We start from the raw sequence: 72089 nt of genomic DNA, 5'->3' as shown, positions 1-72089 counted from the left end.
TGCCAATTCTTTATGTCATCTGAATGGTTCTAGGAGCTGATTGGTCGGGCTTATTACGTCACAGAGCCCGCTTCAATCATATCGTTTTGAATAAACCCTTAAAACCGCACATGTACATTATTTTTTTGCTAACCCGCCTCTATTTTTAAATAAACTTTTACTGCCCAAAAAAATTTTTTATGGTTTCAGTTACACGCTTAGTAAATTAGAACTACGGAATTCAACTGTACTGTAAACCCCCATTGTCAAAATAATTGTTGTAAATCATAAAGTCGTGATTGTAAATCTCTTTTTTGACTCGACAGTTCTAAATTCAGAGTTTAAATCCTGTTCTTGCTAATCAATCATCCTGGTCTAGTTGCATCAGAGCTAGTATTTTATATTCAAAAGTCAACATATTGGGTGAAATATTTATGGTGGAGTTTTGTGATTTTCTTGTGACAAATTTTACGAGTGTTTTCGATTTAAAATAATTAGAAGTTGCATAATGCGAAATGAACGAGTGTGTAGGGGTAAAATTTAAATAAACATTTTAAAGAACAGTTTGGTTTCATTAAATAATTCTAGGTGCATATGGGTAATTTTAGTCTGATAACGTAAATACTTTGTTAAGGTTTTTTTGCGATCGTCTATCGTTTAATTATGCAATTTAATGTAAACTTTCTATTATTGTGATTATGCTGAAATTTGGAAGGTTTCTGTTACCTCGTATTCGTTTGGGTTTTGTTTTATTAACAGGTTCGCCATTTAGCAGGTGCAAGATTTTGCCAAGGATAACGAATGTAAGTACATAATTTTGTCATTTTCTGATTTAGATAAACCACTTGACCACTTTTCTATAGGTACTGATTTTTAGTGGTGCAGGTGCGCTTTTGGGGAGTACTCTCAAATACAAAATCCGCAAATCTTTACTGTGCCATAAAAAAACTGAGTTTTTAGTCTTAGAATTTGGATCTGCGTTCGTACGCAACTTTCAGTACACGAATAGAAAGCTCTATTCTTTCTCTATGCATTGGTAAAAATTGGTTGCCATAACTACAACCGTTTTCAAGGTATCGTCTGCATTCGCCATTTTTTTAAAGTCAAAATAACTTAAAAATCATAAATTGTGGATATCGACATGTGGGTATCAAAAGAACTGAAATTTCAAGTAGAATAAACAAGTTAAAAAGTAATCGTAAACGATTTACATAAAGCGCATTTCCACTTGCATTCATTTCCCATTTGTAAGATGTAACTTCTGTTAAAATCGTAAAAATCCGGCCACAAATGTGAAAGATAGCGTTGCAAATGTGTAATCTATTTTTGACGTGCTAATTCAATTTCAGTTTATAAGAAGAATTTCATTTCAATGCTTTTCTAAATAAGAAAATCTAAATTTTGAAACTAACGTTAGATTTTCCTTTGTTCCAAGCGCCTATGCATCAAGTTTCGTTTAAATTCTTCCATAAATAAAAAAGTTGGCACTGCGCATGCGCAAAACCAGATTTTGAAACTGGCGTTTGATTTTCCTTTATTCCAAGTGCCTATGTATCAAATTTCATTCAAATACTTCTATAAATAAAAAAGTTTGCAATTCGATTTATAAATGGTCGAGATGTGAAAAGGGCACTGTAAATTTTGAATCGATTCGACTCAACTTTTGGCATTGCGTATTATATGGCTAAAGTTATGCCCATATTGAATTTCATGCAATTCAGTTCATAACTAACGGAGATGTCAAAGCGATCGGACATTTCTAAACAAAGTTCTCGTTCACACGGACAGATAGGTCGATGGACCGACAGACAAAAGAACAGACGGACAGACCAACAGACAGACGACAGACAGCAATACAAAATTATAAACGATCTCTAGGATCGTTAATAAACGACAAAAGTGTAAAATTATGTAACATGTAAAAAACGGTTTTTTGTTTTTTTTACAATAACTTTTTTTGTAAGCGGCACAGAAAAAATTCCTTCCTTGGTGCAAGCCTCGACACCATAACGAACCAAATAGCGAAAAAAGTAGAACAATAGCTCTTAAGGTAAAGAACTAGTAGCGTCTAGAAACGAGCGGACGGACGGACGGACAAAGTGGCCACTATAGCGCATTTTTTTATTGTGGAAATGCGCTAAAAATAAAGAAAAGAATGTATATTCAGTGCATAGATATGCAATATGTATAGCACAAGTCAAAAGTAAGAGACAAATGTACATTTAACATGTAAAGAATTAATTCAAGTTAAAAAAAGATTTTTGTATCAAGTAGTCTAATAGTGGAAGCGAAAAAAATTCGTCTTGCTTACATTAAGAACAAAGAAATTGCCGTTAAACCGCACGTTTAATCGTTCTAAATATTTGTTACAAGATTCATCTTTCTGTGACAGCAGTAGCGTTGTGTCGTTTGCATACAAAAAGGTGCAGCACCTCCGTTCCCAGGTACCTAAGTGGATAGATCGTTGATGTAGAGAAGGAATAGCGTAGGTCCCAGGACTGAGCCTTGGGGGACACCAATATTTGTAATTTTTTTGTATTGTGTAAAATGTTTGTTTTACGGTATTTACTGTGTCGGTTATTGAAACTACCTCTTCTCTTTTGCACAAAAAAAAAGAGACTCCGCTGATACTATCTTGTTCCAACTTCATATGTATGTAGCTTATCAATGTTAATTAACACAGTCGAATGCGCTAGTAAGATCGCAAAAGATACCTACTGAGCATTCACTTTTGTCTGTATATCTAAATCTAACTAAGTTACCATAAAAGTTATGTAGGGCATCAGAAGTCGAGAGCCTTGTTGTCTTCATATTAGATCACGTCTTGAAATAAAGCTTTGAAGACGATCAAGAAAACAATATTTTAGAAAAGGCGGAGCTCAAAGCTATAAGACGGTAGTTCCCTCGAAAATTTGTTCTTAAATTTTGAGGTGATGGGTGCAGTCAGTTTCCCAACTGTAAATGGAAGCAATACAAGTGTTTGTCGGTTAATTTTAATCTGTGTGGTCGGATGTGGTCCATAATTAGGTGACTCGTTGGCAAGCAGTGTTTGGGCTATGTTACAGAAAAAGTTATTAAACTGATTAGCGATGTGTACAGATTGATCTACTATGCTATTTTCGACTTTGATAGAGTTAACATTCTCTCCATTGTTGCCGTCCCACATTTTACTCCCAAGATCAATGGAGTCATACTCATAGGTACAGTACAGAGAAAAACAGTCGAACATAATAAATGTTGAAAAATCTTAAATAACTTGATGCTGGGCATAGGGAAATGTGGTATCAAATGACGTAGATTTTCATGTAGATTTCGAAAATGCGATAAAATACAGAGTGTTCTATTTTAAATAACTAAATTGCTATCGACATCCGGTAAAACTGGTAGTGAAACGATCATGATAATATCTTCTGTCGATAGATAATGAAAAATATGCAAATTTTCAAATTTGAATTATCAATGAGAACCTGAATACATTTAGGTAACGGTTTGCGTGAAACAGCCTGCATTTTTTAATACTGTTTTCAAATGGATTATTATAATAAATAATTAATATTTTGATTTGATTTTTTTCTTTCGTAGCTGAATTAAATACAGATGTACGCCACATGTTCATCGTTTTTAAGTTTGTAGATTTGTTGCAAATTTTTATTAATTTTTGATGCAACTATATCTCCTGAGAGAATTAGAATCACTAGAGTGTACACAAACCAATTGAATAAACAGATAGTACCACAATACGACACGATGTGGCAGCACTTATCAGTCACTTAGGTGGAATAAATGAACCCTATACCTATTTGTTTTGCTGATGCGACTAACAACAACGAAAGTAACAAGGCGTATGACAATGACAACATTGTCGAAAATCGATAAATATACCATTCCTTGGGGAGAAAGAAAAATAATAAATACGAAAAAGCTCAACATTAGAGCTACTTTGAATTGTATCATAAATAACCACCCTAATAACTCGGTTTGAAAGTTGACGCCACAACAAGAGCGCGCGAGTGAGAAACCAAATAAAATGTAACAGTCTAATAGAGCAAAAAGGTTTTAAAGTGGTTATACCAGTTACAAAGTTATCGTTGTAAAAAATTCTCCCTCGTTATTAGCATGAACTTTGCCACTTTGAAAGTAAAGTAATAACACAAGTCGTAGCTTTTTAACTGGAAGGCAGAGAACTGACAGTAATTGATCGCTCTCCACTTGTAAATTACAAAAGCGAAAAATTAAGTTCGTTACACACTTTTTTCGCGCGTAGATGTTTAATGTTAATTAATTATACGTCAATCGGTCAATTCGTTAATGGACTGTAAAAAATGTCGCATTGCGCAAACATTTTTGTAAATTAGGCCGAAGTGAAAAACCGCCAACTTGTGTCGAGAGTGAGTGCGCGGTTGATTTTTAAAACAAATATTTCCTACGTACTTCGCACGTCAATGTCTGGCAAGGGTTGGTTATAACAATGATAGAACAGAGAATGAACATGTGATACTCATACGATAAATGTGAGATAAGCACAAAAATATAATGCCTTATAGGAACCAAAATGAGTTTCATTTATTTGTCTAATTCTTTCTTATCTCGTACTACTAAAGCAAGGCATTCATTGTCTAACTTTATGGACCATAGAAACTTTGTACATAACACATTTATCTTGGAGGAATTTTATTAATAAAAAACTTTTTGGGTTGTCTTAATTGCATCTAAATCATGATGAAAATGAGCTGGTGTAAAATGTTTAATATGGTTTAATTGTTGGAAGAATGCTTCAGATCTATTATTTACACTATGGTTCTATGGGGGCCATAGACATAGAAATTGCAAGTTTTCAGTAGGTAGGACACTGCATTTTGCTCATTTAACTCACAAAGAGATAATATACGAAAAATTCCGTAGTGTACCCTCAGTTTGTAATGTTGGTTGCATAACCCATCAGGTTTCATTCAACCTGTGCGATTCGGTTCTGTAAATTCGACCTCAAGAAATCTCGGTCATCAGAAATTACTTGGGATGGAGCACTTACGACAAATTGTAAGCGTTTATTCTTCGGGACCGAAAATTTCGGTGCGTAATTTTTGGGCGCCACTATCTCTGTGAGTAGGGGAGCGATTATTGAAGCTAACATTTCTAGGTGAATTTCTTGAGGGCGAATTTTCGCCTTCAGTTGTTTAATTCGCTTTGGGATAATTGAACGTATTATCCATTCCATATTAAACATATCGAAACACATAATGTAAAATACGATATCGTGATGGAAGAAAAGCTGTAATTGAAGGTGAGAAACGAAGATTTCGAAGAAACGTGGTAGGGAATGGAATGGAAGTTCCGAAGAAGAACCTTCTCATTTTATTTGTATTTGCGTAGTAAACAATCTCTAAAACATTTTTCTCCTTATGTTCACAATTATTTTCACCAAATCCCCTTCTGGTAATTTTTCTTCTTCCGTCCTCATGAACTGTATCTACACTAACTGGTATAGAGTTCAATGAGCGGCGTTACAGATTGTTTCAGCATCTTTGATTTTTAAGCTCGAAATATTTCTTTTTTTGTTCGTTTTTCCTGATCGTTCGCTTGTTCTATCTTTGGTTTCTTCGATTTTTGAGCAGAGCCAATAGTATACCACCTAGTTATAACAGTCGAAAGCATTAACTATGTTGCATCGTGCTTCCTTCAGCTATATTAAGCTTCTTCTGCTTCTTCATATTGCTAGACTTTCCATTTTTCTTCGTGTTCCTTTTTTTATATTATTCACCTTCGACTCATTCATATTTTTGCGTTCTTAGGTTTCCTATAGTTCTTTTGACTGCATTGTATCACGGAAGAAACGTTGATTATCTATCAGTTGAGTGGAACTAGCGAAATTTGTTTAAAGAAAATGCTCTTATACTTAGTGTGACCACAGATTTTAGTATATATTTACGTCTGTGAGGTGACGTGTAATTTTTGCGATGCTGCAAAGCAATTAGTCGGGTTGTTAAATAAGAAGGGTAATGACTTTGGAGTTATATTTGCACACTTGCCTTAATAAGCATTCACAAGATACGAAATTGAAACGGGAAACTTTAATTAGATAGTGGATGACAGTGCGATGGTTATTGTTCCGGACAAAGTCGCAGTGTAACTCGGAGAGCGAGACTAACTCTGATTGAAATTAAATGTCATTATTGTCCATAGCAAGATTTAATTATAGGGGATGCTAAATTCTCGCCTATACAGAGAGAACATGCCCCAATCTTCAACCCCTTAATACTTAAACGGTCAAAAGTTATTTAATGTATTTAGTTTTGTAATTAACGGAGCCTCCCAAATTCCACATTACGTCCACCGACATGATTTACGTTTTTGATGTTGTGTAAGTTGCGTGTCGATAGGCGTGAAGTGTAAATAAAAAAAGGGAGAATCGCTTTAGTAAAGGGTCAATACAAGGAGATTTGTGAAAGACAAGATGGATAAGAGGGCTCTCTTAATATCAGCCACACGCCCCTGACCAACTTCTTAAACGGCGTTTGTTTCCGGGAGTATTGTATTGAACAAAGGGCAAAGGTGGTAGTAAGACGTCGCGACGCTACTTGTATTGTGTGCTTAATGACGTCACAAGAGATAATTATCTTCAACTACAGGCGCTGATTGCAGATTTATGTCGTATATACAAATTCCATTCCACCTATAGGCATTGTCGAAGCCGAAACGTCTCGCATTCATTACGCGTTACTAGAGACAATAGTTTTTGCTTAATTAAATCGGGGGTAAATTGTGTGTTATGGGAGTAATGAAATTCCGAACGCTTGGCTTATTATTTACCGGTAATTTGAATCGAGTGCGCAAAAATAAAATAAGCCCCCGCTCTTTTTTAAATTAAGTCGGGGTTCTTTAAGAACGTTTTCGATTAAAAAGTGCGCTGGACTAATTATATCTTGAAAGCCTTTCAAATTGGGGGTTCGGCAATCTGAATGTATCGGATTAATCAATGTAGACTAAACGAGTTTACAAGGCGTAGTTAATTAACGAAGAAAACGATGCGAATGTTTTATTTAAAAAAAAAATTTTAATTGAGTCATTAATTTTTTCCGCGTTCACAACAAACAATTTTAATAAAATCTTCTTGAAACTCGCCATCAAATTAAGGATCAGAATGGTGCTTGTCCATTTTTGGTATACAGTGATATTCATTTAGAAGTAGACATAGGGATTTTTGTGTATTGTTTTCCCTATGTCTACTAATCTACTTTTAAATGAAAAAAAAAACTGTTCTGAAGGACGCCTCATGTTCTGCTGCCACATTAATTAATTGGAATATTATTGCTTTGGCTTTTGTATTTTTAATTTCGTTCGTGTGCGATGTATTCAACTGAAGAAAAAGTGGATATTGTAAATTTACATAGAGTGATACGCTAATTAAGAATCATTTTTAATTATTCCTATTAAAAAATCTGTAACCAACGTAGGTAGGAACCTTGGGTACTTTGCACTTTCAGAAATTGTGGTCTTTCATCAAATTATCGTGAAGAGAAGCCCGGGGCTTTACTCCATACCTCTTGGCCATCTTGCTCCGGAAGATCACTTGGGTGGGTATGGAACGCCGTTGTATCTTTTAATAACTGAACACCCGGACTAAAAAAATTAACTATAATTGACGCAATGGTACTAAAATTTATAGAAATTTACTTTGTGTTAACAACAATTGCCTAGTTGAAATTAATAATTGCATATCTTCCAATAACAACTCGCAATAATTTCCTCTTTTACAATTTCAAATAACGGTTTTTGTGCGAAATTTCAAAAACCGTTATTGAAATGGCATATTTAACAATTTCAAATCGGCAGTCTTATTCATTATATCACGATTTAGAAATAACGTGTTGAAAATTTTAATGTTCAAAAATTATCGATTTGATATTATTAAATAATCTTTAATATCACCTTCACGCTTTGTAATAATTTTCAATTTCAAGTTGAAATAAAAAATTCAATTCTCTATTTCAAACTCGTAACTTTGGAACGCACAATTTAATTTTTAATATCAACTCTGTGATATTGGTAATTCGATTTACTTATGTCATGACATATAAAAAATTGTGGCGCCATCTATCGAGTGATGTCAAAAGTGAGGAGCGAACCTCAACCCAACTAATCACGTTTGATGTAATTACCGCGAAAATCTACTTTCAAGTGCTTATTTTATTACCCATATCGTTCATAAATACATTGTGCGAATAATATTGTCAAAAAAAATGTACAATTACGCGAAATGGAGATTTTAAATTCTGTTCCGATTATTAAACTTACTGTCGCTAGAGGGCAGGTCAATTTGCTATATGTGATTTAAAAATATCGCCTTGATATTTTTAATTCATTTACCAATATGTGCGACTTGATATTTTTAATTCTATTGCACAAATTACTAATTTCTACTTGAAATTTTTAAATACTTTGCATTGTACACGATATGAAACTTAGAAATATAATTCGTGAATTGTATATTTCAATAGGATATTAAAATTTTTTTAACTATACAACCTTTGTGTTAATTACAATTGTCAATATGGAAACTACTTCTTCCATTGTCGCAAAAATTTCAATCCCGTCTAACGTTTTATTTGAAACTGCATACCTATTAATTGATTTTAATGAAAATTTCAGGTACGTTTTAAAATGTTCAGAATGCAAAATTATAACTTATGTTACTGAAAAATCGGTTTGATGAGTTTTAAAAACATATTTTCGTTATTGAAAATTAAGAAATGAAATAGAAAATTATTCTATGGTTGAAAATAATAGCTTTTATTTTTAAATATCAGATAAAAATTTTTGATATCAAAAACAGTTTGTAAACATTCAGCAATGAATTCTTCATTGTGGAGGAATAAATTAATAGGGATGGATATTACTTGAAACAAGAAATTGAAAGTTATCGTTATGTTGTGGATTGAACATCCAACCAAAGGAATCAATGAAATTTATTAATATTTCAACTCTAAATAATAATAGTTTTGAAATAAAAAATTGTTTTAAAATACAAAGTCGATATCATGAAATACGTTTGAATTAACAAACTTAACACCATAATTGAAGAATTACAATCATAAATTTCAAATAGCGAACTTCGCAAAATATTTAAAAATTCCAAGTAGAAATTAGTAATTTGTGCAATAGAATTAAAAATATCAAGTCGCACATATTGGTAAATGAATTAAAAATATCAAGGCGATATTTTTAAATCACATATAGCAAATTGACCTGCCCTCTAGCGACAGTAAGTTTAATAATCGGAACAGAATTTAAAATCTGCATTTCGCGTAATTGTACATTTTTTTTGACAATATTATTCGCACAATGTATTTATGAACGATATGGGTAATAAAATAAGCACTTGAAAGTAGATTTTCGCGGTAATTACATCAAACGTGATTAGTTGGGTTGAGGTTCGCTCCTCACTTTTGACATCACTCGATAGATGGCGCCACAATTTTTTATATGTCATGACATATAAGTAAATCGAATTACCAATATCACAGAGTTGATATTAAAAATTAAATTGTGCGTTCCAAAGTTACGAGTTTGAAATAGAGAATTGAATTTTTTATTTCAACTTGAAATTGAAAATTATTACAAAGCGTGAAGGTGATATTAAAGATTATTTAATAATATCAAATCGATAATTTTTGAACATTAAAATTTTCAACACGTTATTCCTAAATCGTGATATAATGAATAAGACTGCCGATTTGAAATTGTTAAATATGCCATTTCAATAACGGTTTTTGAAATTTCGCACAAAAACCGTTATTTGAAATTGTAAAAGGGGAAATTATTGTGAGTTGTTATTGGAAGATATGCAATTATTAATTTCAACTAGGCAATTGTTGTTAACACAAAGTAAATTTCTATAAATTTTAGTACCATTGCGTCAATTATATTTAATTTTTTTAGTCCGGGTGTTCAGTTATTAAAAGATACAACGGCGTTCCATAGGTGGGCAGGATCAGAAGACCGTGGTATTAGCTTTCCCGTGAACCCAAAACCCAAAATTCAAATTTACCTAGTCAAATAAATGACTGTTGGAACATGTCAGTTTAAAAACAAATCGCAAGCATAATATGACAACCCCATTTAGTTCCACAAGAAAAAAAATAACGTTCTTAATAAGGTTGAAAGTGAGCCGCGTGATTAATATGCATATTTATTCACCTTTGTTTCAAATTAAATGATGACAAAACAAAAAGGTCGTGACGGCAACTTTTCCTTCCCATTTGTGCCCCTAAATTTTAATAATATTAGTAAGTTTAAACTGACTAACTAACAAACGTCAGTGAACAACGTTATATGCAAATGAAAAAGTTGGCAAAAAGTAAGGGCGGCGCGCTTAAGTTCCACCACCTAAACAGTAAAGTATCCGACCGCAAGCAAAGAAAGAAAGTAATTAAGATAAAATTTAATTACATTTTGAAAACTTTCTGCTTTTGAATAGATAAATTTAAATGGTTCTCCCATCGAACTGGGATTTCAGGAGGAAACAAAAAACATCACTTTTTCAAAAGTCGGAATTGGATTCGCAATGGAGCACACGAGGCAGCAATGACAACATCAAAACGTCCACGTAATGCAATTCCCGAATCGTTCACGTTTTGCAGACACGGCGTTTTATAGCAGTCGATTTTATTCGGTGTTCATATTAGTTTCAGGTGCTTCCGCACGTTCAATTTCGTGCTTTGCACCCTCGCGACTGACTGCAGTAGGTACTTATGATGTAGGTAGTTCACATGTGCAACAAACACACCGGCGGACTCCCTTATTAAAAAATATTTTACCAAACTTTAAAATAAATGAATAAACTTTTATACTAAATTGTTTTTAATGCAACGCGGCGGCGGGCGTCGCTGGCGTCGCCGCTTTAATTTCGAACGGAGTTTTTGCCTCTACCACCACTCTCATTCTAGTTTATCTTAATTACAAAAATCTGTTGGGATTCTCGTCGTTTCGTGTTGTTCTTAAAACAAGTAGCCATTTTATGAAATTTCCATGATTTATTCGCAAAGTTAATTCGATAAAAAAAGTACTATATCTCGTTTTTTTACAACACAACAGACACCGCTCCAGAACGCATTGGATTTATGTAAATTGGAGTCGTTGGCTATCAGATGACGAATCCTTTGCGACGGATGTATGCAACGGCCCTCTCGGGATTACGGGGTAGGTATTTGTCATGTGACGTAAGAAGACTGAAATGCAATTAAAGGTTTGTTGATACGCTGCAGTGATTGCGATGTAGTATACGTTTTTGTGTTCCCACTGTACATAAAACTAGTATTAGTAAACAAAGGATTGGCCGCGGTATGCCTCGGGAGAATTCTCCACGTTTAGTTGAAATTAAGCACCGTTCTGGTTGGGAAATTGCTAAAGGATGTACAGTCAATAATTGGTGGCGGTGACGGAAAAGCAGCAAATATAAGCAATTTATTGAATGGTCAAAATTACCCCTTGAAAATGGTATGCATATTACAATGAAGTTCCTCATAATCAAGGGAAGGAATAATATGCACTTCAACATGTAGAAATATGCGCATATATATGCACAAAAATAGTGATAATTATGCACCAAATATGCATCATGTTCTTTTAAAATGCACAATTTTTCCACAAATTTTGTATTTAAAACAACAGGTTGCAACAACTTCATAGTATAATTTTCAAAAAAAAAATGCACAAAATATAACTAAAAACCAGGCTAAAAACTAATTAATTTCAACTTACACTATCCTTTGATAACAACGAGAAAGAAAATGCTACTAAGTAGGTACTGCTTCGTAAAACTCCAAAGAAAAACTAATAATTACGGCAGCGACTACAAATGCAGACGTAAAAACTGCAAGCTTTTTATGCAATCGTCGGAATTTATGACTCACTAAGATGCACAAAACCCGTGGCGTCGACTTATGAACAGGAAAGCGCAAAAGTTTTTTGCTTTGCAATTTTATAATAGGCCAGAGACAAAAATTCTTTAGAAATAACTACACAGGGATCAAAAATGCTTGAATATGCTCTTGATAATATTTTATGCACAAGGGCACTGAAATATGCAAAAATTAATTGGGTTATTTGAACTCTATTCAAGTTGATCAGCCCAGATCCAAAAGCACACGCATGGCATATTATTAATTTAAAACATGCATTTGCATAAAATCACTGTCTTGCTCATACTATTGTTACAACTTAACGTAAAATATTTTCTACTTATTTAACTACCACCCGTAATTACACATTAAAAAAAACAAATAAAATATCAAAAACATTGTCTTTAAGCAGAAGAAGATTATTAACTTTTTGAGGGTAAATACTTTTTTTTTTATTAAACCACAATAAGGGTTGATTTTTAAGTGGTGAAATATTCCGAAACAATCATTACTCAACTCATCTGAACCAAATTTTACTCACATTAAGCTTTAATATGTAGTTTTATGGGTCTCGGCAAAAACGGGGTAGTTTTCACCCCTAAAAAAATGAAGAGTGTCTATCGGCATAATATAGATTTTGAAGTGGGGGGTAAGTTGAACTTAATTCCAAATTTTCATACAAATCGATGCATTTTGAAAAAATTTCCAGGTTGTATACTATTTTAAGGTTCGTTTCCTGGAGTAGAAAGGAGATGGCACCACGTTCAAACTCCCAGTGGATCCTGTAACGGATGTTAGGTACAACTAATTCGACTCCATCCTACCTCTGGTTAATCTTAGCCCGTCTCAATTACACATGCTCACAGTCACTAATCCTCTTCTGGCCTCTTAAGTGGAACCCTAAATCGGCACCCCAATTTGTTACATCGGCAAAATATTGTGCTAATTTGTGCGCCGATCCCCAAATTTTGCGCGCTTCTCGTTTACGAGAAATGCAAATTCTTCCGTTAGTGGTCAAACTTAATACTGGAACACCATCATTCTTGCGTTTTTAGGAATTAATAGCGCTATTTCATATTAAAAGATAGTGATGTTTGCATTTTTGAAATCAGACAAAAAATCTCTATCAAATGACACAAAAAGTAAAAATTACTTCCATAAGAAAAAACACAGTTGATGATGGTTGACTGGAGACGAAACGTCAAAGTGAATATTTAAAAGTAGCATCTTGTAGAGGGAGAAAAGTGGCCATAATAATGTATCATTTATTTCGAAATATCTTTTCAAATAACGTCATTAAAAAATAAAAACGATTTTGCAAAATTCAGGTTTTTTTCCGGATATCTCCGAAAGTGGTCGGAATTTTTTCAGTTTCAAAAGTACGTACCTATCTCTTACAATTCCCGAGATCCCCATGGTGGCCCTTGAATTTGAATCAGCCTGTATAGATAAATCTGATTTAATAATTCTCCAAATAGGGGCGAATGGTAAATGGATATAGATTACTAAACCTTCCGTATAGATTCTTTAATATCTGAAATTACCTTTCGATAACCAGGAAACGATTGCATTTATAGGTGCATCTTACAAATTTTGCTTAAAATTGAGAGAATAATTCAAATATCGAATAATATACAGGGTGTTTCATTTAAAAAAATTCAATTTTGATGCGCTATTCCTTTATGAACAACTCTGTATACGAGCCTGTATAATTAAAATTATTATTGCCTAGTAGACGTTGACGGACCCCGAAACTCTTGTGTAACACTATTTGATATCTTGTATATTTTCCCCTGTTAACAAGGCTTCCGAGACCACAATCCTCACCCCCGAATTTTAGACGCCCTGGACATTCGATTGGATTTTGGCATTGTTATTCAATTAATTCACAATTGATCGTTACGTTAAAATTTCGTACGCTTTTATATTTTAATTTTCGTCTAGTTAATGGACGGAACCTAATCATTTTTAAAATGCGACACACATAATATTCCTATTTTATGTCGAGCAATAAAATGGAGAATTTGGAGAAACGTTTCGCATGTAGAATTGCGAACAGCAAGATGTAGCTGGGATGGAAATTATAATTTAAAAGCAGGACGTTCTAGTTAAATGCGATTTTGCTATATATATGGGACAATAATTTTTGTGGTATTTGATGAAAAATTCAGTTGAGAGTTCGACATCGGTCGGTAAAGTTGCCACTGCGCTTGATTTATAGATATTATTTTTAGTCCCTTTATTAAATTGCTTTTCTTCAGTGGAAATATAAATTTCTTCGCTTTTCTAATTTAAAATTTGAGGCCAGAGAAAATTTATCGAGCGCAAGACTCAATTTTTCTCTACATGTTTATCAATATGTACAGATTGAGCAGTTTTCGGCGGATTATTAATTTTGAGTCATAAAAAGTTTATTGACGACGCGACGGTACGTAGGTAGTAGTTGTTTCTATATTGGTCGTATTTAGGAAACACGAAAGAAAACGATTTCGCGTTGTTCGTTGTAAAAATTTATTACGGTTTTTATCACAACTAAGTTAACTTCAACTATAACAAAATTTTGGGAGGCGGGCGAACGAAGGGGTTGGGGGCTAAATCTTCCTTTATTACCGCTAAACACGTTTCGCGAGCTTTACAATAAAATAGAGAATTTAAAATTGCTAGCTTAAAGGGGGCATGGAGAAAAATGCTTGCGAGAGAAAAATAATAAATATAACTTACGATATCCTAACAAATCCCATCCAATAACTTTATTCAATATAAAAACCGCGAGAAAACGGAAGAATTTTGATAATTGCACCATTTCAAAACAGTGGACGTAAGCACTATTAATCCGGTAAGGAACCAGAAACAATTTAGTTGGACGTTTTGATTTACTACAGTTTGCTCGACTCATTCCGCCTTTAGCCAATAGCTAATATTTTATGTGTTCCGATATTTTCAGTAAGAAGAGCTGTTTAGAGAATTTACAGGGTGCTTTAAAATGATATTGGTCAGAAAATCAAATTGTTCTCATGATAGATCTTTTTTCCTGATCCTATATGAAATAAAAAGTCAAAAGAACCTGCTTGTAAATAATAGTTGCATGCCTAGACAATAATACACGATTACCGTTAAAAGCGAAAAGTAGGTAGTAAGCATAATGCATTACTTTTTTTTTTACATAGAAGCGATAAAACGAATTTCGCACGGTTATGTAATATCGGCGGCATTGTATTAGCGCTGTGCAATTACGTTCCTGCACTTAAGCGTTCCTTAATAAATTTCAGTGGGATTTACTCGCTCTGCAGTTAAAAGCTTATAAAGGAACACATTTCTTCCTTGGATATATTTTCTAGCGACACGCTTCCTGTCATCTGATACGCAATTGTTTTATACACCCATGTTAGATACGCCACGCCTTCGTTAAGTTCGTAATTAAAGCACTTTTTTTTGTTACTAAAAGTTTCACCCTGGAATGAACGTTCGAAAAGAGTGTTAACGTCTCAATCGGTAAGCTATTGGCTGCAGTATTTTTACTTACTTGATCGCAGATAAAAATTTAATCGATCATTGATTTACAGAACCAAAGACCGATTATACACGTGTTTCTTATAGTATTTTTGTTATTATATCTGCTTTATAATTTAAATTAAAATTAAGGGAAATAAAATAATTGACTTTATATGTTTATTCGTAATTCCATGATTGCCATGTCTTCAAAAAAATGGCAAGTGTAGGAGAAAACCGTTTCCCACGGAAGTTAATTATTTTCCGATGTAGAATAAGAATATGCAATAAAAAGTTATGTGAAAATGTGCATAGTATAATTAAACGACAGAGATTTTGTATAAATAATTTTTTAGGCTATCATCACAAAAACGTTGATTTTATGGTCGCTTTTGCGGCCATAAAGTTTCACTTTATTGTACGCTTCTGTCAAACTTTACTTTATTGTACACATCTGTCAAACTGTACTTATATGAAACTGATGTGTGAGAAACAGTAATCTGTTTGATACAATGCGTCTATCTGGTCTCGCCCCATCAAGGATTGGGCCATCCACGTGCGTTTTTTTCATTTTCGGACTTGTAGGAATGTTTCACACCATTTTGCATAATCACAATGTTCACATTTAAAATTATAGTTTGACGGTTCAATCTTTGCTGCTTGCAGACCTTTTTGAAGTGTAGAACCAAAACATGAGGAAGATGTTATTGCTTACATTATTATACGAAGAATCACCAGCAATTAACCGAAAACACAAGTAGCTACCATCAAAGTAGGAAATCAGGTTTCTAATAATTGTACAGCATGTTAACTATAAGGTCTTGGAAGCCACAGTTACGAAGGACCTATTGCATTTGACATTATTAAAATCTTGTGCAGCGGAGGAAGTTGCAATTGTACTTTTACTCTCAAACGCCTGCTCTTATATCATATATGACTTAGGGTCGCAACGCTTACAGCTTCCAAAATTTCATTTTGGGTATCTGAACTGTCGCTATCACCCATTTTGATACGCACAAAACACACGCAAAGATGCTAATTATAATTTATTACATATGACAGGCAATGCTTTGTTTTTAATTATCTAAGATAACTATGATTTTCAGAAAAAATATGTTTATGAGCAAATTTTTGAATTCTTTTTTGATGATCGCCTAAAAAATGTTGTGTGCACCTTGGCCAAAAGTGATTTGTTAGGCCTCATCTGAATTGCGGCCTCGGCTGCCGCCTCGGCCACAAACAGCAGCTTCGGCCAAAAAAGATCACTTTTACGGCCTTGGTACACAAATAACTATTTTATTATACCTGAATCACAATCTCCGTTTTAAACACTCAAATGCGTGCGAAAAAAAGGCCTTTAAAACACACGTGCTTTAAAGTTGCTAAGTAACGATACTTCAAGTATGACTTTTGAAACTGTCATCTGGATGAAATAAAAAATCCTCCTAGGTCGCTTTCTGTAAATGCAGAACATTTCTTTGGCTTTTGTACCTATCCTTTGGTTGAAGCTTTCACAAACGCGCGTAATTTAGGGTATGCTTCCAAATCTGTTCCACTTTTTAGTCGCAGCATTGCTTTAAAGTTTTGAATGAATGCACCAAAATATAGAAGATTTAAATACCTTTGACATTTCCTTCATATATGCCAGCATTATCGATGCATTTAAGACTTTATTCGTAAGTAACTTCCTATTCATCCATGGAAACAACTTTTCATATGCTTGATAATTAATAGGCTTTACTGGATGAGATTTTACTCATACCAACGTTTGTTTAGATTTTACAACAAGCGATTTAATGGACGGTGTATTATCTTTTTCAACGGAAATCGTTTTATTCACAAAGACGACAATTTTTATAAGCAAACGTCAAGTGACATTTCCATGGCAATCGTGAAATTACGAACACCCAGCCCACTTAATTAGATATGTATTCGAGTATAACGTCAATATGATTTCATTGTATTTCCTATTTTTAAATTATACTGCAGGTATAATAAAAAATACTATAAGATACACGTGTATAATTTGTCTTTAAAGCACTTGCAACGTTAAAGGCACTCCGCTTTGCGTCGTGCCCTTAAACTCGTTGCGCGTGCTTTAAAGACTTGATTATACACTTGTATCTTAATATACTATTTTGATATCCCCACTAGTTTCAGCAATAATCGATTGCCTCAAGATAAATGGGACACCCTGTATATAAATTAATTAAGTGACATTCAAAAGTAAGATTACTGAACTGGAAGTCGCACCTCGCAAAGGAAATTACTGCTACAGTTTCGAATACACCCCACTCGGACAAAAACGAAATTAATCCGTTATTAATTAGCGACAAAGCTTGTTCATGATTTTGAACATTCTGTCCGTCCGTTCGTCTATGTACATAATTCAGTTTCGAATTTTCTAATTCTGTTTTTCAGTAATAGGTAGGGGTAATTCAGTAGGGCTAGGGCCAGGGGATTAAAATTGGTCATTTGGACTTTCTGTATCAGATACGTTCTCTCGTAAATACCTCGAGCGTTGTTGGGACTTCACGCGCTTTTCTTTTTATATGTATGACGTCACGGCCCTAAAAACTCATACAGGGTGTAATTTAAAGTTTACAGTTTTTGTTGTTTTGACGTTGCGCCCTCTTTCTTTGTGTCTAAGAATATGTTTACCAACTTGGCTCCGATCAGTTCAGCCGTTTAGCCAGAAATGGGAGTACAGACCGACATTATCGAAATTTTGTTTGTTTCAGATTCCTGGTCCTTCAAAACGTGTATTTCAATAAAAAAAAAGGTTATTTTACTCCAATGTTAACGTGGGGGTGGTGAAAAGAAACTGGCGAATATAGTTTTTTTTTTCGTTTATCTCCGAATGTATTCGGCATTCTTCCACTTTGTAAGTAGCGTTAGATTAGCTCCAAAAATGAGAAACTTTGCCCAATTATCCAACTTGTGGTTTCTGAGAAGCCAATGATCACCCTCGAATTTGGAACATCCTGTACTTTAGCTATGAAGTCAAATTAAATATGGCAAACGGCAATACAGCGCGTGTTGGAGGGGGGGGGGGCTTTATAACCCACATCAGAACTGTGTATTTTTTTGAAATAATAGTAGTGGTCTAAAACTATTGAAGGGATTGTGCGTTTCTGCAGTCATGTTTCTCGAAATTATTAAAGAAATGCATTTTGCATATTTCAAATTTGTATATCTTAACAAAAGTGGCGTGTATAATACATTTCGATCCCACTACCTCTATAGCCCTCCTTTTCTTAATCGAACGCTCTTCATTCACGCATTATTCTTCTTCTAGATTGTATTGTACGAAAGCGTAGAAGGGCCACCAGTTACGTTCTTTTTATAATTGCGACTTTTAACTGGCATTTAGTACTAATTGCAACTTTTAAGTCGCAATTAGTCCTAATTGCCACTTTTAAGTTGCACTTGGTACTAATTGCCACTTTGAAGTAGCACTTAATAGTAATTGTCACATGTGAGTCGCAATTAGTACTAATTGCCACTTTTAAGTCGCAATTAGTACAAATTGCCACTTATAGGTAACAATTAGTACTAATTGCCTCTTTTAAGTCGCACTTGGTAGGGTCGCAAGGCATATCTACGACGCACCGTTCTCGAGATATTCCGGTTTGAAATTTCGACCAAAAATTCGGACAAACCGTAATATCTCGAGAACGCTAGGTCGTAGATATGCCTTCCGACCCCTCGTTGGAAAGGTCTCGACCAGCGCTATCGATTAGCGCTGTCAGAATTTTTGGTCGAAATTTCAAACCGGAATATCTCGAGAACGGTGCGTCGTAGATATGCCTTGCGACCGTACCAAGTGCGACTTAAAAGTGGCAATTAGTACTAATTGTCACCTTTAAGTGGCAATTTGTACTAATTGCGACTTAAAAGTTGCAATTATAAAAAGAACGTAACTGGTGGCCCTTCTACGCCTTCGTAGTATTGAGATTATTTGCGCACTTCTAGATATTTTGAATCGTCGGCGCTTGTCGTTTGAAATATTTCAACTCTTTAAAATTCAAATTCAAATTCAAAATTTTATAGTTTGTAGCCTACCAATGCGTACTTTATACAGGGTGTAGCATCTAAGACTCCTTGGACTAGAATTTCTTTGCAATAAAAGAGGCCGAGAAAAGTCTTGGAGCCAAATGGTGCACAGTTACCGTCGCCATGTCTTTAAATTAGTTCTGATCACCAGTGGCGTGCTGTATTTCAGTGGTGTATCAAACTTATGTCTTTTTAAATGGAACACCGCCTATTTTATTGCAGACTAGCAGTCCCGGCGAACTTCGTACTGGAGATCATTTGTTGCCCTACCCCGTTCCCGTTTTCCACGTTCTTGTGGGAATTATTTCTAGAAGTATCTTTAAAGAAATCTACGTTCTAAATGTTTGTTTCGATTGTAAAACACGAAATCCTATTTTTTCCTGCTCCCGTTCCCATTGGTATGTCGGAAAGTGCTTTACTACAACAGAACGTGAACTTTTAGCTGTGAAAATCCTCTGAAATCGTGAAAAAATGTCAACTAACTTCGAAACCATGTCAGTTAGACATAGCATCATATTGACAAAACTGATTTTTTAGGAGGAATTTCAAAATGTCATAAGAAAAGATAGTGCCATTTGAAATAAAAAAGTTCCGGCATCGTTCTGATACAACCGGAAAAGCGGCCATCTTGAAAATTTTTTTAAATGATTCCTTTTGATCGATTAATCAAAGACGGTAATGGGCCCCGAATCTAAATTCCAAACCGTTTCTGAGATTCTAATTGTCCACTTATAAACACCACTCTGTACAGTGCGAGTGAAAAGTCTGGAGTTATCACAATAAATCTTTAAGTAAATGTTTTTGGAAAAAACCTCAAACACGTCAATTGTTGCCTTAATTGTCACTTAAAGATCGTCTTTTGTTTTTGAGATATGACGTAAGCGTCAATTTTTTTTAGTGTAAACCCTATTTTTTTATGGTGAATTTGGAAAGACCATGAAATTCTAAGAGCAAATACGCGAAAAAAATATGATACTTAAAATATTCGAGATAATTGCTTTTAAAGTTTTAAAGCATTAGTAATTATCGCGTAGGTACGTCATATCTCAAAAACAAAAGACGATCCTTAAGTGGCAATTACAGTAAAATATGTTGCATTTGAAATAAAAATTGACGTGTTGAAGGATTTTTTCAAAAACATTTACTAAAAGAGATATTGTGATAGTTTCTAGGCTCGCACTGTATAATGAATATGATTCTGGAAAAAAATATATTTAGCACTTTTGAGTCAGGGTGCTTGTAGTCTTTTGCTCTAGAATCTAGTTCAATTCTAGAGCTCGAGAGTAACTAGTAACTGTTTCTTTAATGAATGATAAGAGCGAGGGGCTAAACGCACCCAAGAAAATTGCGTATGGGTTATTGATAGTTGGAAATGATATACATTTTGCAGGACTAAGACGAACAGACTACGATAAACAACGAAGGGGTTTTCAGTTTATGCAATTCTCGAGGATTTCGAGAATATACGAGCGTGTAGGGATGATACGCCTTCTAAAAATGTAGGCCGCGGCTGCCAGAGAAACAGTGTTAAATATAGGCCGTTTAAAGTTTAGTGCGTATTTAGGTTTAAAGGGATTAGAACAAATATACCGCAGGAATTACCCGCAACCGAGTGTAATAAATAATTTCACAAGATTTCCATTAGACGCCGCCTAATTTTATTTAAACAATTACGTTTGAGAATTCACTAAACGTAAAAGGGTCGTATCAGCGGAAAAGTTAGATAATAAAACGAATATAACGTCTATCTACCCGCATGACCAATTCGTAAGTATAATCTTCGCTAGACTAGAAAATGGTATTTACTTGTGAGGCTGCTTTCAAGAATATTTAAGGCCCTAAGCAAATATTCCTTCTCTAAATTACGCATCGGTTCGTGTTCGTTCGCCGGGATAATAAGTCTTCTGCTGTGTAAGTGTGCGTTTTAGTTGGAGCAAAAGTGTCTGGACAGAATGATAGTCTACTCGAAGAGGTTACTTTAAACACTAATAAACTGCTGGAATAAATTACGTCACGGGAGGACTTGAGTTATTTCCCTAACGCTTAATTAAACGAACAAATTCGTTAGTTTTAATACTCCTCCGTTCGAAAATCGGCGTATTATCATATCAACAACAGGAAGGGTAGTCGTATATTCAGGGACTTAAGAGGATCCCGCACGGATATGCTTTATGGGGGTAGGAAACGACTGATCTCGATATCGTAAGCCGCTTTTCTCTGCCCTTTCAAATAGAAAAGCGTTGTGCCAAACCGTATCTATACTCATATCTTAGGATAATTCAATCCCAATGAAGCCCGTGGAGCACATACGTAATACTCGAATTTCTCCAAATCAAATTCGCTTAAGATAAATCTCTTCAAATTTCTTAGCTCAATTACATTCAAAACAAAATACGGCGTTGATTTTCAGAGAGGGTTAGTGTCGCGTATGTAACGAGTGAGATAAATCGTCGCAGTTGCAAAAAAAGTACCTACTTCGTGCTTAGTCTTACTTCAGAATTTATTATACCGAAAGACTAAGAGGATGTCGACGCCGTTTTTCTTTATCACTCTTTTAAGCAAATGAGATTAGAATACTCAGTATCACGATTGTGCAGAAAAGTTACATTAACAAAGATTCACCTCAAAATTAAAATGGTCTTTTTCTGGACTACTTTGACCCAATGTCAATTTTGGTCCCATTCAGACAAACCGTCTTGTACTAGAACAAGCATTTTCCGCTACAAATAGTAACGACACAAGTCCAGCCGAGAAGCGACTGCGAAACCGAAAATCCCGCCAAAATTAACTGGAACCCTATGGTAAATATGACAAAACAAAAACCCCCCGACCCATCGCACAAGCCGATAACAAAAATTGTAATTGAATTTCAAAGTAACTTAACTTCGCACTATAGTACCACGGAAATGTTACTTTCTTACCACCCGCACGTTAGTAAGGGAGCAATTGCATTGGGGTAAACAAGACCCCCCCCCCCCCCACTTTGCGGATAGTATCATTCGATTTTTTTCTGATAATTGATAATGGAACACTAAAACAACAAGTAGATATCCACGCTAAAACCGTAAGGAACGACAACCACCTGCTGAAGTTATATATTTACCAAATTCAAGCTCATCGATTTAGTTCTGTTTGTCGACGGAAACAGGTCTGTTTGTCAAAAACAGGCCGGTTAAACGAACCTGATTCTGTGTAATGGATTTGACCTTGGACTTGGCGCATGCGCAGATCTCACGGTTAAAGTGGACTAATACCGGGTTCGCGTATCTACTGGTGAGATTTTCCTCAGATCAATAAATTCAATTTTCCAGTGATCATCATATAATTCAATCTGTTTTTCATGTATTATTTTTAATTATTTTGCATAAAGTATGTCTTTTCATTTTGGTATGTCATTTTGTAATTCCTAGGGCATATGAAAGAAGCACGTCGACAAAATTTCAGTAATATAGGTAGTCATTTCGACGTGGCGCCTTATTTTTACTACCATAAGTGAACATTTTCAGTATAAGTGCATGTCAATTTGCAAAATGAATCGCTTCTTATTCGAAGTTTGAATCGTGAATTACACTCGGCACCAAAGTTTTAAAAGTGCAGTTGCGCGAAACGAGCAACTGTACTAAACTGTGTCACCTAAATGGTGATTTACAAAGACGTTAACAGGAATTAATGACGACATTATAGCACATTCAGGACCGGAATTACTGTAAGCATCCTGTTTATTATAACTCGCTGTGGCGTTGCTAAATTTTCTATACGAGAACGACGATACTATACGAATAAATGAATACCAGATTGTATATTTTCAGGTAAACAGTAATATATTATGTACGTTTTATGGCGGGGAATTGCAAGTATGGCTTTATTCGGTCGGTTGCATTGCGTCCCGTAAACTTAATTTAAAGATGAGGGAAATTTCAAAATTTATCTTTACTTTTCGGTCTCCTGCTTCCGCCATATAAATATATCACGACACCGCTTTTTTATCTTGTAAGACGTCAGAGATTAATTGGTATAAGCTGACAAAAAAGACGTTCAATAAATATGTAATAACGCTACTTGACGTATTTGTGTGTTTGTTGATAACGGATGACAAATTGAATATATCCTCTTTGGGGCTCTTCCTCAGCTTAGCTTTCCGTAAATAAGATGATATACTCATGAACTCGTATATCGCATCATGCTACACGTTTTTCTTGTATGTAATAACGCTAAAAGCTACTACAAACTCTGCGTTACAGAAATTAAATAAAAAATTGGCGCTCTCGCGTTGCTGATAATCGGCAGTCTGTAAAAACGTATCCTTGTAATGAATTAACTTCATTGTAGGAATTAGTTACTAACTTGAGCGCACATTAAGCTACCAGGCGATTTGTTTTTGAAGACATACTGCTTTTGACACATAGCCCACCCGCACACGTTTTTGAAATCTGAATACCTTTAGAGGTAACTTTAATGAATTAAGTGTCAGTTACGAGTAAGTTGTGTTCAAATGTATGTGGTGATAATTTTTTTTATGAGTATTTGTAATTTTTTTAATTTGTGTGCTATTAAAATTTGTTCCTCGAGTTTTATTTTCATGTCATTTTTCTACTGTAAAATGAAATTCAGTCTCAGCGTCTTGAATTTGACGAAAAAAATTATTTCATTTTGCAATTTTTAAATTTGAGGTTAGCGAGGGAAACATAGCAGCTAGTATTTATAATAGGCATGGTATTGTGATTAAAGTGGCAAATATGAGAATTTTTTATTGCTAGCAATAACTAATTACATAAACAATAAAATTAGGTGATATCAAGTGGACTAAAAGTGATTGCAAATTCCATTACGGTGCGCATTTGATATAACGACTGTTGGCATTTTGAGGGATGTTTGTATAAGGGGTTGTTTTTATACCGAAGGCGAAGTTTTATCTTTACACGAGGTAACTTGTAATAATATATTGTTTTTAGAACCCTTCTGAAATCGAACTGAAAGTAAATGACGTAAAAAAAGCAAATGGACCGTATGCAATGCCAAATGAGGTAAAGCGGTATAATAAAACCTGTATTTCGAATTTATTTAATATTCATTTGAGCGATACTCGAAAACGTCAACTATGTCAAGGGCCAATTCAAAAGATTTTATTTTGCACGCGTTGTATTTTTATGACGCGATGCCAGTAGATATAATTTAGTGCAAGTTAGTATTGTCTGCGCAAACTTCTATAATCACTTGTTTTCGAGTTGAAGCATGTAAGTTAATGTGTGTAAAGCGTGAATTATGTTGCTCTCGAGTTCTTTGAAGGCATGCAACTGACATGTTCAAAAGTTGGGGAGGTTCTTGACACATTACCTTCCTCTTTCGTTATCGTCTTTTAGAGGTAGCTCGATAGTGCATTTCGCCAAATCGCCCATGTTGATATAAAATCGTTTCCATTTATTGTGACTATTATGTTTTTTTACCCATGCGCAAATGCAAAACAGTTTAACTTATTTTTTATACAAAGGACTTAATCAATTAATGCATGTTTTCACTTTTAAGGGCATGTTTAATGTTCTAGAAGGTAGATGAACGAAACACGTTATCTTACAACTATTTTTAAAGACAATTTTACCGGCACGCGTACGAATAATAAAGTGGTACCTGACCGACGGTACCCAACACTTTATATTTCGGGGATTACTAAAATGGTCATTTACTACACTACTCTATCTCTATCGCAGCGAAAGAACGTAACAATTGATCTAAGAAATCCATAATATTGAAGCTGACGACTACAACCTGACACCACCAAATATAGGACAAATAATAATAACACTTACACAATAAACTCTATTTAATAAAATTACAGGAATTATTATAATGATATTTTTGTTTTGTTTTCTTCTTTCCTGATAGCGTTGACTATTGTGGCCATTAATAGCTATGTTGGTAAGTATGAATTACATACTATCCCTAGATTTCCAATGTGAGTGTGCGAATATTTATTTTATTTTTTATTTTTTATTTTTCTCTAGAACCCTACATAACTTCACCAGACACAGACACAGACACTAATCGTGACTTGATTTTAATCCGTGCGATTAGTTAACCAGGCTAGACCTGAGTTCTCACAAGATACACCGACCATAATAATAATGGCCCTTATTATCTTACTTGCTATAAGATAACCCCAGGACGCAGTTCAATCTCCTGAGATTGTTCTTCCACTGAACCCTGATATATATAGCATACAATCATTTATGCAGTCGTCTATAAATATTAGTGAGTACTAGCAAAAAGTGAATCAAACAAGTAATAATCATCTGCAAATGATGTGGTCAGATGCAATCAGTTAATTTATATCTATTAATGAAGTAATAGTATTATAATAAGTGCGTGGTCGTCTGTCCCTCTAATAAGATTAATTTTAATTGAGCCTTGAAAGAAGACTGTGAACAACTTTTAAGGTTCAAAGATATGTTGTTGTATAGTCTGGCTATTTGGAATGAAAAGGCCCTTTCATAAACAGCTTTTTTATGCAGCGGCGGAGTAATCATACCTTTGAACCTTATGTTTAAAGTGTGAACATGCGTCCTAAATACTATTTTATTTGTTAAATAAGGTGGAGTGGATGTTTGTACAATTTTATGAAATAAACAAGCAGTTTGCAAATATCTTCGATTTTTCATATTAAGCCATTTAGCTTCTGCTAATTTGTGCGAGATTCTGTCAAATTTTCTTATACCATATATAAGACGTAAACATGAATTTTGTACACGTTGAATCTTATTTTCAATGTCGAACGTGAGGCAGGATTGATAGACTTCAGTACAGTATGTAAGCTGCGACAAAACCAGTGCTTGACAGAGTACTATCTTTGTTTTCCGTGACAAATAGCGTCGATGAGGATAAATTAATTTTAAGTTGGCATAAGCTCTTTTTACATATTTGTTTATTTGGGAATCTGAAACTGTTGTCCATCAGCAGACCAAAGTTGGTAACTTCGGATTTCAGAGGTATATCAGTATTATTTATTCTCACCTTGATACGGCTTTTAAGAAAATCGCATTCGTGATCTTTACCAAAGACGATAGCTACAGACTTTGTAGGATTTAGTCTAAGACTATGTTGATTAAATACGTGCGAGATGCTTTCAATGTCCAAATTATACTTTTGAAGAGAGGAGCCATAATCTTGTACATAGAATGAGTGATATAATTGCGTATCATCCGCATACATCGAAATTTTAGACGTTTTTATACAAGAATGTATATTTACAGTATAGATATTAAATAATAATGGCCCTAGAATGGATCCCTGGGGAACTCCTCGTGATAAAACCTTTAGCTCAGATTTTTTACCTGAAATGTTTACATATTGTAAACGGTTATTAAGGTAACTAGACAATAAATAAATTGCACTAGTGCCAAAGCCTATATACCTCAGGATCGACAGCAAGATAGAATGATCGATTGTGTCAAACGCTTTAGTGAGGTCAAGTAATGTCAGAATAGAAACTTTATCTTCGTCCTTAGCTTCTAGTAGATCGTCAACAATATTCAAGAGAGAGGTAGTGCAACTATATCCTTGTCTAAAACCGGACTGAACAGGGGGGATTATGTTATTACTTAGTAAAAATCTATTAATTTGGTTAAACATAAGTTTCTCAAAAACTTTAGATAAGGTGGGAAGAATACTCACTGGTCTGAGATCGTTTAAAGTCTTCGGGTGGTTATTTTTGGGAGTCGGTATTATTGAAGCCTCTTTCCACGCATTTGGGAATTTGCTGTCTTCTATGCAACAATTAATTATATGGGTATAACGGGAGAATTTTCGGGACGCATCGCAGAAGCATAACAATATTTACACCGTCGTCACCGTAGCTTTAGAATTCATTTCAAACAAAATCTTTTTTACTTCTGCAGAATCCACCATGTCAAACTTAAACTTATCCATAAAGTTCAGAGTTCTTGTTTTGTTTATTTATTTTTTTTTATTTATTTTATAGCAGAAGCCATTTAAATCATTATAATGCTTCTGACAATTCTGATTTTAATTTAGAGACTTCAAAAATAGCAAGCTTAGGTTCTGCCGTCGCGATCGTTTCAATAGAAACAGAATGGTCATATGTTCTGAACGTCATTTGAAATAAGAATGACAGATGTCATTAGAATGCACAATCATTTGTTTCACTTTATCTATCTTTACAGTTAAAGAACGGCTTAGCCTACTCATTCAAGCCTATTAAAATGTCAATTTAACAAGGGGGACAATAAATAAATAAATAAAAAACATGTCCTATAAAATAAAATGTTTTAAATTGTCATCTTGACGAAGGTGAGTGTACGGAGAATGCTCGCTAATTATGGCCGCATACGTAGAATTGAGAATGCGCTTACGCATTACGAATGGTCTTATTAGATTTCAAAGATCGGTTAAACCTAAACGTGCCACGCTTAATCCGGATTTACATTTTAATTTAGAATAAATTCTGATATCTGACCGTGCAGAGAGACCGCCACAAATGAAAATCGCTTTGCGTTGGTATAATAAACAGTATTTTATGGAGGACTTTTAAGGGATTCAGATAACCACGGTATAAGCTCTTATGTAACATTTGTAAGAGCGTCGTTTTACCACTCTTTCATATTAGAATATATTCTAATTAAACCATATTTCTATAATGATCAGAGTTTTTTTACTTTGAACTTAGCCAAAAGGTTTCCCCCGATACACCTCACGCATAGCCGAACCGCACATGTTTATTAAATCTAAGTATATTGTGTGATTGTTTTCTTTTTGTTTGCCGTTAGTGTTATGAGTAAGTTTATAATTTAATACCGAGAACTTCTCACTGCAAAGCACTTACCAGTCAAAACTTTTGCGCAATGTTTTGTTAACGAGCCAATTAGTTTAAACGTACACCCGTGCGTTGCACCATAAATCTGCTTAAATGATGAAAACGTAGAAACTTTTTTTTAACATAATCGGATATGCGGAAATCTTGTGAGATAATGAAAGTTGTGTAAAAGTAAAAACTACCATTCATTTTGATTTGTTAACGTATCATAAAGCTGGCAGTTGATAAGAAAGATAAGTAACCGGCTTAGACAAAACAAAATTTGCGCTCCAGATAAGGAACGACTAATAAAATCGTCCATAAATCTCGACTCTAAATCATTTTTTCTACTTTAAGCTAGCCAAGCACGTTTTTTTTTGATCGGAATAATTCATTATTGTAAAAATACACCGGGTAAACAAGTAGATCGAAAATTAAATATCTTGCTTATCGAAATCGTGGAAAGTGCAGACATTTGTCTTGAAAGGAATATTGTTTTAGGAAAGGAGACAAGTTACCCTAATAGCAGTAGTGGCGCCAGATGGCACCGGCGTAACCAACTTTCGCAAAACTTTTAATTGACAAAAGGCTCTCTTCTGCTAACAAAACACAATTTCGCATACCTTTCACCGAAACCGTTTCATTCCCAGATAATGTGAGCGATTGTAATGAAAACGCATTCTACGACGTCTTTTACAACCGGTGTCTGCATAAATTGTTTGTTTATCGTTTGACAGTAACGCCACTTTTTATGACCGATCGGGAGTTTAACGGGTTATTTTCATTTCTCTATAAAACTGCGGGACTTAATAGTTATGATTTATCTATATTATGACTTTGTAGACAAAGACTATTTCGTTCTTGCCATACCCAAGTGTCGGTAACACGTCGAATATTTGTTTAAAGAACCAGTCGCGTTTAGAGCACCTTTTCGCCGGAAACGGATATTTATTGTAAGTCATTCTGATAGTTGAAGCAACGAGACGGTATTTCACTCTGACAAACGACTAACAAGACGTGTGATGAAGATTTGAACGTGATCTAAATAAAAATGTAGAACTTTCTATTTAAGTTACCTGTCTCGAGTCTGACTAAAATATTTCGCTGTCGATTTAAATTTATGTACGCGTTTCCATTTTCCCCCTTTTTAAGTTTTCGCCGATTTATTTTGTTTTCTATATCGCAACGTTGCGTGAACTTTTATCAACGGTGACGATTCTTTTTTTGTGTTCGTGTCAGAGAATCGGAAAAGTGTAAAAGGTTTCAAACGCATAATTATTCACAGATTCGAAGCTGTAGTAATATACAGTTTAGTTGTAATTTACCAAAATTGATGCGCCATAATTTTCTAATTAAAACGGACCTGTTTGAGCAATATATTGCATCATAACAAGAAACGAACTTCTTCGCAAGAATCACGTTGCGTGGGTGCCCATCGCCACTAATTAAAACTCCCAGTCAGCAGGTATTTCATTTCAGATGGAATTGTCTAAAAGAATTCAGTAAGAGTCTTGATATCCGTTAACAGTTTGGTGGTAAAATATATTGGGACTTTACAGGTGGAATTGAAAATAACATGAATCTTTAATTAAGTTCGTGATTAGTCCGTCTTTAAATAATTGGTTCACGAAAACAGTTTAATTATCATAAAACAGTACTCCATAAAATATGAACAGCTTTAAATAGTTGACAATTAGAAGACCATAAAGCGCTCCCTGTACTGTCCGAATAAGTGCAATAAAGTGGCTTAAACACGTAATAGACGATTTACTATTTAATTTACGAGAAGCCATAAGTCGTGTATGTAATTTCAACTTGACACGAGTGCATCAGTTTTGCAATTTACCCTCGGTATTTCCTTCGTGATTGCGCTGATTCCAGTTTAGTAATTAACTATTATTTCTCTGTTTGCTTGAAGCTACAGTCTACTGTTGGAGCGCTGGCCATTTTCTAGTTAATTAAATTTTACTAACTTCAATCGTATGTTTAAGGGAGATATTCTTAGCAGAACAGACATAAAACAGATGGACCGAAAAAATCCGTCGTTAATCAAATGCGAATCATAACTGGATTGATTAAACATAAACTCTTCCAGACAAGTGCAGAGTTAGTGTACTGTAAACGTGACCGGCCGCGTTCAACGATTTAAAGGGTAACTAAGTTGAGACTTAAAAACCCAGCCAACAATAATCGTAGATATTACAAATCCGTACGGAACAAAAACATCTTGTTCGGCTTTATTTATTTTTAATTAGCGCACAGTTGCCGTCGATCAATTAGCACGTATATACGAGTTTTCAATTGCCTTCCATAAATCACTGATGCGCAACTGTTTCATTTTTGTTTATTTGCTGCGGTTGGCAATAGAATTACTACTATCGATGTTTTAGCAATTATTGCGATGGGGAAAATAAACGCTGAACAGCTAAACAATAAATTGGTTAAAATTGCTCAATTCCTGAAGCCTTCAAAAGCAATTCCTGCAGCTAGCTCTAAGCATCAAATTTTTTTTTAAAGCTTAGAGTCGAGTAACGTCAGAAGATCGATATGAGGGTGATATCTTTATTAAAGAATGGGGTGTATTTCTAGTGAATTTTATATATGTTTAAAATGGCTGTCATTAGAAATCCAAGTGGTTAAATTAAGCGTAAGGGAAAGGGCCCCCAAATATTTTTGAAGACGGGCCCTTCAAATGAAGTTACGCCCTTGCTGTATTTCATTGTTTTGTGAATAGCCTCTTATTTTAAGAGTTAGGTTTAGGCTTCCTTAAAGGGGTTAGTAATTGAGGGGGGGGGGTTCGATATTGATTGCTAGATGACCGCTTTTTCGAAAACCAACTGGCGGCAATCTTGGTGGCCAGAATTCAATCACAAAGCTGTGGAATTAGATAAGGAATGGGGGTCATTGGGTCAACGGGTGTTCATTTAGAACAGGACTTATACGCCAGCCCAAAATTAGGAACGTTAGCATAATTTAACAAGGAAGAATTCTAGTCAAGGATAAAATTAATTAGAATCAAAAATAAGGAAAACGCTGCCAAACGCGGAACAATAATCACATTAGGAAACAAACCAGCAAACGATGCAAAACAATCGTAAGCATTCTTGCATCAGCACTTCCTATTTTAGTAGAATAGTTAAGGTAGGTTAGGAAACGATTGCTGTGATATAAATAGCGTACAAGGATATTCAATAAACATTATCAAATCGTTCTTGATCTGTAGTGCATTCGCAGTTCGGAACTAAGCGGTAATCCCCAGACGAATTTACATTGTGTAAGTTTGTTGGGTGTGCAGTTACTTACCCTAACTGTACATTTGGTCCTTCGAGCAGTTAAAGGAATTGGAGGGCTACATTTGGTCCGTCCAACCTTTCAACGATTCAGCGCCGCGCTACCACGAGTGTTCCGGTGCCAGTTCAAGTAAATCAAGTGCCCAAAATAGCCGAGTATGGAGATGGAAAAACTAACCAAGGAGCAGTTCGAGCTCGCAAAAACCGTAGAGAGGTCCCTATCCAACTTGAAGAAAGAAGCTGGGAGGGTCCGACGAGCATCCTAGGAAACTAGGGACGAGATCATCAAGAAAAGGAGTGACATGGAATCACAATGGACTACGTTCAGCCAACGTCACTCACAGATCATGGCCCTGCCACAAGGACATGAATAGTTCGCAAAGGAGTTCTACAAACAAACCCATGAATTGTTTGTGGCCTACAACGAGTACCTTAACACCCTGTAAACGGCATCTCCGGTGAGTCCAAGCGAGACAACAGCCCAGGGGCAAATAAGCCAAGGGACAACCGCTGTAGCGCCAAAGGAGACAGCGATGGGAACATCCGCACCCCCATCCGCAAGCATTCCGTCAATAACGCTGACTAAATCTGGAGGGCAAGGCTTACAAGAAATACCTTCCCTATCCAACCCGGTTACCACAGACCCGCAAGTAACTAAAATTGCAAAACAAATTAAAAAGGCTTATGACACTCATCCGGGACACGCAAAGCGAACTAGATGAGAACCGTGCCGGCAAGTATTGGAAGTATGAAAGAGAGCATATCCGCAAGCTCTGGGACGCCATCCCAGAAGCCCACGAAGACATTATGGAAGTACCAGATACATTGGCAGAACCCTACGAAACTGCCAAGAAAACCGTGCGCCAAATCATGGTGGCGCCCGCCGACAAGGAGTCACGAGACAAAAATAGGTACGAGAAAATTCCTCTCCCACGGATACAAATTCCGCAATTTGGGGGAGATTACGCAGCATGGACCAACTTCCATGACCTGTTCCACAAAATGGTGCATTTGAAAACAAATCTAAGGGGTGAGGCTAGCAAACTGCTACAACACCTGTCAATAAGTGAAGCCAACGACAGCGATGCGTGGCTGCTGCTAACGAACCGTTACCAAAATAATCGGTTGCTAGACAACATCTTCAATCAGCCAAAAATGGGTCCAAACGCTCCAGACGGACTCAAAACGATCCATGACACAATTGCGGATAGTCTGCGCGCGATTAACAACATGGCTATCGAAACCGATTCATGGGGGCAATGGTGATGCACATCGTACGCGAAAAAGTGGATACAGCAACCTTGGCTGCGTTTGAGAACACCCTACCAGCCCCAAAGGAGATATCGTCACTCAAGAATTTCTTGAGCTTCGTGGAAGCACGATTTCAATCATTAGAACTTACAAATGGCAGCAAGGCCACAGAGGGCAGCAACCACAAGGTACAGGCAGAAAAATGGTGGGCACGAGTCTATCACACCAACATCTTGAGATGCCCTATCTGCAAGGAAGATCACCACCTTCCAACATGCGGGAAGTTTGGGGCAATGTCAACAAGGGAGCGATGGCAAATCGTCAAGGAAAAACAGTTGTGCTTCAATTGCCTAAAGCACGACAAAATGACAAGGTGCACCAGTCCAAATTGTTGTAGAATTAGCAACCGACAACACCACAGCATGCTGCATATCGAAACCCCTAAGGAAAATCGTCCAAAAATGGAGGTTTCCAGTAACCTGTCCACAAGCGGGGAAAATAGCACTGAAATATTACTCGCGACTGTCCTCATCGCAGTCCAAGATCAGCACAGGGAGTGGGAAAGTTGTCGAACCCTGCTGGATAGCGGATCCCAGATGTCCTTCATCACCGAAGAGGCTGTTGGGCTCTTGGGCCTGCAGAGAAAAGGAGTTAGCGTAGAGGTGTCCGGCGTGGGGTGACAGGTGCAGGCATCGTGCGAGGAAAGATCGAGGTCGAGATGAAACCCAGATTTCCCGGTAACTTTCGAATCAAAACCAATCTACTGACTATGAAGCAGGTTACTACTTCGCTACCAGTCCAGCCATTCCGGGATTTCGCATCCAAGCACGTTTCTGGTGAAGCAAGGGCTAAGGAAACCACAAGAGGGATGCATCTTGCAAAATACGGAAGTAGGTTGGATTGTTTCGGGAAAAACAAAGGTCGTCCGAAAAGAAAACGCACCAGTACAAAGTATGGGCGGAATCACAGATGAGGTCCGTCTTAACCAAGTTTTGGGAAATTGAAGAGATCCAACCCCAAGAAGCAGTAGGTAATGTTAGAGGAAGACAAGCAGTGCGAAAGGAAATATCAAGACACAATAACCCGGAGTAAAGACGGCAGCTACATCGTCAGTCTGCCGTTGAAGGGGGAGGCCGAGGACTTGGGAAGAAAAAAGCAACCGTTCGCTTGCTACAGATGGAGAAGAAGTTTTCCTGCGACCGGGACTTCGACTCAAAATGCAAGGCCTTCATGCGTGAATACGAAAACCTGGGGCTTATGGTACCTCGACATAAGGGGGAGGCAGCTGCGAAATATTACATTCCCCACCATGCGGTATTGAAAGAGGAAAGCTCCACCACGAAGTTACGAGTAGTGTTTGATGCCTCTGCCACCTCCAGATTGGGGAAGAACCTGAACGAGATGATGCTAACCGGTCCAAGGCTACAAGAGGATTTATCGCAGTTGCTACTCAGATGGAGGAAATACGCTGTAGTAATGACCGCTGATATCGAGAAAATGTACCGACAAATCAAGGTATGAGAAGAAGATCAACGGTACCAGGCAATACGATTTACTCACAGGCGCGTTCCACCCAGAAGCGGTGAAGTGCTTTCAACAGGAGTTGATTGAGTTGCTGAAGAGCGGAGGGTTCAATTTTAGGAAGGGGAAAAGCAACCGCAAGGAACTCATTTCCATTCTGCCCGACGAGCTGCAGGAAGAAGGGTTTATGGATCTGGGCCCAGAGGAGATAAAGAAGACCCTGGGCGTACAATGGGCACAATGGGATGTGTTTCGGTTCAAAGCAGATCTGACCCCGGAGAACACACCTACTAAGCGAATGGTGCTATCACAGATCGCAAGGCTATATGACCCCCTGGGACGAGAAACTTCCAGCCCAGTTTAGCGATAACGGGACAACATTCGTCGGGGCAGAAGCGCTGCTACGCAAAGAAATCTCCCTGGCAATCAAGCAGCCAGATCTACTACAAAGACTGGCATCAGACGGGGTGCAATGGCACTTCCGTCCCCCGGCAGCCCCTCATATGAAAGGTTTATGGGAAGCAGCAGTAAAATCCACTAAGTTCCACATGAAGAGGATAATTGGAGACAGTACGCTGACCTTTGAAAAATTATCAACAGTGTTGTGCCAAATTGAGGCCTGTCTCGACTCACGACCGTTGTGTGCCGTATCAGAGAATGCAGAGGACTTATTGGTACTTACTCCAGCACATCTCATCAACGGACGACCACTTCAGATGCCGCCAGATGAGACCGATCTGACAGAAGAGGTCCGGCCCACGACAAGATGGAAACTCCTACAAAAAATGAAAAGAGATTTCTGGAAGGTGTGGTCCACGGAATATCTCCATAACCTACAACTTAGAAGAAAATGGAATACCCAAACGACGGACCTTCTCGAGCTGGGAAGTGTCGTGCTCTTAAAGGACGATATAGTAGCAGCTACACTAAAGCCACTAGCTAGAATCAGTGAAGTACATCCCGGCGGAGAGGGGAAGGTCAGAGTGGTAACCGTGAAAACCCAGGGAAAGGAATATAAACGAAGAAGGCAATTGAAGCACAACTGTGTTTCCTTGACGATTTGCCATCGCTCCCTTGTTGACATTTCGCCAAACTTCCCGCCTGTTGGAAGGTGGTGACCTTCCTTACGGATGGGGCATCTCAAGATGTTGGTGTGATAGACTCGTGCCCAACATTTTTCTGCCTGTACCTTGTGGTTGCTGTCCTCTGTGGCCTTGCTGCCCTTTGTAAGTTCTAATGATTGAAATCGTGCTTTCACGAAGCTCAAGAAATTCTTGAGTGACGGTATCTCTTTGGGGCTGGTAGGGTGTTCTCAAAAGCAGCCAGGGTTGTTATATCCACTTTTTCGCGTACGATGTGCATCACCATTGGCCCCCATGAATCGGTTTCTATACCCATGTTGTTAATCGCGCGCAGACCATCCGCAATTGTGTCATGGATCGTTTTGAGTCCGTCTGGAGCGTTTGGACCCATTTTTGGCAAATTGAAGATGTTGTCTAGCTGCTTTGAAAGCAGCAACCGTTTATTTTGGTAACGGTTCGTTAGCAGCAGCCACGCTTCGTTGTAGTTGGCTTCACTTATTGACAGGTGTTGTAGCAGTTTGCTAGCTTCACCCCTTAGATTTGTTTTCAAATGCTGCATTTTTTCCACGTTGGTCAATCTCTTGTTGGAATGCACCATTTTGTGGAATAGGTCATGGAAGTTGGTCCATGCTGCGTAATCTCCCTCAAATTGCGGAATTTGTATCCATGGGAGAGGAATTTTTGGCAGAGGCTTTCTTGGCAGATTCGTAGTGTTCTGCCAATGTATCTCGTACTTCCATAATGTCTTCGTGGGCTTCTTGGATGGGGTCCCAGAGCTTGCGGGTGTGCTCTCTTTCATACTTCCAATACTTGCCGGCACGTTCCCCATCTAGTTCGCTTTGCGTGTCCCGGATGAGTGTCATAAGCCTTTTTAATTTGTTTTGCAATTTACGCATTTGCGGGTCTGTGGTACCCGGGCTAGGTAGGGAAGGTATTTCTTGTAAGCCTTGCCCTCCAGGTTTAGTCAGCGTTGCACTTCATAATTTGGGTAACTCCTTGTAATGTACTTAACCCCCTGGTTCTACACTAACTTCACACTACAAGAACACGGAAATAAAGTCAACCCGGGAACGTTTAAAAATGTCCACCCGAATGACTATTCTCTCCAAAACTAAACAAGATCCCGTTTAAATTTGAAAAGTGACACGTGATCAAACATCTAAGGCAGGGCCCCCTTACGTTAGTTGTAAGCAACACTATGACCTGAAGCACAGTAGGGAAGGAACGTAAAATAAAACACTATGAAATTGTGAAAAGTATTTTTAATAATATTATCGTGATTATTATGATTGTAAAAGCTCGGAAATTTAAGTCAAAATAAATTACATTGTAAAAATAAACTTTGAAAATGGTAGTTCACCGAAATAGGCTGAGAAAAAAAGAACTTACCAATAAAAAAACCAGCCGTTAAATTAATATTAAATTGTGTAGTAAAATTAATTGTTTGTAATGATGTGAATGTGTAACATAAAATTGTAACAAAAAAAAAAGTAGGATGTAGACTTCAAGAGGAAACATGTAGGTTAAAAACAAGTTTTGGGAATTATGGGTCAGGTAAGCAGGTACCAAGATTTTAAGAAAGGGTGAAATACACAGGATGTGACTCATCTTTGGTGCAATAAAGTTCTTTTGTTAAAAGCAAGATTGAAAATTACATGGCGTTGTAAGCAAATTTAGCTGTCGGTAAAAATATGTGGAAATTATTGAATCGCCACCCATAATATATCACACATAGATTCTAAACCGAAGAGTTTTGATTAGCATAATCTCGCCCCCGCAAGATAGGTAGCGTCGCCCTTCGTTCGGGGTGTCGAGCCTACAATTGAATGTCGAAGACAATCACGGAATTAGGTCTCGTAGCTCAATTGTGACTACAGTTTTCGCCACCCCCGTGACTGCTTCATTCACGAAGAAAATTGTTAGTTACCAACAAGTCAGTACATACATCAAACGAATCGGTAATTTCCACATACTAAAATAAGATGATCATAATTTATATGACTTACTTCACGTATAAGACCAGTAATCAACACATAAACATAAATTAAGCAAACATTACACCAAAAACGTAAACTATTACAAACAAAAAGATAACGGTATTAAACATGTCATTCTGCATTGCGGTTAAACCAAGTAAATTTCAAAAACGAAGATTGAAACACAAAAAATATAAAATGCGGCATACAAAACAGAAATACGATATAAAGAAATGTAAAAATTACTACCTGCATTAAATAACACAAAATAACAACAACCATTTATGGAGCGACGCATTTACGACCGCCATTCAAGAAAATATGCCAAACGTAACCCCTGTTCGTGCTTTCTAGATGGAGGAGGCGGCTTTTCCCCACGTAGAAATTGCATGGTTGCCAACCTCAAACATGTATGTATCGTCGTAAGTTGTATATACAGGGTGGAACCTCTCATCCTGTAATTCAATATTGTGTGTTTATCTTTACTTTCTTATGCAAAAGCGGACGATTATGTGGCGGCATTCATGACGTTTGTCTGCGAACATATTGTTTTGGACTGAAAAGTACCTATTTCATAGAAAAGAAATTACCTTGCAGCACGGCTTGTGGTGAGGTCAACGATGGCACTTGTTTAATAAGTGTTATAGACTCCTTTGACGCTCAAACAAACTCTATTATGTTTAATTGTACCATCGAAGTTCAATCATCATCAAAATCAGTCAAAAATACTTGATACTACCGCCTAAATTTGTTGACGTACTCCACTGGTGTACTATAGTTGTACGTTAGTTAACTTGTAGTTAGGAATGGGAATAGTGGCAAACACCTTGTCGCCGCTGTGCGGGTTGTAGCTCTTCACCTCTGCAGGTGGTCGCCTCTTCTCGATTCAATTGGCACTGCAATGTACAAATACATTTTAAGCAAAAAATAAATTTTCTCCCTCTACAGACTAATTTTATTCTTTCTGATTTGTCAGAGCCGTGGTGCATCACGAATCCCGTTCCACTTCAATTTAGTTAAGCACTAACAAGAACAAAATGTTATTCGTCTCTTCTTTAGCCTTTACTATAATAACATTTTATATAAATACAAGTAAATTGCATTTTTCATTTGTTACATTATACGCGTCCTGCTCCAAGCAATTTAATATAATGCCCTTTCCAGACTAACAGATTAAAAAAGGCTCTTACAACAACCTCGCTAACCGAATCAAATGCAATGCGTTGTGCTTTTGTGCTTTGACAAATAATTTTAATATACCTACGTAAAGCTCTTTGAATACATTTTAAATTAACAAAAAGGGGTTCAAATAAAACAAACGATATTAAAATTATGCCGTTGTTTGAAATGCATATCCGGTGCGCAGGTAAAACGATGATTCCGTCAAAAAATTTCTCTTGATCGACAACGTAAGTAGTGAGAAAGTAAATAATTAACCTGATTGAATCGCAATGAAAGCCATTGTAATGTCCCACAATTGCTGAACTGGATCTCTAAGGGTTCTCTAAACACTCATTCAGACATTGTCATGAAACCCATCACTACTGTCTGTATTAGCGTGCACATTATATGCTTTAATCTGCTGGCTTCAAGAGTGTTACCTATTGATAACGTGACAATAACAACAAAGCTAAACTTAGCGTAAACCAATACTGACGTTAGAACATCAAAGCATCTTCTAATTAAGTCCTATTGGGTTATAAAACGTAATAGGTACACATGCGGATTATGTTATCCTTTCTACTAGGATTGATAATCTATACAAGGAATTTCAACGCGTAGGTATTCCAAGCGGATTAGTTAATTAATCTTTAATGTGTGTAATTTAATTGATGTACCTACATGTTTGAAAGCTACCTGACTTCACTAAGATAAGGAATTGATGAGCGCTTCACGTGGAAGTATTTTCGAATCTAATTATGAACAGAATGAGATATGCCATATAGACTTTTGCAGTGATTCCTGCACCATGCATCTCCTAAAAGATCATTACCTGTAACATCACAGTTACAAGTTTCGTATTGTCGTACAACTCTCTGGTTTGGATCTATAGCTTCTAAAATTAAGGACATTTTGAGCGGTTTCCTTTTCAACACGATATTTCAAATTTAAACTTGCGTGAACCTGGCAGCCAGAATACAGCAGCCAAAACGCCGAACACGCACGAACGACCAATGGCGCCGGAGAATTCAAATACCTACACACAAAACAAACTACCTACTACGATAGAGAGCGTTACTATAATACAGCAAATAATCATGATACTCAATTCCACACCACCATTGAGGTTGAGCTATGAGCGCGTTTTTTAGAGTGGTATCCCCAGTAGGCCTAATCCACTATATGCTATATTGCACACATTATAAGAAAGTGACTATTGACATCCAAACTCTCTCAATGCTAGGCCTAAGTAAACATTCACAGAAGGTGAAGGTTTGACTCTCCAATGGGTGTGGGCCTAAGCCTGTGGATGTTTCATAACAATTTATTGAACTACACGGAAGGGCAAGGTTTGGCTAAAAAATACTGACCCTCTCAATGGGCGGCGTGGACCTGTGCTTGTGGTTAACGGTGTATTGTTAGGTGCGGTCTTCCATGAATGATGCTCTTGTTACGTATGTACGGTCTACCTTATAATACCGTGTAGTATTCCTCCGTGCCGTACAGATATGGCACTTGCACAGACTTCTCTGCATATGCACATGCACATGAAATTAATTTTGTTATACAAAGGTTAATTACACACCCTCAACGCCTTGGGGAATAGATGCCAATTTTATTATAAGTATATTTGGTGATTACCAATCGTTTAAGTATAGTCAGAAAGTGATACTCATTTTATGTGTGAAATTCGTTCGTTCTTAAGGGTTGATTACAACCTACTCTCATTCCGTCGGACAGTGATTGACAATTTTATTGTAAGCATGTAGGATAATTACTAATCTTTCGGGTTTTATGAGTAATTATTGTAAGCTTTTACTGAGGGTAGAATACCTGTAGAGTAATTTTGTGTGGGGTGGTAAAGTAAAAGTAAAAGTTTACGAGCTCTGATTGGCCTAATATAATGGGCTTTGCTCATGATTCTTCATTAGAAGTTGTTTGTTTTTTCGAGTCGAAACTATGAAGTAAACTCGACTACATTGATCTAAGTTACACGAACTTACAGAGAAAATATACAGATGGCATAACGGGTATTGAATTTAAAATAAAGCTGAATAAAAGAACGTTACAAATTTATATATATAGGTAGTCTTTTGGATTACTTACAAGTTGTTGTAATATTGCCATCTGAAGTTATAACAGATAATAAAATTGATTTCGAAAAAATGGACCTCTAGCTCGTGGATGAAGAATAATTGGGCAATTTAACATATTATTTATCTTAACTAATTTTTTCCCACCCTAACGTTAGTAAGGGAGGTATTGCATTGTGGTAAAAAATGACCCTCCCCACTTTTTTTTTAGGGAAATGCACGTTTTGAATCACCAAGAATTAGAATCAAACAAAATCTCGATGATCGGCGTGTCTGTCGGTCTGTCTGCCTCATTTCCGGTTACACGGCTGAAGGGATTTGAACCAAATTTGGTACACATATTCTTCCTAAACGATATTTTCGGGCGGGACTGTTTGATGAGCAGAGCAATCGAAGGAAAGGTCCATGACAGGAGGGGAAGAGCAAGACCAAAAACTATAATGGGAAGTAAAAGCAGCAAATGAAGTAGGATGCGCGGGATAGATAGTGGAGAACCAGATGCTACCTGTCTTAGGACAGTTCACCAGTTTAATAGGATCTTAATGTTATCATAATTATTTCATTGGAAAAAACACTGTATATAGCAATTTTTTAATGTTATGCAATTCTTCAATGTAATTTTGAAGTGAGAGTAGAAAATAGGCGCACCCAGGCTTCATTTTTTATTTCTGATCTACAAAGTACAATAAAAATAAAAAAAACGCGTGTGTTCTCAATTTTTATTTGCGTGTAAAATAAACCCAAAATAAATTATTGAAAAGCTGTGTTTTTAGTCCGAATTTGAAACGCTTCAGTCTAAATACGTCACAATCCTACAACCAATCACGTAGAAGTGAGCCGGAAACCTTGTGCGAGGGTCTGACGTTTGTCGGATTTGACGGTTTAAGTTTACTGCATGTAACGCGTAAGAAAACGATAAAGGCGGAAACACATTACTGTCACGCGAAGGTATGCTTAACGTGATAGCACGTGAGCTCACGTGACGTGACAGTAATGTGTTTCCGCCTTAAGTGACAAGTGCCTGTGACAGATGACGCAAGTTACAAATGACATTCTCCTGCAATATTGCCAAGTCGTATGTCATCTGAATGGTTCTAGCAGCTGATTGGTCAGGCTTATTAGGTCATAGAGCCCGACACAATCATCTCGTTTTGAATAAACCCCTAATACCGCACATGTTCATTATTTTTTCCGATCAGTCACTAGTTTTAAATAAACTTTTACTGTCCAAAAAATTGTTTTATGGTTTACGCTTATTAAATTAGAACTACGGAATACTATACTGTAAACCCCTCAATCAACCATTGGTAATAAATTCAGACAACGATACAGTGGGTTAAGCAAAAAGGCTCTTCTCGTCTCACTACGTTTTAGAGGTACACGGACGGTACACAGTTACCTAATAAACATTAATTCCACATTGTCGCATGACCTTCCTATCTTTTTCATTAAAACCTGAAACCTGTGGATGTAACAATTTTTATACCTTTTGATCTTCTTTTGGAGAATAGGTCATCTCTCGGGTCATCTTGTGAAATAAAAGAAATAGGTGTTTTAACTGTCTACCGAAGGACCTATCCTATGGTTTCCCTACTGTTATAGACTTTCAGTGAAATATTTTTGGCATTGGCATGTACGAGCCTTTGGTTCCGTATGAGTCACGCAATCGCGCCTAAACTTAAAAGTGCACATCCTCGATATAGTAAAGTATGTAGTTGTAGTAGATTTGAAATAGTTATTTTACCTAACAAGTTCGGTAAGTTAATTTTCCCGTATGAGCACTTTGTTTGCAGCACGACCGTAGGGAGTGCTGCATTTAGTGCGAATGCGGGAAAATTCTTTCCGAAAGAGTTAGGTACAATATTTTTTGTAACGAATTGCGTAAAAAAAGGTCAAAATTAATAAAGTTTTGTAAATTAGTTTTTTTTTTAATCATGAGTTGGTAACACAATCATATGTTTGGTTGGTAACATAATTTTATAACTACCTACCACGATACACTTACAACGGTATGCTCTTGCGCATCTAGTGTGACGTCACGTGCGAACAAAACCACAGAATATAGAGCAAAATTACGCTTCTTAGATAACAAATCACACTGATTTGTGTAGAGATCGTCGCGTCGGGTATTTCTGGGATTTAGCGATCGTATGAAATAAACTCTAACCAAAAATATAGGCTCTAAACATGAAGTGCGGCTTTTTAAGTAAATATTATGTAATTAATGCGTTATCAAAAGATCTAATCTCTCCTCCGTTTTCCTGTTATTTTGATTTTCATTATTACGTGGTGGTTTTAAAGTAGGTACAGGATCAGGTTTCAAATGTCCGCTATTTTTAAAAGTGTAATTAAGAAGTCGTTCCCATAGCGGTGCTTCAAAACGGCTGGATTCAAAATGGACAGAACAAATACAGACTATAAAATTAAACAGCAATGTAAATACTAAAATACACCATTTTTCAAGTTAATTTTATCATTACAACGACATGCAACAATCCATTTTCGAGAAAAGTCTTCAATGTCTGGAAATCGAAAGTATTATATTTCCGTTCCTTTTGATTTTCTATTAGAATTGCTCCATTGAACCACTACACAACCTGGCATTTTGGAATTTTCACTAACGATTAATTATATCAACAAATTAACGCTAAAGCTCGTAGATACAACTGATCAGTTGCAAACTGTCACGCGTGACATGTGTACTGGATCGTGAATAAACATTTGAATTTTGGCGCCACACGTTCGCAGGTGACGTAATGCGCAGTAGAAAACGCGTTTGAGAAAAATAATGAGCATACCGTGTGTAAGTGTATCGTGCTACCTACCCACTTTTAATTGCACTGGTCACATTTAAAACTTCCACATCTTTGGTTAATACATATTTTGCCTTTGCAATGAGTGCTACTACTGGTCACGGCATTGCATTGTTTGCACTGAATATTCTTGGAAGTCTTCAATGTTAACAAATATGCTTTGAAAAGAGTGCTCTTATTGGTCGCGTAAGTGTACTGATCGTATTTAATATTCCCAGAAGACATGTGTGAACAAATGTGTTCTCAAATTTGATTTATCTTGAGTTGCGTAAATACACTCGTTACATTTAAAATCCTTGGAAGCTTTGTGTTAATATGTGCTTTCTTAAACTGCATATGCGAATAGTTGCAGAATATCACTGGTCACATTTTAAGACGTTTTAACAATAAATTTTACTTTTTCTTGAGTTCCAATTCTGAAATAGTATATTGAAAGACAAGTGTTACAATGCGACCTATTGTAATACGACTATCTTGTGGCACGAGTGGCGACGCGAAGCGTAGCCACGAGTGTTCGCAAGATAGGAGTATTACAATAAAGCATTGTAACACGCGTTTTTCATACTATTTTTTCTATTTCGGTGCTTTAATTTAATTAAAAAAATCATTATCAGAAACTATAAGGAACATTAGAACTAACATGTTTTATGTTGGGAACACTTTTTATGCCGTTAAGTTTTAGGTTGGCAGCGTAGTAAGACTGACATTTTGAAGTTTAAACATGGAAGTACCCAACGAAGTACCTACTTGTACTAACTAGTAACTGCCAACTTAAGAGATGAGTTACCAAAAAAAAACGACTACAATCACTGTCTTTGTACAACTGTTTTCGGCCGAAAACAGTTGTACAAAATCATCATTGTGACACCGAAATAGAAAAAATAATTTGATTGCGTTATAAGTTGTTGTTTATATATTTACGTAAAACTTAGTGTACGTCTGTTTCCGATTAATCGCACTAAATACCCTCAACCAACGGTTTAATTGATTTTACAGCAGATGACAGTTAACCATGACATGACGTTCGTTGACCACAGAATACGGCCTTCTCAGAATAGAAACAGCAATGTTAAAAATTTGTATGGTATTTTGGCGGACCCTGGTGGGTGTACTGTGAACTAAAACATCAAAATCAGAGTAGCGCCATCTGGTGACCAGCTTCATGAAATAGTTTCCCCAATTCGATCTAAATCATAAATATCGATAAAGAATACACAGCTGTTAAGTTAAAGTGTATTTAGATATAATCACATTACATTATTTAACACAGAGAACTTAAATTACATGTTTACAAATTACATATAAAACTCAGAAGTGAGTGGAACTTACGCTTTGTAGATGTTAACACTTTGCAGAAAGATCCTTACATAAGGATTTGTCGTACGAAATATTTGGTTTTAATTGCTGTTTGGACTAAGTACCTATTTTTGTTAAAAAATATCTTTAGAACTAAATTTTTTGTTCCAAGAGGTAATAAAACCGATTCAGCAAATTGTCACACAAGTTTTTGACACAGAATAAGACCTTCACAGAACAGAAACATAAATGGCGCTAAATTGTCACTGATTACAGCGTTTCCCGTTGTTGTACGGAGAACTATTTATCGCAGACTCAAATATTTTTTTGCAAAACCTGTAATTTTGCTCGTTACAGGAAATATTTTTACCGTCGATTTTATACGTACACAGGTTTTACACATGTCAACTTTGACTTTTGAAAGATTTAAAATATGAACAAGTTATGTGACCGTAAAAAGTGTTGTGTGGCGGATTGTAACAATAAAATATCAAAAAGGCATCGTTTCCCACATTTTGAAACAGATTGTTTTGTGCATGAAACGCGAAGAGGATTGAAATGTGCTATTATTTCTTTCCTATTTATGCAAGGTAAGTAACAGGTACAAATTGAGGCAGAATTATTACCAACTGTACCTATAGGCGCAAAAGGGTGTAGACTTGAGTTTTATGTACAGATGTAGATACTTATATTGTAATTCGTTTTAGATAATTCAACGCTTCTCAAGTAACCAGTAAGCACCAGGATCAAGTTAACATTTGTTGTCAAAAACTTGTGTGACAATTTGCTGAAACGGTTTTATTACCTCTTGGAACAAATAATTTAGTTCTCAAGATATTTTTTAATAAAAATATGTAGTCCAAACAGCAATTAAAACCAAATATTTCGTAGGACAACTCGTTACGTAAGGATCTTTTTGCAAAGTGTTAACTTCTACAAAGCGTAAGTTGCACTTACTTCTGAGTTTTATATGTAATTTGTAAACATGTAATTTAAGATGTCTTAAATAATGTAATGTGATTGTATCTAAATACACTTGCAATTTAACAACTGTGTATTCTTTATCTATATTTGTGATTTAGATCGAATTGGGGAAATTACTTCATGGATTTAGAAGCTGGTCACCAGATGGCGCCACTCTGATTTTGATGCTTTAGTTCACAGTACACCCACCAGGGTCCGCCAAAATACCATACAAATTTGTAACATTGCTGTTTCTATTCTGAGAAGGCCGTATTCTGTGGTTTTTGACAACAAATGTTAACTTGATCCTGATGCTTACTTGTTACTTGAGAAGCGAGGGTGGAAGTTGTTGAATTATCTAAAACGTATTTTTATTCATTGTCTAAAAGGAATTACAATATAAGTATCTACGTCTATATGAATATAAAACTCAAGTCTACACCCTTTTGCGCCTTTACCGTTGGTAATTTATAAATTCCATACCTTGCATAAATAGGAGAGAAATAACAGCACATTTCAACCCTCTTCGCATTTCAAACACAAAACAATCTGTTTCAAAATATGGGAAACGATGCCTTTTTGATATTTTATAGTTAAAATCCGCCACACAACACTTTGGTCACATAACTTGTTCATATTTTAAATCTTTTAAAAGTCAAAATTGACATGTGTAAAACCATGTGTACGTATAAAATCGACGGTAAAAATATTTCCTGTAACGACCAAAATTACAGGTTTTGCAAAAAAATATTTGAGTCTGCGATAAATAGTTCTCCGTACAACCACGGGAAACGCTGTAATCAGTGACAATTTAGCGCCATTTATGTTTCTGTTCTGTGAAGGTCTTATTCTGTGTCGTTGACTTCAATAAGTACTACCAACCGAAGAACGCGCATAACTCCTTCTCTCCAGCGGAAACTAAAAAACACCGCGATGCGGGAAAGTCGTTTTCCCGTGCATCGAGGATGCTTGGAAACATTATCTTTCCATTCAATGAGTACAAAAAAAATTAAAACTTTTGCCTTAATCGCCGGATCTGGGCGGGACAGACGACCGGATCAGACTGACATGACCTGAAGAAACTGTAAGGTTACACCATTGAATTTATAACTATCAGAAGCGCAGGTTAAATGGCAGGATATGTGACTGTTTTCAATAGTTTAAATTACAAGACGTAGATGTCTCTACCATCGAGAAAGATGAATAATAATGTCAGTTTTTTACCTTTGTTAATTATTATACAGGAATCTGTAATGAACCCACTATCTCGATTTGTAATTGTTGTATACAGAATTCTAGATACCCAAGAAACGTACTTATAAGGCATTTATGTGGCACACAGGATGTTGAATGACGTAAGATAAACATTCTTCCTTTCATGAATCGTGACCTTACTTAACATTCCTTAAGGAAGATTGAATTACATTTGAACAGGAAAGCAAAAAATACGCAGGCATCCTTGATCACTGTAACAGAAATTAAATGTACCTACCTATCTATCTATTCTTAATTTTTGTGTGTGTCGGTTAAACCGTTGCCACCGGTTAAACTACCTAAGACAGGGGTCGGCAACCTATTGAAACGGAAGAGCCAAAAATTACAATTTACACAATTTCCCAGTTCTTAGAGCCACAAATAATTTTTGATTCAATATTATAGTTTTTGGCTATATACAGGGTCCTGCAACAGTCCGTCGGTTTTTCCTACATACCTGATAGATACCTGGTAAAAATATTGGTGGTTGCGGATCTACAGAAATTATTTTTGAATGTACAGGGTGTTCCATTTTTACGATGTCAATTAATAACTGATCTTTTTAAATAGAACATCGTGAATATTTGGTTGTTTCAATGCCGTTTGTTCAAAGTGCTAGTAACTATTCTTTTTCAAATGGAACTACCACTATTTTATTTCGCTATTCGCTTTTGTCTTCTCTTAAATGTTTATAAGGGGTGCCCTGTGCTTAAACTCCGCAGTGTTTAGGTTATTCAATATTTTTCACAAAAGTAGGTACCTACTCATTAATTAATTACGTGTTTATACATCGGAGTAGGCTGGCTATAATAAAAAAAACAAAAGAATACCAGAAAGTAAACAAGTGTCAAAAATTAGATAATTATTTGCTGCAAGTATACTTTTGATACAAAATAAGATTAATTAAAAAGGCGAATTTCGAACAAATGAACTAATTTCATTAGATAAATACGGAGAGCCGCAACTTTATAGGTATCAAAAGAGCCGCAGGTTGCCGACCCCTGATCTAGGATCACACGTCACACCTGGCAATTTTGATACAAAATAAAAAGGTCGTTAACCTTTTTTCTTTTAAATTCTGACGTTTGAAATTTGTTCTCAATGGTTAATCGATAACTTATCGATAATTATCGATTAATAGATAGTCAATCGATAAATTTAAAAAAAATGGTCGACCGGTCAACAAAAAAAGAATTTTTTGCGCATGGGATTTACACAATATATATTCTGACTATAATAAGCAAAAATAAATAAAAAGTGCGATTAAGACATCGAAAATATTTGCTTTTACAAAAGTTACAGCGATTTGATTGAAAGCTTTCAGGGGCGAAAATTAAAGCTGGAATCTTTGTTTTCCCTAAAAAAAAAGAAAAATGGAGGGTGATATTTTTCCGCGGTTACTTAGCAAAGAGGAAAAAAAAATCCTGGAACAGTTTTAAGGCAATAGTCCATGGTTTCCCGTTCAGTGTTTCCTGGGAAACCATAGAGCTGAAAATTATGACGAGCTGACAGGATTTGGTTTTGTATCATGGGGTATAGAATGTCTCTAAAGAATAAAGATGCACAGGTTACATTCTCATTTAGATCAATTTAAGGATAATATGGGAGCTTATTTGGAATAAGGACAACACTTTCTCGAGACAATGGAACTTAGGCACCTTCCCAAGGCCAGGAAGTTGGAAGCATGATGGAAGATCAGATTCAGTTGAACATGACAAAAACAGCAAAACTGTTCCATTTTTAAACATTTAGACTCTAAGATAAACAAATTATAAATGTAGAAACGTTACCATTTAATAAATCATGCCTATGTAAGTAGGATTCTATAGGTATTTTTATTTTTTGGTTTTTTGCATTTTTTTCACACAAAAACAAATACATAACCATTTTTTGTTCTAATTCTTATTTGTGGCTATAGAAGCAATAAAAATAAGGTATACATGTCCCATGCGCAAAAATGCTGTAGACCGGTGTAATTTATCGAAAATGTTAAAGGATTGGTCGATAAACCTATAATTTCCGATAATCTATCGATTAATCTCACAACTAAACTATTAAGATAGATAATTATCCAGAGAATTTTTAACGACATAAACTTTTCAATGTTTAGGTATACCAGTTTACTTCCAACAAAAGCGATGTAGAGCATTGTTGAGTTGCCATATGATCACAATTCACAACCTACTGCTGTACTCATTTTTGAGGATTATCGTCCACTTGATCACCTTTGATTTCAGACAACTTGAGCATCAAAAGATCCTGTTTTATTTAAATTATCTCTCGCAATATCAATACCAAAAAAACAAAAATGTTAGCGAGTGTACGCATGGATGATGTAATATATCGATTGAGAATATATATCGATGAGATTTATGAAAAAGTATCGATAGTTTTCTCTTGATAATTTCCGCTACTTATTTATTAATCGATAAATATCAGAGATAGACAATTTTCGTGGCAATAATAATCGATTATTATCAGCAGCTAACAATCATTATTAATTATTTTCAAAAGTTATCGATAATTATAAAAAGTTATCGATAATTATCAAACGTTATCGATCATTATCGAAAATTAGCCTTACGATTTATCGATAATTGTCGATTATTATCGAAAGTTAACGATAAGTGATTAAAGTTATCGATAATTATCGATAGTTATCAATTAATGATTAATCGATAATTATCAGACTGAACAGACTTATCGATAAATCGATAACAATTTCATTTATCGCTCAGCTCTAGTAGGTATACGAATTCACGTAAACTGGGACCGATTTATTTGTGCACAATGCTGCATGGTTATAAAAAAAGCTGATTCGAGAAATTTAGTTATCAAATGTGAATGTGGAAATGATGTAGCTGCCTGCTTGCAACGGACAATATTTTGCCTTAAAATTTTTTTTGATCGTTTTTTAATAACAAAATCTCCCGCTTTCAGTAAAAATGTGGAACCTGCCTATTTTACTGCCTGTGAATAGAATGTATGAAATTGCATTCCTTCAAGGACAAGGACTGCAAGCTTCGTTCGTCTAAATGTATTATTATTTACATTACAAATTTACGCAATGCTTCTTAAGGGATCTATTTTTAGAACATTCCAATCCTATTTATAAAACCATTCCAATGATAACACAAAAAACATCCGGAGTTCCTGACATCTGACGATTAAAAAGGAAAATATTCGAATGGTCAAAATAAATGGTTTGTAATGCTGCCATCTAATGTCAATGTAACGCTCCACTTTCGATCGCCCACGGACTTTCAAACGATCGAACTGCTCCTAGCGGCGGCCAGTTGGCACATGGTCACAAACTGTTATATGGGATCCGCGCTTCTGATAGTTATAAATTCAATGGTTACACTACGCATAACGTAATAAAAAGTGTTTTTCGTCGACCTCTCGATAACAACATAAATTACACCTTAGTTACAGGTGTAACAATGAAGCTCATTAATGGTTAGAAACCATTATACGTTAGCAACCATTAATCGTTAGCAACCACTTATACATAACAACCATTTTATTAGAGGGAAATGACATTTATATAACAATTCACTTTCGGCAACAGCTGAGAACTTCCATCCACCTAACCATTTTAATCTCGGTTTTAATGTAGTGAGATCAGCAGCCAGTATGGTCGCCAACGATCTCAGCAAAGCATATCCTGATGTGTAGCTTCTCGGATAAGGTATTTGTTAAGGTATTCAGTTACTTTACCTTCAACATTGAGTACGTCGACCACAGGGATGAACTTTTCCATATCTTTGACTGTTAATACACGTACTTTAGTTCAGTTGCAAAAGAATTAATTACATTCTAATTTCACATACCTTTTCAAGGTAAAATGTCAACATGACATTTTCGGAAATATCTCCTTTCAAATTCATTGTATTCCATCAATTGCCGAACTGATCGAAATCGTTGCAATAAGTTTCTTTTGATTTGAGTGGATATAATGTTAAAATCGCCTCCGCAACATAATCTTCCACTGCGATTACGAGGACTGACGCACAGAATACGGCCTTCTCAGAATAGAAACAGAATGTTACAAATTTGTATGGCATTTTGGCGGACCCTGGTGGGTGTACTGTGAACTAAAGCATCAAAATCAGAGCAGCGCCATCTGGTGACCAGCCATGAAGTAATTTCCCCAATTCGATCCAATTCATAAATATCGATAAAGAATACACAGTTGTTAAATTAAAGTGTATTTAGATACAATCACATTACATTATTTAACACATCAGAGAACTTAAATTACATGTTTACAAATTACATATAAAACTCAGAAGTGAGTGGAACTTACGCTTTGTGGATGTTAACACTATGCAGAAAGATCCTTACATAACGATTTGTCGTACGAAATATTTGGTTTTAATTGCTGTTTGGACTACATATTTTTGTTAAAAAATATCTTTAGAACTAAATTTCTTGTTCCAAGAGGTAATAAAACCGTTTCAGCAAATTGTCACACAAGTTTTTGACAACAAATGTTAACTTGATCCTGGTGCTTACTTGTTACTTGAGAAGCGAATTATCTAAAACGTATTTTTTATTCATTATCTAAAAGGAATTACAATATAAGTATCTACGTCTATATAAATATAAAACTTAAGTCTACACCCTTTTGCGCCTATACCGTTGGTAATTTATAAATTCAATACCTTGCATAAATAGGAGAGAAATAACAGCACATTTCAACCCTCTTCGCGTTTCGAGCACAAAACAATCTGTTTCAAAATATGGGAAACGATGCCTTTTTGATATTTTATCGTTACAATTCGCCACACAACACTTTTTACGGTCACATAACTTGTTCCTATTTTAAATCTTTCAAAAGTCAAAATTGACATGTGTAAAACCATGTGTACGTATAAAATTGACGGTAAAAATATTTCCTGTAACGAGCAAAATTACAGGTTTTGCAAAAAAATATTTGAGTCTGCGATAAATAGTTCTCCGTACAACCACGGGAAACGCTGTAATCAGTGACAATTTAGCGCCATTTATGTTTCTGTTCTGTGAAGGTCTTAAAGGTCCCATTCACATGCGGATATGTACGGCGGATCTGTACGGCGGACATGTACGCGGGACAGATCCGTATCAATTCGTATGTGTGTATCCGCGTGTTCGGCGTACATATCTTGCTCGCCATCCGTCGATCAGGACGACGAGCACGGACAGCGAGCCCGACAAATGCGCACGTGTATAGTCATTTCACGGATTTGTTTGCCGGACATAGAATCATCAAATACGAAATTCTTGAAAATATGTTTGGAAATTTAAGAAATCAAAATGCAAATGCGACTCAACCTACTCCAATTAAACAGTCATTTAAAAAAATATTTTGTTTTAATTACTTTGAATATAATGCAGGCGCAAATTGTGCTAAAGATTTAAATGATCTTTTGGACAATTTTACAAGCAAAATTGCGGAACAACACCGAACTGTTGGTGAAACTGTTAGTCAAATCCGATCAGTTACCTTTTGGGGATATCTTAAAAGTAAAATTTGAAGACTATGGTGAAATTAACATTCCAGAACAAAATGCGCATTTTTGGGGCACAATTTAAATACTGGTAAATATTGTATGCCTTACTCCACCAACCAATTTTATACTATTTCCGAGCATATTCTGCCAAGGCAGGTGGCTTATTTGAAAGTTTCAGGTATAATTTTCCCGAGAAACTGAGGGGAGATTGCACAACTGAATTTTAGGTCTTCAAAATTCCTTCAAGTTGCTAAGTACTGTAGCGTGGCAATGAATCGCTCTCTACTGGTAACTGCCTCATATGGGTATCATTCCTCTCAATAACTGGGCGAACATATTTTAATTAAGTTTCAAACCTCTCATTGTCCATGCGCCAAAAAATGTGCAAATCATGAGGCGTTTCCAAATCTTTAAGTAAAGTCATATGAGAGTACTTTTTTCGTTTCATGAACGACTGTTTTGGCCATAGTCTCTTTTTTTCGTATCTTCAAATAAAACCTCCTCCTCCAATTATTGTCAGTTTCTCCTTATGATCCAAACCAATTGCCACAGCACTCAAAAGAAGACAACCCAGAGCTAGTACTACACAACTGAAATGCGACAGAACGCCGCCTGCTTATCTATTGAGATTTGTCCGTGATCTGTGTACAGTCATATCCGCCTGTGTGTAGCTCAACACGGATCTGTCCGCCGTACAGATCCACCGTACATATCCGCATGTGAATGGGGCCCTTTATTCTGTGGACTGACGGTACAGCATAAAACAACACATTACTATAGCAACTACAATAATGGCTGTAATTTAGTGAAAATTCGTAGCTCATAATTTCGTTTGTAATTTCTTGCAGTTGAATTTAAAATTACCTACCCCAGTGAAGTCGACGAAAAAACGTTGTATGCAATTCATGTATAAATCGGCGATTATTGGTTCGTTCGAATTTAGTCCACGAGCGCATCTCACTCACCAATAAAACGTCTCATTTATACACTCATTGCATAAATAACTATTAATATATCGTATGGGTTATCTATATACATCTATAGATATCAAAGACCTCATCGTCTCTATCTACCACTACGAATAAACAATATTAAACTTAATAGCACATTTGTGTTTAAACAATCCATTAAATTTCCGATAGAGATGGTAACGGGAATCCATTAGGGACTGTAATGTTTTCAAATATTCATATCGGCTCCACGCCTCGTGAGAGAATGGTAGAATTTAAATCATCGGTGTCAATCTACGCAACAGCACTTTCTCATAGAGCATATACCTTTCTCTCAGGACGTAATTTTTAATCAAAACAAAGTAAGTATGTGAGAAAGTTTATCTAGCAGTTTCTGCAATATGTTCGCAAAGGGAGAAACACTCGTTGCGAAATTAAAATTTGCATCCTACCCTACCTACCCCACCTACACCGCCTACCCCCTACACTGCCACCCCGCCTACCGAACCTACCAGGCCTTCCCTACCGTCCCCGCCAACCACACCCACTCTACCTAACCTACCTCTCTACCTGCTCTACCTACCCCACTTACCCCACCTGCACTACGAACGCCTACTCACCCCACCTACCCAACATACCTCACCTGCCTCACTTAACCGCCCTACTGACCCTACCTACCCTACTCACCCTATTCGCCCTACCCACCCTACCTACCCTACCCTCCCACCAATTCAGTACAGATTTTCTGTAGATACTTTTTCATGAAAAAAAATCAAACCAACGCATTTAATTTTTTTGAGAAAATTAACCATTTCTGTCGGAATGTCGAAAAAAGCCCTCAAGCTAACAACAAAACTTCAAATATTATAATATTTGTAGCCGAAGAATAACTTCTTTTCAATTAAGTTTCGAAGATACAGGGTGTTCTTTACGGAAACCTTTGAATACCCCCCACCACTTCATTTTTAGAGATACAGCAAAAATCGTCAAACAAAAAAGCTTCAGATTATCGTCGGCTTCAAACACCGGGCATTTTTTTGTTAGATTAATATAGCGGAATTCACAGAAATATCACTTTTTTAGATTCCAGATTTCAGTACGCCCCCTAGCGGCCATTTCAGAAACTTAAAAATATTTTTCAGGTTATTCTCGTGGCAGTTTTAGTAATAACTTTTTTTTACCACAAGCCTCTAAGATGGACAGGTTCCCAGATACAGTACCTCGCATTCTTATTTGGCCACCCTGTACACTCTAAAATCAAATACAAGTGGATCTAATTCAAAGAAATGTGGTTAATGTCGATATGTGAAAATACACTTGTAATTAATAGCGCTAATCAGACATAAATAATCTGAATTTATTTAAGATCATGATGCGATTCCAAGCGAAGCTTTTTGTATAGTGAGCCCCCCAATACGCAAGATTTAAATTATTAATGGAAGTCTAAATACTGTTAGGTAACGGTTTTCGTGAAACAGCCTGATTTAAGCTCAGTCTAAGCTTATTCATACATGTATACACGATAATGGCGGCAATTCACGATGTTTTCCTTTGAGCTGCTGGTTTACATCTTGGCACTGCACAAAAACACAAGCACCAATACCTGCACGTGATTTACAAAATGTACGTAAACAATCTGCGGATTTTTTCCGTCCGGACGGCACGGTACTCAACTTTTTGCCGGGCGGCTTAATGGTTGCGCATCTCCTGACCGAAAAACTGTTGTTAATTTACGGTTTAAAATACGAAACTGAAAGTAAACTATATACACATCACAACGTGTAACATTCAATACGAAATAGCAGGAAACCACAAAAATATTGAAAATAACGGTGGACTAAATAACAAAAGAAATCAGCAGTAACCGAAAAATTACAAATAAAAGAATAATAAAGTACCTACAAACGGTAGTTGATGACTGAAAGTTCTCAAAATAAATTACTATGGTACGAGGTAAAGCAAGAGAAGGGGATTTGTATTAAGCACACTTTAAAGCAGGATAAAACATTGGGGTTTCTTCACTTTTCAGCAAATTCAATTAACTTTTAGTCATTCAGGTCAAAATAATCACAATGAAAGCGCTAAACAATACGCTTAACTTAATTATTATATGCTTTATTGATTCGAATACAAGCGATTTGTGATGTAAAAGTCAACCGAAAATAGCTGTCGGTTTCAGCAACAGCGCATAACGAAAAGTGACGTCGTAAATTTCGAAGAAATGTTCCAAAATGGCTTTTAGTAGGAAGCTGACTACGCTACGTTGTGTAATAAATCCCCTATTTGTGTCGGTTTTTACGTCTCTCGTCAACTGTTTACATTTTTATATACGGAAAGGCTTGAATACGACAGCCTAATGTAAAATGTTACTACCTGTTGTACTTCTGAAGAGGAATAAATAATGAATACGCGCCATTTAGCGAACCGAGGTTATTAAAAGTTTGTTGGCCGAGCAAAGTGTAGTAAATTTAAATACTACACGCATAAAGGCCGTGAATAAATGATCATGTCTGAAAGCTTTTGTAGTAAGCACTTTATTTTTAGTATTACGAAATTGACGTTTACTAGACAATGGCTAGACAAAATATCGTCAATCGGGGACCGCTACGCTATTCTCGTTTGAACTTGAATTGCATTGAATAAAGCGTGCACTTTACGGAATTTCAGAGCACCTATCGGCAAAGAAAATTAAGTCGTATAACGTGTGCAGTACCCCATCTAATGAACATCCCTAATTTTGTGTATGTTAAATGCAGGTGGCCATTCTATGTTTGCGCAACATGTGGTTTGGGTATTAAAAAGGGGACAAAAACCATTAACAGTAAATGGGACACGAACCAATACGATTATTTTTTGATCTGTCACCCGCCGCACGCATAACTTACTTAGACGATATATTTTACCGATAACGTGATAAACTTTTCTCTCATTTTGGAGGCTACGAAATGGGATTTATTAACTACGTAAGTGGAAGCCATTTTGTAAATTATTTGTTATCTCTTGCATTGATTTTTAGGGATTCTTTTCGCTTTATATGGAGTTTGAAACAAGTCAATCGTGACCGTAATAATATTAATCACCAACAATATTTCACTTAGTTTACTCTTCTGCGTCTCTTAATAGAGGAGTGATTTTTTTCCTCTGATTTTGACAAAGCCCGAAGCGAGTTTTCTTAGAGCTATGTATAACTGGAAGTTTCAACTTTTGAAGTTATTAAATTTATTGAGTATCCTCTGCAAATCAACTTTTTGCGTTCTTTCTGTTTCAAATGACAAATTGGGCAACCCTTGATGTGTCATTGCCCTCCTTTGAGGTTTATTTATCCTCGCTAAGAGAGAAAAATAAACAATAGGTACTATTGTATAGATGGGCTCAGACTGGGCTGTAGGTGGGGCTCAGCCCCACTGGGAAACCCCCTGGCCACGGGCCTGAATTTATTCAATTTAGATAAGATGCTTTCTGGTCAAAATTGCGTTATCTAAAAAAAGGTCACGTCTGGTCGTTTGCGATAAGTTTTATTATGTCTTATGCTTGTTACGAGATGACGGAGATGCAGATGTTATGAAGAATTGCGCGTTTCTTGTTGGGGAGCGGGGACGTTTGGCGCGTTTCGTCATGGTTATTTAATTATTTTTAAGAAGGAGTTTATTTTATGGCAGAAGTTGTGCTTCCTTAAGTACTGGAGACAACACAAAAACGAGGCTGCTATTTTCGCGACGGTAAAGAAAAGTGCAAATTTGTTTACGCTAAATCCCGGGCAGTTTGCCCTAGTTGGTTTGTTGAAGGCGTAGTTTGTCAGTTTTATTATATCCCAACAAGCTTTGTAATGTTTTTCTTACTTTCGGGGATTGTGTTCTAATTGTTTAATGTGTTTCGGATTAAATGTCTGCAATTGCTAATCAATTAAATGAATTTAGTTGAATCCATTGTGCGATCCAGATAGAGTTTTCATGTCAGATTTTTAGCGCATTTTTTAAGAATTAAAAAAAACGTGCTATTGTTTGCGTTTTGTCCGTTCATCCGTCCCTCCGGACCCACTTCTACCGTTAGTGGTGCCAAGTTAAACTTTAGAAAATGGGGAGGGGGGGGGGACACATGTTCTACCATTCATGGTACTCTAATGAAAGGTCTCAACAAAAGGAATTAATGTATACTAACCATAGTCTTCCTCCTCGATCCCTTGTCGTGATCGAATATAAAAGGAAAGGGGTCCGTTAACTTGGCCCCCCACTGAGAGATTTCATAGTCGTATTATTTTAAAATGAATGCGCTCGTTATGCGCTCATATGCGCCACCGATAATAACTCTTGCGCCATTATCGTTTTTTAGAAATCCGAAAAAAACATTTGGGGGGGCCAAGTGAACGTAGCCCCCCCCAGTACGTATTTTGTCCCTTGTAACTAGGTCACCTGATACATTTGGTTATGCGCTCAATTGCGCCACTTGAATTAAAGCTAGCGCCATTACGGTTAAGCCATAAAAAATTTTTAAAAAGTGGAGGGTCTAACTTAGCGTTTTCAAAAGTTATTTCCGGAAGTGCGTCCATTTTGAAAATATTTTACATCGATTCGGCCTTCGGAGTAACTCCTAAATACAAATTTTTAAAAACCTACCTATTTTACTTTCCAGAATCGTTTAACTAAAGCTCCCAAAAAAACACCCTGTATAGTGTTTCTGAAACACTATAATGGCGCCAAGATTTTTGTTTACGGCGCATTTTAGCGCATGATGAAAGGTACGATGTAGTAGAAAAAACATGTTAAAAAACGTAACTTTTGAAAACGTTTAAGTTAGCCCCCCCCACTTTTTAAAAATTTTTTATGGCTTAACCGTAATGGCGCTAGCTTTAATTCAAGTGGCGCAATTGAGCTCATAACCAGACGTATCAAGTGGCACAAATACGGTAGCAAAATGCGTTATGGGGGATTCCGTTCACTTGCCCCCCCCCCCCCAAATATATTTAAGGATATCCAAAAAACAATAATGGCGCAAAGATATCTTTTTACGGCGCATTTCAGCGCATACCTGAGAGTACAATTTCGTATGAAAAGATGTTAAAAAAAAAGTAACTTTTAAAAACGTTAAGTTGGCCCCCCCCACTTTTTGAAAATTTGTCACGGCTTAACCGTAATGGCGCTAGCTTAATTCAAGTGGCGCAATTGAGCGCATAACCAAATGTATCAGGTGACCTAGTTACAAGGGACAAATATACGTACTGGGGGGGGGCTACGTTCACGTGGTCCCCCTGGGGGGGGGGCTACGTTCACTTGGCCCCCCCATATGTTTTTTTGGATTTCTAAAAAACGATAATGGCGCAAGAGTTATTATCGGCGGCGCATGAACGCATAACGAGCGCATTCATTTCAAAATAATACGACTATGAAATCTCTCAGTGGGGGGGCCAAGTTAACGGACCCAAAGGAAAGTACCTACAAAGGGCGATTGGGACGTTTGGAAGAAATATAACCATTGGGCATTTAAATAAAAATTGATACATAGCCACTTGGAATTAAACCAAATTTAACGCCAGTTTCAAAGTTTTGTTTTGCGCATGCGCAGTGCCAACTTTCTTATTTATGGAGGCATTTAAATAAAATTTGATACATAGCCACTTGGAATAAAAGCAAATATAACGCCATTTTCCAAATTTGGTTTTGCGCATGCGCAGTGCAAACTTTTTAATTTATGGAGGAATTTAAATGAAATTTGATACATAGCCACTTGGAATAAAAGCAAATGCAAATTTGGTTTTGTGTAGGATGTGCAGTGCCAACTTTCTTATTTATGAAATTTCGTAGGGGTGTAAAAAACCTGCACAAGGGTTGTGCACAATTTGTATTTATTTTTGTCCGTGTTCAAGACTGAGTGGTGTTAATCAAAATTTGTGTAATAAATTTTTTGAAATTATCGGAAATCGGGCAAAGAGAAAATCTGAGGCTCAGTGCTAAGAATATAGGACAATTATAATTAGGAATTCCTTTTGAAGTGATCATTTGTGATGTTTTTTTTGTGCTGAATATGGTAGAAAGATAAATAGCATTCAAATAGCCATTAACGCGACTAGGGGTCTAAAACCCAGAAACGCGCTTGGTTCGTTTCGTATCATATCGTACACCGTTTGCTACCTAGTAATTGACTTTTTTTTCCAAATATACTTTCAAAATGTTCTGTAAACAATATTCTACCATAATAATGCCGTTATCTACTTATCTATGTTGCCCTTTTGTACCGTACGTACTCATAAGACGGTGTTCAAAGATCTTTAAAAGAAATGGTTACACCTCAAGAACTTAGAATTAAACAACCTGCGGTTTGAGCCTATTCAAATCCGTCGAACGATTAATTTTTCATTAGACCTCAACTTCCAGTTTAGGTACATACCTTCGCCCTGACCGTTACTCCGAGATTTGTGTGGTCAATGTTCTCCTAAATTAACATACGTTTATTGTTATCAACGTCGACTGTTCAAGATTAAACCGTTATTTCAGTTGTGATAAAATAATAAATGGGAATTTAAAATTTGAGAGGTAACATGATTAAAAGGCGAGTCCAAAAAGTATTATACAAGTATAACAAGGTTGATGTGATTTCTAATCCCTTAAGTGTTTGCTTCGTGCAGGGATTAGACCATCTTGTCATATAACGTAGATACTGCACATTGTATTACAAGCAGACATAATTGAAATTAAATTTTAAATGAAGCCAATAGTAACTTAAAGCGTCACAAATCCAGGTGATTGATTTGAGAATTTTCAAAGTGGAAATGTAAGCTGATGGTAGCAGAAAATGCAAATCGAATCAGAAAAGCGACAATTAGTTTCGATAATTATTTCATTCCATTTCGCTTCTTTTTCCTTTTTAAGAGTTTATCAACTGGAGTTTAATTAAGTAAAAAATATCAATTAAAGTTTCTTTCTATAACGTTAATGGATTTGACAATTATGTCGCCGACTTTATTTAAATTGCATCGACTTAAAAACAACAGTAACCGTTTTATAAGTGAACAAAAGTTTTTCAAAGTGGAATTTAAGACCCTTTTTATGAAGTACTAACTTCTTTCATAAGCGGAAATCAAAACACCTTATACATAATGCATAGGTAAACATGATGTATAGGCATTTTTGATTTCGTAGTGTCTGTGTGATGTGCGTTATTGCATTTAAAAGCCATATTTCATGTTGTTGCGGATTTTTATATTTTGCTAACTAGAAATATGTAAATGAAATACACTTTTGGGATCTCTCAAAAGACTCGCTATATATGATGTATGTTTTGTTTTAGATTTGAATTGTAAATTTATCAATTTTTTCAAATCCTTTCCGCGATGAACAATTTAAGGTAAACAAAGGCAATTTTGTTCAATGCTTATTACTTGATATGACGTTCAGTCGAACATTTTAATTTAGTTGCAAAAAACAAATCGCCCGCAGGGAAAAACTAAATTAAAATTTCTTTTGTATTGAGTACACAAAAAAAGAATGCGTTCGTATATGAGAATTTTCGAACAGGTATTTTATTACCAATATAACATTTTATATTAGAGTGAATTTGACAGGCGCATTTACGTTCCGTGGATGAGTGTACGGCGGAAGAATGACAATTTAAATTACATCGTCTGTTCTGTTTGTCAAACATTATGTCTGCAATAAATATTTTTAGAAAGAATTTTCCTTATTCTTTAGCCAAATTGATTGTGGGCTCTTCGATAAGATCGAATTAAATAAATTACAGTTACGGCTGAGGTCTTTTTAGCTAAATGAAGGATATAAAACAAAGAGTAGTTTCCTTCACCTGATATAATGCATCTAAGATAACTATCTCAAAGCAACTTAAACAAGTATAAATTGTGCACAACTCGTATGCAGATAAAATGCATTTTCTTTAACCGAAATAGCTTTTGTAATGACATCACCAATGGATATATTTCTTGCAGACGTCTCAATCCCCATTGTGAGATCACGATATACCGGCATTATAGCTCAGTGGTAGAGCGTTGGGGTGTAAATCCGGAGGTCGGGTGTTCGAACCTGGTTTGAGGTGAATTTTTCTTCTGTGTTCTAGTTCTGAAATGGGAATTTCCTTAGATTCAGTTTCGAGCGTTCTGCCGGCTACTCCGAATTAGGTTTTCCTGCAGTTTTCCTAATTCGTAAGGTAAATACCGGAATAGTATAGAACAACTTAAGACCTTCTGCAGGGGCACCTCTAAAAAGCATCACTCTGTAATTGGGCGTAAGTCTGTCGAGGGCCTAGAACAAGAGGGACAATAAATAAAAATAAAATAAGAGGTCGAGGAGGAGGACTATGGTTGGTAGAAATTAATTCCTTTCGTTGATACCTTTCATTAGAGTACCATGAAGGATAAAGTTAGTTCCACCCCCCCCCTCCACACCGTACTTTGATAAGAAGGGCTGTAGTTGGTAGAAAACAGTTCCTTTCGTTGAGACCTTTAATTAGAATACAATAAGAGATACAATTATTTTTTAACCTCCCCCCCACCCCCATTTAAAGATTAATTAAAGTTTAACTTGGCACCACTAAAGGCATGCGTATACAAAATCTGAGACCAATTGGTTGTCGTATGTAAAAGTTACGCACGTTTTACTTTCAAAAACAGCATCTCAGGAAATAATTCGTGGGGAGAGCCCCCCTTTTAAACAGCGAAATTTGATGGTCATCGGGCACACCTTCAAGGTATAGGCTACCTACTGCAAAAATTTCCAGGGCTCTAGGAGCATTCCCCTGGAAGTAGTTCAAAACGGTAGAAGTGAGTCCGGACGGACGGACGGACAAAACGCAAACAATAGCACATTTTTTTAATTCTTTTTAAAACTGCGCTAAAAAGTGTATCAATATCACTTCTTGAACCCAGCTTAAGAAACTGGCCGAACACTAAGGGGTTCCTTTTTTGCTTTGACATTAATATAAGTGATCCTAAAATCTGTAATATTCTGGGGCCTTTAGGACCTCATCATTTCCGACTTTTTATTTGGCTTCAGCACCTAATTAATGATGGGTCACCCTATATGACCCATTTCAATTATTTTTAACGTTAAATGATAACGCGATGTCGATAATATATCATTTGAATTTGAAGCCAATGTGATTTTGTTTTAGAATTATTTGTTGTTTAATTTTGTAGTAACGTAGTATTTGATTTTATTTTATTGTTCATTTAGTAAGATAAGAAATAAAAGACAATGCTTTAGGTATGTATATCCAGGATGAGGTAAATGAAGCGGGACATTGTAATTGGGATGAAAGCGAGAAGTGTTTGTTAAATACGTCTACTCGTTACCGATGTTAAATGACAAAAACTTAAAAATAGCACGAGTTAACCCAAGTAGCACACACTCGTGTTTATTACGTACGAAATTGATTAAAAACTTTTTTTTCATAACACGTTTTATATACGTTTTTTATAATACCATTTAAATAAAGTGATTTGAGCGAAAAAATATCGTATGTTCTTAGAGTGTAATAGTGTATGGCGACTTGCCGTAATTTGTGTCGTGCTCCTGTCTTATTTAATTGCTTTTTTAGTGATCTCATAATGGAGTCAAATCAAAATTTAAGTACCAAAATAATACATAACCTATCCACATATGAAATATGGTAGCAATTTAAAATGATACTAGGCGGTATTCACAGTACGTAATTAAACCGAGTTTAGGATCAATTCGTACATTTTATATGCACCACCATATTGCGGCATTTTAAGCTCGTTTAAGGTTAATCTCATCGCTCTCAATATTGGCGGCAAACACATTAAAAATAAATTACTCGTAGTAAACTACACTAATTGTGGAAAGTATAACCTCAATTTCGGGAGAGATTTGCATAAACAATAGGATTTATTTGTGATATCCATTTGTGTTGTTTAGGTACCGTTCCTGGACATACAACAAGCATTCGACCGAGTCTGGCACGCCGGACGTAATTCGCGACCTAGGAATTCCCGAGCCACTTACACGGCTGATCCTTTCCTTCCTCTCCGATAGATCGATGAGGATCATGATCGCGAAAAACCTTTTCCCTCAATTTTCGCCCTCCGCCGGTGTATCCCAGGGTTCTACACTTGCCCCAATCCTATACCTAAGATATGCAGAAGACACTCCTACTCTCGCTCCTACTTCATGTTCTTGCAACGTGGCCATCAATCTGTTCGCGGACGACACGCCCCTCTGGTCCACCCGTGCCTACAGTAGGGAGGCGGCGGCGTCCATACCCCGCCCACCTTCCCTGTTCTCCCAGTTGGCCAACTGCTGGAGAATCACCATTAACTCAGCGAAAAGTCAAACCATTTTATTCCGGCACCCCAATTTCGCATACCATTAAATACCTTCTCCCGAACCCATAACTTGCAAACTGACCTCAATCCAACCTTTAAAAAAATGAAATTGAATTCTGTAGCCGGTCCGTGCAGAGTACAGCTGGAGGATCAATCTCAATTCCAAAACAGAGCTGGAGAGTAACTTTCCATTCTATTCTGATTAAAAGCCGTAACCAGAATGCAACTAAAACTCCTGGTGCACGAACAGATATTTATGAACCCGTAGTTTAATCGCGTAACATATTAACGTATTGCAGTTCGCTGTATTGTATAGGCTGTCCATAAAATACAATTAATTTTCTTTTATCACCTGACGGATATTCATTATGCAGTAGGTTTATTTCATGAACGAGTATATAATAAAGTTGAGCTATGTGAAATCATTTGGTTACTATATTGCATTTCAGTCACCGAGAATTTAGGCATATTAAGGGTGCAATAATAATTACCATTCTTCCATTTAAGTGTCCAAATATGTTTAGAGGTAAGCTATCAAATTTCTAGCAAAGCTATGCCGAAAATTGTATTGAAAAAGCTGAATTCAGCTGTAAAGGCACATAAACATTAGTTTTAGCATTAGCGGGAATCATAAGGTAAGTTCGATTGAGCTAGTCGGTGCAGCTCATATATTAATCGATCTTAAAATCTTAAGTTAATCAGTCAGTTCAAATTTTGTAACTACCCCGTTACACCGCCGTATGCTCCCCTTCTTAAGTCGTTCGAATATTGGTGCAATTATCAAGTATGGGTTGCGTTGACGTTTAACGTTTCCATTATTAAAGAACACCCTAAAATATCGTTCTTATACTATTACTATGAGCACAGGTAGTTTATTCTGTACTTATACGTAGTGTAAATATTTGTCTGATTTGCAAGGACCTTACGTCATTACATACATACACCGAATGGAATTATTCAAGGGAGATATCGATACCTATTAGGTGTAGCGTAATCTGCATTCTTCAGGAAATTGCAATAAAGCAATTGCGCTTGCGATAACTGTATAATAAAATTTGAGTTTACGAGTGAATTGTAGGTGCATAATTTAACTTTACATTCATTCAGTGCTTCAGATTGCGATACGATTAGGTTTATGGCCGCAATTATACGTGCAAAGTTTACTAATCACAACGTAATTACGCCGCAAGTGCCATTTTCATTTAAGACAAATGTCGCATAGCCACTTTTAGGAGTTTCTATAAGTATACACACTTTCATATGACTGATATAATTACCCAATTCCATAACAATTTCTAGTTGAAATCTCTGCTCGTTGCCATTTGATGTACATACATTATCATTTAATATTGCGGTCAGACAACTCTTGACGTAGCTTTGAATCGTGCACGGTGCATGCAAAACGTTTCTTACTGTTACAGTTTTATTTTCTCAAGTATATATGAATTATTTTCGGTTAAGTATCACTGTAACTTTTGTTTGAGGTTCACTGTATTTTTCAGGCTGGTTTCGTGTGTGAATATTTTTTATTGGTCCATTCAGTCAGGACCGATAGTTAGTTGCACATGTGAGGTTCTATCTATAAATTTCAATGAATGTGTAATTGCAATGGTGTAAGTATTGTTTCGGACGATTCATCGGATGTTTGTTTGATCTCGAATTACTATTGGATCGAGATACATTTTTTTCCTCATATGGAGGTTACAAATTGAATTTCTTAGTGGATGCACACGTAAGGAGCCACTATTTGCTTAATTACGATGACTTATCTACCCTCTATTTCTAATTTTATGTGTCCGATAGTGATTGTATACAGACTATTTTTCCAAATTTGTTATTGAGCTACATAACTTACAAAACGGAACAAATGCACGGAATAGATTACTAAAATAGGCAACCAATTCTATACGAATTTCTTTTAAATGATAATCTGCGTCTTCTATGGAAACCGTAACTGAATTAAGTATTTGCTGTCAAAAATTAAGGTTAGCTATTAGTCTTCATTTTTATTATTAGCTTCTAATTGTGATGTTTTAATCCAAAGATGTATAGAAAAGGCGCTAAAGTTGAATATTAACATGGCATCCGGATAGTAACGCGTTTGTCGCGTGTAGCGTTGGTTGCCTACATCCATCTCCTACTCCATGCATTTGATCTTTTTTTTTAATATGCATACCCATATGTACACATTTAAGAAAAATTCCCTGTATATAGGAATAGCAGGTCCTGAGGATCTGTTGACGTTCTACCTACATCAACGATTATGGTGCGCCGTTTTACTATTTATTATACATTTATAACGTATATGAAGATATTTAAATAACAATTGAATTGTTACCAACAAATTCAACATCTCAAAAAAATGTTAGCCAAATGTATGCAAATGTAAGAAATGTTAATATGGATTTCAGCGTTTGAATCCTAAAACACTACAAGATGACAGAGATGAATATTAAACATTGCCAATTTAATTGTCATGCATCAAAATAAATAGCAATTTCTATAAAAGATTTAAACACATAAGGCATTTATTTGGAACTGTCCAGCTATACCAGAAGTGAAATACATTTGCTGCTGTGTGTAATTGAATTGATATTAAATAAAATTGAGTCGAGTATGTTTGCATCCAAAAAAAATGTAAACCATTCTCATGCGTATATCAAATTAAATCGCATGCATTGAAATTCGTATATATGCACTTTAAAGAACAAACTTTATTCACGTATGGGATTAAAATAGATACCCGTTGCGACATTACCTATGGAAATGAAATTATTCGTAAGGTATGGCATAAAAATTAAATCGAAGTTTAAGATGTAGCATTGAATTCCAATGAATTTAATAGTGCATCTTTTAATTCAAATGAACGTCGAATTATTTTGTGAATCATTTCTATGCGATACACCGCATTAAAATACAGCGCATTTTAAGTGTGCTTATACATACAATGGAAATTCGGTCTGCATAAAATGTATCGCATAAGAATGAGACACAAATTTAATGTATCAAATGGAAATGGTATGAATGAAAATTACTCTGCATGCAAATGCGCAGTTACGTTAGAGAAGGAAAGTAGCCGTAGGTCTTAGGTACGTTTTATTTGCGGTTGCGCAAAAACAAAACAGCTGTTATTGATTGTTACTTACATCGAACGTATAAATGGATTATTTATACGTTCATCAATTTTGAGAAGGCAAGCGATTTATTGGGTTATTTACGTCGGTCACACGTGACCTTTACAGTTTTTACGTACATATTCGGTAAGTCCAATTTTACGATTCCTTTTATGATAACAGTAAACAATGAATGTAGGATTTGCACCTGCTGCGCAATATTGTTTAATATAAAGCAAGAAAAAGGCCGATGGAAATCGAAAGATGTGCAAGAGGCGCCGGGTCCCCTTAACAATAAATTGGAGGTGTACGCTGTCGCTATAAAAATAGGTAATCTCAAATTTCACTTATTCTTACCTGTAATGCAAATTGAGTGAACAGTTACAGGTTCGTGGGAATTAATAATGGATAAAGAGTCCAGAGATAAACCGTGTTAATGGAACGAAGCTCATGTTCTACGACTCTTGTAAGGAACAAGCACATCGACAAGTTGATGCTCCTTCGTAATGGAAATTATGTCGAGTTCAATCGTGATATATCTACTAACACGATTAGTTAAATATGTAATCTCCATTGAATGAGAGATTTGTATATTTACAAGATGCTAATACATGTACCTGTGTAGAAACACGAGCACGTGAGACATTGTTAGACACGTATCTCGTTCTGTTTGATGGGTGCACCGTAGTATGTAAACGAAGACGTGTCATTCGCTAACAAAGTTACACAAATATTGTCAACAAAATTTGTATCCTGATAATTAAACGATTATCCTATTCGTCATCTGGAAGCGTTTATTTCAAAAGTGAACCACACATCGAGAAATGTAACTTCCCTACATACCAAAAGGCAGATTGAAAGAGAAGTCCTCGCAGGGATGATAGAAGCGTAGTTCCTCTTAAAAACCCCTGTTAAAGTTTTTCTAGAAGTGCTCCAGAATTTGAGAAATTAATTTTTTTGACCTAGCACATTTCTAAATAGAACACCTAACTTTGACATCGCATTAAAGAAGTTACAGAGAGGTTAGAAGAAAATCCCCTATAGGGGCGATAGAAGGGATGTTCCTCTTTAACACCCTGCTCGCGGTTTTTCTGGAAGTGCCCTAAAATTCGAGAACTTAATGATTAAGGGTATTTTGGTCATTCTTTTAAATGTGAACGTTGTGATTTTGGTCATCTGTTTTGCTCATGCGGGAGCTGTGGTTATGAAGCCGATTTTGTGTAATTGTTGCAGTTATTCACATTAAAGCCGGATCCGGCTTTATAGTTCCGTAGCCGTAAGAACGGAACCGTAAAATCTGACGTTAACGAAAATTATGCGATTTATAGTTACCGTAGTGGTAAGAGATGAGCTTGCGTATTTATCTGCCATTGTATGTCATCTGTCAGTAAGAGTAACGTGCATTTCAAAATAATAATAACCAACAAAGTGTCAATAATTACTGTAAATAAACGAAACGAACGTCCGGATAAACTCAACTGTTTGAATTATCCGAGTACTATCGAAGACAGGCGCGTTAGCGCGATTTACCGTAAGGAATAAGATTTGGGCATTTCCTACGTACCGTAACCGTTCTAACGCAACGTAAACGGGAACTATAAATGTTCACGCGCAACAAGTAATTCCAAACGTTACGGTACGGTGTTGCGGGTACGGAACTATAAATTCAGCTTAAATCACATGACAGCCGACAGGTTTGGTAATTTATTTTCGGCGAAGTCTTCAGATTAAATAGTATATTAAACCACGATTACTAATTTATTCATTTCATAATTTTTCGTTTTGGTTATAAGTTTTTGTGGTCCTGTGTATTGTACCTGTTAACGGTAATTTCTATGTGTCAGCCACTTCCAACCAAATTCAAGTCCACGGCTTAGTAGCCACTGTTATGGAGGTGGTTAGAAGGCCTATTGGTGTAATATATTTATGAGGCATTTACAAAAATTGGAGCTTTAGATCCCGGTATATATACCGTAGCGTTCGAAAATGTGATAGGTAATTATTTTACAGTGTTCTTTTATTACCATATGTACCGATCACATTAACGAAATGGATCACTAATTGGAGTGTATTCATCTGGTTGGTCCACGCGCGGCGCCACTAAAAAAAGGTGCAAGAGTTGTAACCTCACTTTGCAATCTTTTTGGCTTTCCTTCAATAATTATCAAGAGGACTTCCGTTGTGTACATTTTTTGTTATATTCGAAACCTTAGATCTTACGAAACACTTTCATGATAGTAAGTATATGCTAATGTAGCCTTGTAGGTATATGCTGTTTATCTCAGAGTAAGAAATAAAGATAGCGATGCCTTGATGCTTATCAAAACGCGCCATAATCTCGTCGTGTTTGTAAATATTGCAGGAAGCGAACTTGTCACATTTCGCGAAACCATTTTTTAATTAATATTAATAATAGATATATAGAAAGGATCTAAATGGATTTTTAAATATTTATAAAGGTGGTGAAAAACAAACTATTATAAGTTGAAATTAAACGGCCTAATAAGAAAATTTAAGATAATTAGTGTGTCACGACGGCAACGCTGTAGCGATTTGACAGATGAAACTATATCTGTTTATTTCTAAAAATCGTAATTTTCGGCATTTTTAGTTCATTTTATAGATTGAAACTTATTCCATTGTGTTTAATAATTTATCAGCACCCTTTGACATGGGGAAGGGTGTTCTGTTTGTGGAACTATCTTTGTTTCCTACTCTATATGTTTATAAATTTATGCGCTACATTTACACATGACAAAAGCATTGTTCTATAAACAGGCATGCACCAAAGTTACCGCATCTCATCAGTCATCATCAAATGTTTACCGACATTTTCCATCGTGGATCTACCGCTCCAGTTTTCGTAAATGCCCAATAGGTATTATGCTGTCGGTGCCCATATTACAGTGACTCTATAAAGACAGTGTGGCCATATGCTCATTTCCGCCATTTTTCCCAAATTTATTATTGAGCTTATGGGAGAATCGCACATTTTGAGTGTAGGAATGTTGCGATTTACGCAAATCCTTCTTTTGAGAATTTTTTTTCGGGAGGTTTTTAGGGGTATTAGCAGATCAAATTACCGAATGGCTTGGGTTGTTCAATAAATAGGATTTGACATGTGTGTTCATGGTCTTTGTCTTGTAACCGGCTGAAGTGTAAAGTACGGCTTGTCTCAAAATATTTTGATATACCTTAATCGTTGCTGTGTGCTTTTGCTTTTTTGTATCAGGTACAGCTTTATTCAATTAATCTATAATGTGTGTAACTTGAATGTAGATTGTAACTTTTTACTTATGTACTTACTGGATTCAATCACTTGTACCTCTTAATGTGTAACCTTTGTTGGTATTGGCAGTCATGTTTCATTGTCGGTAGGGCTGTATCTGTGCTGTACATACTTGCATGTGTACATATTTGCGTATTGTGCTTTTTAGTCACTCTCGATTATTTCATTGCATTTCATTATATTTGCTTATTTGGGACTGGAGTAATCAAGAGGGAAGTGTGCTTGTTTAGAGGGGATCGAGTTATTCAAGTTTATACGGGCCTTGGTGAACCTAACACTAACATTTTCACTCGTTCCGAACCCAACAACTTTAGCCCATGTCTACAGGGCCTGGGTAATCCTCCCGGCCGTCGAGGTATATTTAACACTTCTTAGTTTTGCCTGATGTATGTGTTGTAATACCTGGAGAATGTCTCGATTCCATTTTGGTTTGGTTTGGGTATTTACCCCGGTTTCGAGGGGGCTCAAAACTGCTGTACATTAGATGTTTGTTATAGGACTACTCCGAATTAGGTTTTCCTGCAGTTTTCCAATTCGTAAGGTAAATGCCGGAGTAGTATAGAACCACCTAATACCCTCTGCAGGGGCGCCGCTAAAAACCATTATGCGGGTCACTCTGTAATCGTATTGGTATTAGATTCAATATAAACTTAATCAGCTATTTATTTTTACTTTTGGTGTTCCTTATCCATAAAACACCCTCAGTGCCTGCTGAGAACCCAGTTATTACACAACGTAGGTGTCCTACATGACGATCACGATCTTAGTGCACTCGGAGTGGCCCCCGAGTGACAGATTCTCGCGGGAAACTTAAGCGAGAATATTCAAATAGGCAGCCATGTTAGTTTGGCATTCCCTCTACTACAGAATATGGTCAAATATTCCGGTGTGATTTGAAGTTGGCGTTAGCCCGCCAAGATCGGGTTCATAACCACAGCTCCCGCATGCGCAATAAAAATTACGGAAAGCACAAAGTTCACATTTAAAAGAATGAAGAAATTCTCTTAAATTAATTTATTTCTAGACTTTGCATAACTTTATTTACAATTGGTTATCAAATTACAACCACTATATCTCCGTGTTGATAGTTACGTTGGTACAGCCTTAGTTTTTTTCTTAAATTGTAGAGTACCTACTTTTAGAAAAACCAAAAAAATCGGTTATTTAAGTTATGTCAGGTCTATTCTACCGCCCTCGCTATAACTTTTACCAGCCGTAACCAGAACAATAACGTGTATGAACTGTACACAGACATTAAGTGTGCGTTTACAATGTACCTACGTATACGTAAGAGATACATAAAACGTAAAAATTTCGCAAAGTTGAACTGTATAGAAACATACGAAGGTGTTAAGTTTACAATGAACGTAATTTTTACGTACGTATATGTAAGCGATATGTAAGTCTTGCGCATAGTCGCAAAGGTTGAAAATGTTTCAAAGTTACGTACGGTCAAATATCATACTACTTGTAATATGATCTTTGGTTTATTGCAAACAGCGAAGTAAATTTACGGAATCGATACAGATATGTACGAGTTACGGTTTATGAAATTTTTGTACACGTTCATTGTAATCGCACACGTATATACAGATAGATATAAGGTTTTAAGTAGGTAATAGATCCACTGTCAATAACCACCTCCATAACAGTAACTACTACGCCGTGCACGTGCACTTACATGCAATGCAAATAGCAGTTGTCTACCGTTATAGGTACAATATACACATTGAACTGTATACTAACGTATAGTATACAGTTCAATGAATATACAGGATCACAATAACATAACCAAAAAGAGAGATTCTTATGGAATGAAAAAAGCAGTGATCGTGGTTTCCTATATTACTTATAGTCTGGGACTTCACCGAAAATTATAAACAAACATTTTCAAGTGAATGACATCAATCATCACGCAAAATCGGCTTCATAACCACAACTCACGCATGCACAGCAAAAATTACCTAAATCACAACGTTCACATTTAAAAGAATGAACAAACACACTCATAAGTTCTCGAATGATAGGGC

The 72089-nt window shown here is 36.2% G+C and overlaps 2 long non-coding RNA genes across 4 annotated transcripts; one reads left to right on the top strand and one right to left on the bottom strand.

Moving 5' to 3' along the window:
- Positions 1 to 37673: 37673 nt before the first annotated feature.
- Positions 37674 to 65111, bottom strand: LOC116172112. Of its 2 annotated transcripts, none has more exons than XR_004145587.1 (3): positions 64935 to 65111; positions 37935 to 38240; positions 37674 to 37879 (listed from the first exon to the last, which is right to left on the bottom strand). It is a non-coding gene; the product is annotated as an uncharacterized LOC116172112 (long non-coding RNA). The 2 variants fall into 2 exon arrangements; XR_004145588.1 differs by lacking the exon at positions 64935 to 65111 and adding an exon at positions 38782 to 38885.
- Positions 65112 to 66395: 1284 nt separating this feature from the next.
- Positions 66396 to 67553, top strand: LOC116172111. Of its 2 annotated transcripts, XR_004145586.1 has the most exons (3): positions 66416 to 66917; positions 66970 to 67100; positions 67152 to 67553. It is a non-coding gene; the product is annotated as an uncharacterized LOC116172111 (long non-coding RNA). The 2 variants fall into 2 exon arrangements; XR_004145585.1 differs by having other exon boundaries at positions 66396 to 66917; positions 66970 to 67553.
- Positions 67554 to 72089: the final 4536 nt, after the last annotated feature.

This window comes from Photinus pyralis, unplaced genomic scaffold (genome assembly GCF_008802855.1).
Source record: "Photinus pyralis isolate 1611_PpyrPB1 unplaced genomic scaffold, Ppyr1.3 Ppyr1.4_LG5, whole genome shotgun sequence".
Classification (NCBI taxonomy): Eukaryota; Metazoa; Arthropoda; class Insecta; order Coleoptera; family Lampyridae; genus Photinus; species Photinus pyralis.
The sequence above is the reverse complement of the archived record's forward strand: the minus strand, read 5'-3'. Positions and strand labels throughout refer to the sequence as shown.